Genomic DNA, 72,089 nt, shown 5'->3' with positions numbered 1-72,089 from the left:
ATCTGAACATTAGAATCTAAAATTAATATCATATTTTCAGGAAGAAATGACAAAAATATCCACAGAGCACAGAAGCACAAAGTCTCATTGGTGAAATAAGAACTCAGACTTTCAAGGAAACATAAGTAGTCAAGGATCAATGGACAATCCAAGCTAAAAACAGGGAGGCACTATAAATTGAAGCAATTAATTGTGAAGAAGGCAAACAGCCACATTATGATTAGGTTCAGGTCTTTTATCTTCCCTGGTCTTCTGCCTCCTTTGTTGTACTGTCAATCATATTATGTATTGGAAACTCCCAAATAATTGTAAAATTGTGTAGACTAGAGTCGACATTAAACATATGCTCATCACAATGGCAAGTGTATAGGCTACTTTGTAAGCTTCTTTTAATTTGGGTAATACACCAACATTTAATTTTCAAACTCCCTGTAGTGTACTAAATTCTTAAGCCTGCAGCAGGCAATGCCTTTCACTATTGATTTCTGTGAATGGTCCATAGATGTAGCACAGAAGTAATTAGGTAAGACTTGAAGCTGTTTCTTTTTATGCTATGCCATCTCTTAAATGTCAAATGAGAAATAATACTCAGCAGTTTGCCTACCCTCTCATTTCATTCAGTAAAACCCTTCGCTCCTAACCCTCAACTTTAAAATTACATACAGTACTTAACTACCAATCAACAGATAGTTAGTTATCTGTGCTCTTAGAATACAGGTAAGTCTACATTTGATAATATGGAGAGTAATGGAGGTGAAAGTTATTACAGTCTTCTCTTATTATTTAAATAAATGGAGATGCAGGTGAACTTTCAAGGTGGAATGCAAATCATTCAGTTCTATATTTTCTTGGGGGGGCTTTTTTGACTTACAAGGAGTTTGATTCAGTTCATAAAAGTTTGGAAAACTTACTTCTCCATCATAGGTATACATTTGGATTCCAACAAAGCTGGAAGATTTCCAGGCTGGTTCTAGTCAAGCATACGTGGTTTAATCCAACTAAACTATTATTGTTTGCAGAGAAATTTCATAAAGAAATGTGAGAATTTTTCCATGAAGACCATATACCAGGATTCATAAATCCCAACTTGCATCATTGCTTATTCTGGCCTTTTTGTAAGCAATACAGGAAAAATAACAGTTTATTAGATATCTCAGAGTATTATGAGTCTGGAATAAAACATCAGCTTTCTCAGTTTGTGTAGAGGAAGTTGCTCATTAGTTGATGATAAACAGTGGCACCAAATGGTGCCATTATTCAAGTGTGAAGATTGGCCAGGATATGAGGATATTTCCCAGCTGTATTAAAGAACTTGCACATGATCTTTAATTCTCAAGTGAAGCATCAAAACAGTCAACATCTCACTTATTCCACTCATAGGTAGAGCAGACAACTTCATGAGCTCAACTTCCTAATTATCAGTGTTTGTAGACTGACACTTTGCATCCTTTCGACATTTGGATGTGCACGGAAATAAACTGATGTAAGCTTCTCAGTTTTTTGAGAACTGTAAGACAGTTTATGCTATTATCTGCCTCCCTTATGCCTTCCCAAATTTAATCCCATTGCTACTATCAGAAGGAAAGTAAAACAGGTGACCAGTTAAATTGTATTGACCTCTGTCCTTTGGAAGAAAATCTTAAGCACTCTGAATGAGTTGAATGTCCGAAGCTTGGCTGCAGAGGTAGGAGGATTGGGCATGAGGCCAGCATCCCCATCCTGTAAAAGAGAAGTGTTACAGAAACACAAACAGAAGCTCCAAAGACCTTATCCCTGGGAGAGGAAGGATCTCTGATGGGCTACACCTGGGGACAACTTCAAAGACTGGCCCAGAATGGAGGAATCTCATGAGCTATTGTCAATAGCTTATGTCCTAGTAAAGGTGATGGGTTTATGGAAGTAAAATAAAGTAAGTTGAAGGAAACTGGGAAAAATAACAATATCACTGACCGTAGGAATCTGTACAGCCTCTCTACTTTCTGAAATTTATACATACCTCACGCATCTATTGTTTTCTGCTGAAGAATTACTATTTTAGTGTTTCTGGTATATGGAGCTATGTCAAAAATTGCCCCTACCTTCTTACTTATTTGAGGTTGGTTTAAAGATTATTTAGTACCTCATTATTTTATATAGACGTCCAAATACCCAATTGTGAATAACTGCTGGCCCAGCCTAATCCTTTGATACTATTCTATATATTTTGATGAACTAGGAAAAAAATAACAGAAATGTGTTTTCTTAACTGAGATAAGCAGTCCTGTCAGCTGAGATTGCAAGTATAAAAATAACATATTCGTTCAGAATTTGGCAGAGCATTAGAGTAAGGTGAAGTGGGGGAAAGAGAAGATTTTAAAATAAAATCACTGTTGGATTAAGAAATGTAATCTAGGGAATTCAAATGAAGAGTTCGAAACATTGGTGAAATTAAAAAAAAAACCTCTGAGTTAGGAAGATGAGGGAGCCAGCAGTTCTATTTTGTTAAGAGTTTGAGGAGATACAACCATAGTACCATAAGATACAGGAGCAGAGTTAGGCTATTTGGCTTATTAGGGCTGTTCTGCCTTTCCATCATGGCTAACCCCATTTTCCTGCCTTCTCCCCATAACCTTTGACACCATAACTAATCAAGAACCTATCAACTTCTACTTGTTTAAGTATATTTAATTACATCTTTTTTTCTGAGATTAGGGGCCTAAAACAGTTTTGTTCATCTTTTGTGTGTGAGGGGAGGGATTTGAGGGTCGATGTGACTGATTGTTTTGCTCAGATTTATAGGCCCCCTTTATTCCGACTCATTGCCTTCTGCCAGTCAGCCAATATTCTATCCATGTTAGTACCTTTACTGTAATATTATGGGCTCTTACCTTGTTAAGTAGATTTGCATACAGCACCTTTTCAAAGGCCTTCTGAAAATCCAAGTAAAATCATATTCTGACTCTCCTTTTCCTATCTTACCTGTTATATCCTAGAAAATTTCCAATAGATTTGTCGGGCAAAATTTCCACTTGACAAAACCATGCTCTCTGTGGCCTACTTCATCATGTACATCCACATATCCTGAAACCTCGTCCTTAATAGTGGACTCAAATATCTTCCCTATCACTGAAGTTAGGTTAACTGGCCTGTAAACTCCTTCTTGTTGCCTCCCTCCCTTCTTAAACGATGAGTGACATTTGAAGTTTTGCAGTCCTCCTGAACCATTCCAGAATCTAATGGTTCCTGAAAGATCATTACAATTACCTCCACAATCTCTTCAGCTACCTCTTTCTGAATACTGGGGTATAGTCCATCTTGACCAGGAGACTTATGAACCTTAAGACCTTTCACCTTCTCAAGCACCTTTCCCTTCATAATAGCAACTAGACTTACTTCTACCCTCTGACACTTTTGAATTTCTAGCATTTTGTTAGTGTCTTCCACAGCAAAGACTGACATAAAATACTTACTGAGTTTATCTGCTATTTCTTTGTCTCCCATTACTACCACTCTAGTGTCATTTTCTAGTGGTCCGATATAAACTCTCGCAGCCTCCTAATTATTCTTTTACCTTAAGCACCCTAGTCAAATCTTGTTCATTACACACACCCAATCCAGAATTGCCTTTCCCCTAATGTTCTCAACCACAAGCTGCACTAAGAAGCTATGTCATAGACCTTCTACAAATTTCCTCCTTTAGGATCCAGAATCAAACTAATTTTCCCAGTTTGTCTGCATTTATAAATCCCCTATGACTATTGTAGCATTACCCTTATCACATGCCTTTTCTATTCCCATTATAATTTATATCCCTCATTCTGGCTATTATTCGGAGGTCTGTGTTAGGTCATATTCTGGACTTAGGGGGTAAAGCAAAATATTAACTTCAGCAACCAATGTTTTGACCTGAGCATGGATTGTAGATTAAATTTAAAATGCAGCTTTGGATAATGGGTTCCTACAGCTGTAACCAGCAGATAACTGAAAAAGAAAACAGACAATGGTGATTAACATTCATTTTCGGTGTCTGAAGTGTGTGTTCAAAGCAGGAGGTGTGAAAAGAAGCATTGTAGATACATTCTAAATGTAGAATTGTCCTTTGATCTTAAGCATAGAAATGTTATGTAATATTTGGATTGATCATGCCTCTTCCTGCTGAGAGTGTCTCTTTCTGTTGAATAAAAGACTTCTACCAGTTATGCCACTTTGGTTATTTTGTTCACGCTTTGACAGCCTGGATATGGATTCTATCACTAAAAACATGGTGTGTGGAATGTCACCAAAAACTTGCCAGGTTTTAGAGATGCATGCCGACTGGTTGTATCACAGGTTTGTAGGGAGATTTCTACATACCGGATGGCAAGAAGCTGCAGACGATTGTACACTCAACAAGCTCCATCACGTGCACAATCCTCCCCACATGTGAGGACATCTTCAAGCGGTTCTACCTGAAGAAAGCAGTGTCAATCATTAAGGAGCATCACCTGCGGAGCATACCATTTTCTTAAAATTCCCATCAGAGAGGAGGCACTGAAGTCTGAAGGTCCACACTCGATGATTCAGGAACAGCTTCTTCTCCCTCCATCATCAGAATTCTGAACAGCCACCAATCCATGAACACTGCCTCATTATTCCCTTTTTATTTAGACTATATAATAATTTTGTAATTTGTAGTATTTTTCTTTGCAGTAGACTGATGCTGCAAAGCAATAAATATCATATCATATAAGAAAGTGATAATAAAGCCGATTCTGATTCTGACTTAATACTAGAAAAGACTAGATTGGCGAAAGAGACTTTGATCATAAACCTACCCATTAATAAAAGTTGGGAAAGACAATGAATTGTTTCAGAAGAAAGGAATTTTAGAATTTGTAATCTATATCAAACCTTAAGAGAAATCACACTTGAAGTACTGTACAGACTTCTGGTTGGCCAACAGTGAAAATATATGCTATTGGGAAACAATAAACAGGCTTCATTTATAAGTTTGGGTGTTATCTAATATATTAAGAGATTCCACCAAGCCTTTTAAGAAGAGCCATTTTTTTTAAGTAAAAGTGCAGGCAGAGTGTGTCTCTTAAAAAGGATGAACATAACTTGAGGACATCAGCAGAAGCTAGTCACCAAGAAATCAAATAGATATTTCAAAAAAGAACTGAGAATCTGAGAATGTACATAAAGAATATGAAAACTATAATGAATAGGATCAGAATTAGTCCAATCAACCCATCAAATCTGCTCTGCCATTCAATCATGGACATTTTTTTTACTCTGCACACTTCTATCAATGAAGAGTCTATCTAGTTTGGCTTAAGCGAACCAAACAATTGCCAAGCCCTCTGTGGCAAAAACTTCGGCAGATTCACGGCACTCTGGCTGAAGAAATTCCTCATCTCAGTTTTAAAGAGATAATCCTTTATTCTTCAGTTGTTTCCTCAGATCTTAGACTCTCCCAGTGATGGAAGCATCCTCTTCACACCCATTGTGTCCCTCATCATTCTGACTCTATCTAGTACAAGTCCAGAGACATCGAACACTCTTCAGACAGTAAGTCTTTCATTTCTGGGTTTCATTCTTGTAAACCTCCTCTGAACCCTCTCCTGAGCCAGCACGTTTCTCAGATAAGTGGTCAAACATTGCTCAAAATGTTCCAATTCCGATCTCACCAATGATTTATAAAGTCTCAGCAGGATATCCTTGCTTTTATGTTCACTCATTTCATGTTCTAGTGTTTGAAGTGATATATTAGGGGAAGATTGGTTAAACATCAGTGATTCAAGAACAGCTTTTTCTCCTTTGCTGTCCAATTTCTAAATGGACATTGAACCCATGAACACTACCTCACTTCTTTTTTTATTTCTGTTATTTTTCATTATTTATTATAACTTAACTATTTAATAGGCATATATATACTTAATGTAACAGTTTTCTTCTCTATATTTGTTTACTATCTATTTCATTGTACTGTTGCCATTAAGTTAACACATTTCATGACATACACTGCTGATATTAAATCCGCTTCTGATTCTGATCCTGACATAGAGGACAGAAGGGAACAGAGAGTAGAACAGCAAAGGAAAGATAGGGAACCTTGAGGAGAAGATAAATGCTGCCTTAGAGCCTTAGAATTACAACATATAAAATGGCCCTTTGGCCCTTCTTGTACATGACAAGCCATTTGAACTACCTATTGACCAGCACCCAGACCATAGCCCTCCATACTCGTACTATCTTCCTACCTATCCAAACTTCTCTTAAATGTTGAAATTGAGCTTGCAGGCACGACTTGCACTGGCAGCTCATTCCACACTCTTATAACCCTTTATGCGAAGAAGTTTCACCTCATGTCCCCCTTCAACCTTTCACCATTCATGCTTAACCCATGACTGCTCAGTGTAATTCCAATCAACCTTACTGGGAAAAGCTTCCTTGCATTTACCCTATCTATACTCCTCATAATTTTATATACCTCTATCAATATCCTCTCGATCTTCTATATTCCAAGGAATAAAGTCCTAACCTATTCAATTTTTCCATGTACCTCATCCCCCAGATTGGAAACATCCTTCTAAATTTTCTCTGTACTCTTTCAAATTTAGTTAAACAATTCTTGTAGGTAGATGACTAAAACTGCATACAATGCTCCAAATTAGGCTCGCCCATGTCTTACACAACTACAACATAACATCCCAACTCTTGTACTCAATACTTTGATTTATGAAGGCCAATGTGCCAAAAGCTTTATTTACAACACCATCAACCTGTGATGTCACTTTCAATGAATTATGGTCCTTGATTCCTGAATCCCTTTATTCTACGGCACTCCCAAGAGCCTAACCTTTCACTGTGTCAACCATAAACTGGAAACATGTCGCATATATCTACCAACCTACTCTGATTGGTCCTGCCAAAGTGCAACATATCGTACTCATCTACATTAAATTCAATCTTCCATTTTTCTGCCCATTTCTCCAGCTGCAAGCCATGGTAGTCTTCTGTGCTGTCCACTGCACACCTAATATTGGTGCCATCTACAAATAACAACAGACCCAGCACCGATCCCTGTGGCAGACCACTGGACACAGACCTCCAGTCGGAGAGGCAACCATCTACCAACACTGGCATCTCCTACAAAGCCAATGTCTAATCCAATCTACTATCTCACCTTGAATGCTGAGAGATTGAATCTTCTTGACTAACCTCCCATGCAGACCTTGTCAAATGCCTTGCTAAAGTCCATGTAGACTGCTTTGCCTTCATCAACTTTCCTGGTAACTTCCTCGAAAAAATTGTAGCCATGCTGACTAGCCTTAATCAGTCTATGTCACCGGCCTATCATTTCCTGTTTTAATTTTAGAACGTTTCTTAGATAGAGAAACAACATCAGAATCAGAATCAGGTTTATTATCACCAGCATGTGTCATGAAAGTTGTTAACTTAGCAGCAGCACAATATAATACATGATAACATAGAAAGAAAGTCAATCGATCAATCAATTATAGCAAGTATATTGACTAGATTAAACATTGTGCAAAATCAGTAAATAATACATATTTTTTTTAAATGTGAGGTTGTGTTCTTTGGTTCAGTATCCATTTAGGAATATTTTGACAGAGGGGAAGAAGCTGTTCCTCAATCACAGAGTGTACCTTCAGGCTTCTGTACCTCCTTCCTGATGATAACAATGAGAAGAGGGCATGACCTGGGTGATGGGAGTCCTTAGTAATGGACACCACTATTCTGAGGTACTGCTCCTTGAAGATGCTTTGGATACTATGGAAGCTAATACCCAAAAACGAGCTGACTAATTTTGCAACTCTCTGTAGCGTCATTCGGTCCTGTGCAGCACCATTCCCCCCACCCCCCCACCATTCCAAGACAGTGATACAGTCTGTCAGAATGCTCTTCAAGATACATCTATGGAAGTTTTGGGGCATTTTAGTTGACAAAACAAATTTCCTCAAAAACTCCTGATGTCAGTGCCACCAGTTGGACCCTGTCTTTTTGTGTGTTTCCCCCAGCTGTTAGTCTGTGGTTTTGTATTGCCATATACTCCTATCCCCTCTCCTGCTCTATTCCGGCCCCTGTATTACTGAGTACTCCGTCTATCATCTGCCTCTCTGTTTATTGCTCAGCGTATTTCAGTCCTGTGCTTTCACCTGTTTGTTGCCAGGTTGTGCCAGTGAATTTTCCTGAGTCTTTCCAGCATTCGTATCTGTACTCTGTCCGTCCAAATATCGACTCTGCTTGTATCCCGATTCTGGATGTTTTGATCTCTGCCTGAACTTCGATGCCAACTTTGTTTGCACCTCGGGATTTGTTACTCAATTAATATCACTGTGTGCACAGTACTGGGTCTGCGATTGGATCCCTGCTCCAGCGCCCTGACACCTAATGAAATATAGCCACTGGCTTGCCTTCTTTATAGCTTCATCAATATGTTGGGATCAGGTTAGATCCTCAGAGATCTTGACACTATTGGCTACTCTCCAGTCCTCAGAGATCTTGACACCACTGGCTACTCTCTAATCCTCTGGCAACTCAATTGTTGCTGAAGGTGATTTAAAGATCTCTACTTTGGACTGGTTGGATCAATTACCTGTTTTCATACTATGTTCTATGTCATACTCTTTATTGATGCAGAGGTAGTAGGAAAGTAAGCTAGAATGAAATAAGTCTGCAGGGATAAAGATAGCGTAAGTGAGTAGATAAAGAAAAAGGCTGCAGGAGTATAATATGGGGAAATGTCAGAGTCAGAATGATACAGCATGGAAGCAGATCCCTAGGCCCAACCCATCCTTGCCAATCAAAGTGATTTCCTAAGCTATTTTCATTTTTCCACAACTGACCCATATTCCCCTAAGATAAGTTCTATCAATAGACATATCTAAATGTCTTTTAAGCATTGTAATTGTACCTGATTCTATCATACCCTTTGTGTCCTCAAAGTCTTTCACTTCTAATATGAAACCAATGCTCTCTAGTTTTATTCTCCCCTAACTTAGGTAAAAGACTGTGACCTTCACCTTGATGATTTCAGAAGCTTGTACAAGTTACAAGGTCACCCTTCAACCTTCTTCCAGGTCTATCCAGCCTCCTCTTATAACTCTAGTGCCAGCCCTCCAGTCCCAGCACCATTCTTGTGAAGCATATATGCACCCTTCGATTTCAGGTATCAGGTATCCATTTTGGTAGAAAGAATATATAATCTGAGTAACGTAGAAAGCATAGAAACATAGAAAACCTGCAACACAATACAGGCCCTTCGGCTCACTAAGTTGTGCTGAACACGACCCTACTTAGAAATTACTAGGATTCCTCATAGCCCTCTATTTTTCTAAGCTCCACGTACCTATCCAAAAGTCTCTTAAAATACCCTATCATATCCGCCTCCACCACTGTTGCCGGCAGCCCATTCCACACACTCACCACTCTCTGAGTAAAAAACTTAACCCTGACATCACCTCTGTACCTATTCCCCAGCACCTTAAACCTGTGACCTGTTGTGGCATTTAAATGAAAACTTCCTATAGAATGGTGACAATAGACATGGTATTTTGTATATTTCACACTGTTTTGATCACCATTTTTAAGGGGAAGCTCTCTTGAGACAGTTTACCAGAGGTCTACCAAGTTGAATCCTGTGCTGAATAACTTACCTTATGAAGGAAGATTGAGTGGGTTGGGCAAAGGGGAATATTCATTGGAATGGAGAAGAATAAAAGATGATTTTTTTGAATTATAGAAGATCATGTATGAGCTTGTCAAAGTAAATGCTGAGATGATGTCTTGCCTTGCAGGAGAAATCTAGAAGCGGGGAAATAAGTTTCAGTAGATAAAGCCATCTATTTAACTTGGAGAATGGGAGACATGTCTTCTTCAAAGTGGTTATGAATATTTGTTTGTACTTGGAAGGGGTGTTGTTGAGTATACCACCACAAGACCATAAGACATAGGAGCAGAATTAGGGCATTTAGCCCATTGAGTCTGTTCCACCATTTGGTCAAGACTCAGTTATTTTCCCTCTCAACCTCATTCTCCTGTCCATAACTTTGGACACCTTTACTAATCAAAACCCTATCAACTTCTGCTTAAATATACCTATATACTTGGCATCCACAGGTGTCTGCGGCAATGAATTCCACAGATTCACCAACTCTGATGAAAGAAATTCCTCTTCATCTCTGTTCCAAAGGGACATCTTTGTATTCTGAGGCTGTGCCCTCTAGTCCTAGATGCTCCCACATCCTTTGCATGCCCAATCTACCCTTCCTAAGAGTTCTGTATGTTTCAATAAGTTCATTCATCATCCTCCACAACAGCAGAGTACAGGCCCAGACAGCTTAATTTTGCATCATACTGCAAACCTGGCATCCCTGGAATCAATCTGGTGAACACTGGAGCAAGCCCTCCATCTCAAGCATGCGGTGCCAGGTGAGGAGACCAGACCTCAATATAAACACAAATGATACTGCAATTGCTGGAAATCCAGAGTAACATACACAAACTGCTGGAGGAACTAAGCAGGTCAGGTAGCATCTATGGAAAGGAATAAACTGCCAATGCTTTGGGCAGAGACTCTTCTTAAGGAGGCAAATTCTCACCAGTGTCTGACAGAACAGGGCATGCCATCTGTACCTTTACTGACTCCCACTGTTTTGTGTACAAGGACAATCAGCTATCTCTGCAACAAAGTCACTCCTTTTCAGAAAATACAGCAACAAGCTGATCTCCTAATCTCCTAATGACCAGATAATCTGCTATTAGTGAGGAAAGGTTTAAAAGTAACATACACAACATGCTGGAGGAACTCAGCAGGCCAGGTGGCATTCACCCAGAAGAAGAACCAGCCAAAACCTTGGACTGCAACCATCATCAGGTAGATCAAACCTTGATGAAATGTCTCGGCTGAAAACGTCAAATGTCCACTCCCCTCCACAGACCCTGCCTGATATGCTGAGCTTCTCCAGCATTATGTGTGTACTGCTCTGGATTTCCAACATCAACTGAATCTCCCATGTTTATGCCTTTCATGGTGCATTGTTTAGATTCAGATTATTTTTGTAAACATAATCATTGGTTTATTGTTGTCACGTGCACTGAGATAGATTGAAAAATCTTTTTGTATTATATCCAGACAGATCATTCCATCTACGAGATGGTAAGAAAGAAAAATATAACAGTTGAAAACTGAAATTGATATATTGTTTGGCAATAGGGGGGTTAAGGTCAGGGGAACATCCCGGAAATGACAGCCAAAAATCAAGTCAGCTATAATCCTATTTAAAAGTGAGGCAGTTTACACCTGTTCTTAATTCTTATCAGTTAAATTACTTATTTAAGAAAATTATAATTTTCTTTCCCTTCAAAATCATTACACGATTGAAAGAAAAATCTAGCTCAATACTCATTGACCCAATTGGCTTCTATTTTGTATGTTCTTGCAACTTTATCATGTGATATGAGTAACAGAAAATGGAAGGAAACAGAGAGAATGAAGACATTGTACAAGGTGGATGAATGCAACACAATCAAAGAAGCAATGAACACATCTATGCAGCAGTTTTGAGATCTTGTTAATGAAAGGTCACCTTGGTTGGGATGTGTTGTTCTCCAATCTTGGCAATCCACGTGCAATTGGATTGACAAGACTGGAGAAAAACTTAACCCAATAATCAATCATCTGAGCTACAGGTTTTCTGAGTTACTTCCAAATCTCACCTTAGAAAGAGTTGGCCTCTGGTTTTACTTAGAGTTAACACCTATTCAATGGTACCAAACTGATACAGGTTGCAGTTACAAGCCAGGCTAAATTACAAACAAGAATTATTCCTTCCCTCTGTTTTATCAACAACTATCTGTCTTATTTTCATCTGACTTTCAGCTAAGGCAGCTTCATTATGGAATATGGCTGCCAAAATTGATAGGAAAAGAGATTTAATGTTGTAATTAATATTCTTAGTTCAACTAATGTCACCCGGGTACAGATTAACAGGGTATGGCTGGGAATGGGCTGCATCTTGAATGGCCTCCATATTTACCTATACTATAAGGTGGTATCTCAGCTACAAAGTTAGTTTGGAGAAACTGTGGTTATTCATTTGATCCATGGGAGAGAGCGAAGATATTTAACTGAGGTATGCAGAGATCTACAGGATTTTAATGAGTTAGTAAAGAAAAGCTGTTTTCATTAGCTGTTGTCTGAATGACTTTTGGTATGAAACAAGGGTGGCGAAGGGAGATGATTGAAGAAGTGTTTGAAGAAGAACTTCCCTATGCACCAAGAAGAATTGACTTGGAATTCAATGCCTTTAACAGTAGTTGAAAGATGATTCATGATTTCCAAAGGAAATTTAGAAGTAAACACTTCAGTTAAGTCGAATTGCAGGGCCATGAATATTAAGAAAGAGAATGTGACTGATAGGATTGTTGCCAGATAGACCCAGAAGGTAGAATGGCTGCTTTATCTCCATTGTTCTAACACTCTGCTTCCAAACTAATCATTTTAAACTGTTGTATTATATTGATAATAGTTGTTGCTGAAAAGATGTAAGGAACTCTCTTGAATACTCTAGGGAGAAATGGTTGGTTCAGAATAAACAAATTGTGGCTTAGAAATTCAACATGTAGGCACATATCTGTTGGTCTCATCAACTACCACAATGAGACACCATAAAGAGACGAGGTAGAGTGGCTTGTAGAATGGTGTGAGCACAACTTGCATCTCAAAGTGGACAAAGAGAAGACTGTGAACTTTAAGAAGGTGTCAGCTGACTACTCCTCACTGCACATAAACAGATCCTCTATGAAAAGAGTTAGGAGCACAAATAATGGACGATCTCACCTGTCCCTCAACACCACCCCTTTAGTGAAGAAAGCACAGCAGCAACTCCACTTGCTGAAGAGATTTGGTGAGCCAAGCTTCCCTTCCCCTATTACAACTATTTTTGTTAGACACACCATAGAGAGTGTTCTGAGCAGCTGCATCACCATCTGATTGTAAACCCACTGACCCCAAGATTCTACAAAGGATTGAGAGGACTGTCAAGTGGATCATCATGATCTCTCTTCCACCCATCTGAGATATTTATCAGGGTTGCTGCATATGCAGTAAGTGCCCTTAGCATTGACAAAGATTCCCTCCCACCTGTTCCATAATCTCTTTGACCCCCTATCATCAGGCAGAAAGCACTGTAGCATTAGGATAAGGACTGTTAGGATGGAAAACAACCTTTTCCCCCAGGTAGTGAAACTACTGAATTCTCTATTACCATTTAGATCTCATCACTTAGGAATTGTTAGTAGTGTTATACTGTTACTTTCAATTTGTGTCATGAAGGCATCTTATACTAAATGTCAATCTTCTAGAATATATTTCATTTATTAATTTACTTGCGGTAGTATTACTTTACTTTGTGTGTGAGTTATATGTCCTGTGTTGTGCACCTTGGTCCACACAAACATGTGCTTCTGAGGAAATGTCATTGAAATGAACCCTTAGACTTCTTAATCCAACTGCATACACTACTGGACCTGTTGAGTATTGTCAGCATTGTTCTTGATAAACCAAAATGTGTTGACTATGGCAAGTGAGTGAAGTATTACAGAACAAGCACACCCAATCAATTAGAAGTGTGTTACTTATTGTTACTTAAATAAAAGTATGGATTTTATTTTACCTCAGCTTCAACATGCGAACAGTTGTAGAATCATGGTGTTGTACAGCATAGAAGAAGGTTCTTCAATCCATTACTTCCATTGTGACGTTTTGTCCATCTATACTCATCTCATTTTCCTGCTTTAGGTCAATGACTTTTGAAACTTTGCCTATTTAAGTACTTGCCTCAATATCTCTCAAACAAAGTTATTGTATCTGACTCCACCATCTCTTCTAGTAGAAAGTTCCATATTTTCTGAGTTCAAATCTTTTCTGCAAACTCTTCAAACCCTTTTGAAAACTAGGTTATCTCGCTTTGAACCAAAGTTGTCTTGTTTTCGGAATCCTGTCCACTAGGAAAAACTTTCTAGCTACCCTATGCTTTTATAATTTTACATATCCCAATCAGGTCAGCTCTCAGGCTTCTTTGCTCCAGGGAAAACATAACCGGTCTTTCACATCTCACCCCTTAATTAAAATTTGGCAACCCAGGCAACAACGTAACAAATCTCCTGTGCACTTTTCCAGCACAAGCAAAACCTCCCTATAGCATAATAATGAGAACTGCACATAATACTTCAAATATATCTGAACCAATGTTTTTTTTTAAAGTTGTAATATAATGTCATTATATGACCTATAAAGACAAGCATGCCATGTCTCCTTTATTGGGCTATTTACCTGGATTGCCACTTTTAGGAAACTATGGGCTTGAAGTGTTAGGTCTGTCTGTTCATCAAAATTCTTTTTATGTCCTATATTTGAATTCACAAAATGCATCACTTTGCATTTATCAAGATTAAATTCTATTTAACTTTCCACCTGTTCTACATCCCCTTAAAACTTTATACAACCTCCACATTATCCATATCACTGCCCACATCCATCTGACCCACAATTTTCTAATTGTACCTGACTCCTTCACATACAAGTCATTGACATATATCATAAAAAGTAAAGAACGTTGCAGTGCATCTCTAGTCACAAATTTGCTGTCAAAATTGCCATCATACAGGCTAAATACAATATATATTACTGACCAGCTTAATTTGTTAAATTCAAACATAATGACCAATTCCGGATTTTTTTTTATTAATAGTCAAACACCATCCTAATTTTGAAATGTACCACCTTGCAGTGGAGACTAAATTATGGAGCTCCCTCTGCACAGCAGTATCTTTTTAGAACTACTGCAGTGATTCACCAAGGTAGCCCATCACCAACCTCTCAAGGACAGATTGGAAAAGGTTATAAATGCTGGTAATGATGCAAGCATCCACATTTCAAATAATGTTTCATTGCTACATATGACTGTAAACATAGAAGGCTGGAGTATATGTTGTGCAGCAAATTTTTGAGAATAATATTGTTTACACACCATTGTTTGTATATTTTAACACTAGCTTTATGTGAAATAAACTTAACCATCTCTAACTGCTCATAATTTCTTTTACCTTAATTTATAGAACAAGTTATCTTTAAAGGTTTACAGTATGTTGGCAGCAAAATGTAAAATAGAACAGATGGATCCTGGAACAAGTTAATTTTTGCATTTCCATATTATTGCCAACTGGTTAGAGTCACTTGATTGCTTAGAGCCACTTGATGCCAACCTAACAGATTGGGAGGACAGACTTGTATTCCAATATACTTGATGTGGTGTTCCCAAGGAGGGAAAATGTGGCAGTTTCTCTGACTACCTGATTCATAAAGTTGAGCACTGATAGTCACGTCTCATTTAACTTTAGATATGGTACAATGGAAAACAATACTTCGAACTCTCTTCAGGAAAAGTGGATAAACCTCCAGGAGAGATTCCTTTTGAGTCCTATCTCAACCTCAAAAAGTCTCAAATGTGTCTTACAAGCACTGAACACTTAGAAATACAATCATAGTTTTATTTCAGGAAATGTGGCAGCCGGGTGGTAATGACCAGCTAACGTGGTCATTGGGAGGGAGATAAACAGTGCTGTACTGAGGATGAAGTCCTTTTGCTTCCTTGAAGCAATGCCAGGGTGTTTTTTACATCCACTTTAATGAGCAGACACAGCCCTTTTTTTTAAGAGATACAGCACGGTAACAAGCCCTTTCGGCCCAATGACCTTACACTGCATAATTATCCTCCTCACCCATGTTGAAAGAAACCGGTGAACCTAGAGGAAAATGTACAAGTTCCTTACAGAGAGCAATAGAATTGAACTCAGTTTGCTGGCGCTGTGACATCATTACGCTAACCATTATGGTACCGTGCTGCGCTGCTCTGTTTAACCATTGAACTAAAGACCGGTAAATTCCGTGCTGTGATTGTTACATGGTTATATGGTTAAAGACCGGTATGTCACTCATATAGAACTGAAATGTCAAGGTAGATGTTCTTCCCTCGTCTATTCACTTTATACTCATGGCTGTGAGGCAAAGCACAGCTCCAGTGTCATATTTAAAGTTTGCTGACAACACCAATATCATTGGCCAAATCAAAAGTGGTGAGGGTTTGACATGTAGGAGTGAGATTGAAGATCTGGATGAATCAAAGTTCAAAGTTTAAAGAAAATTTAATATCAAAGTACATATATGTCACCATATACAACTCTGAGATGCATTTTCTTGTGGGCATTCACAGTAAATACAAGAAATATAATAGAATCAATGAAAGACTGTCCCTAATCAATGTTCAAACAACAACAAGCTGTGCAAATGCAAAAGGAAAAAAAGGATACTGTAAGGTTATAAAATGACATAAAAAAAAACAACTGATAATGGATTCTGTAAATTTAAATCAAGCCCAGTGGAAAAGCAGAAATCTTTCATGTTGTTATATCGACTACCAAAATGCATTTGATTCTGTCCCACACTCATTGCTAATGGAAGCCCTTAAAATATACTGGATAAACTACAATGAGATTCCTACAGCATCTGATGAAGCATTAGTATACATTAACCACTCTATGCATTAACATTAACAAACAAAATAAAACAGCCTCTGTTATCTAAATAAACCGAGGCATTTTCCAGGGAGACTCTCTAAGCCTATTATGGCTTTGTCTAGCTTTAAATCTGCTCTCTAATCGGATGAAAATATGTGTATCAAATCAGAGACAACCAAATAAATTATACCTTGAGACACCTTTCCTACACGGACAATTTGAAATTATATGCTCCTTCATCAGTAAAGCTAAGGCAATTAATTCAAATAGTAGAACTACTTTTGGACTGGATTAGTTTAGAATGTTAAACAAAAAGAAAGGTGCAATAGCGCTAATCGAATGTAAAGCAGAGCAGCAGAATACAATACAACCAATGGGAGAATATGAAATATTTAAGTATCTGGAATATCAACAAGTAAAGAAAATAGATTATAGTATGATAAAGGGAAAACTTCCTGCTATGCCCATATTCGAATATTCTTTTGGCATAATATCTTGGTCCAAAACTGATCTGGAAAATTTACAAAGTAAGAATTACAATGACAAATTTTAGAAAACATTATGGATGCTTGAACACACTACCTTGGACAGAAAGAGGAAGATAAATAACAAACATATAAAATTCACACAACTGTCAAATTAAACTGAGGATATACTTTCTTTAACTAAAACATGATTCAGCATTCCACACAAGCACGTGTAATTCTGATAAGAAGTACACACTGCTAAATTTAAATGGAAGCACAAACCAGAAATATTAAGAACCTTCCATGAGCTTTCATGGAGGAAATCCTCATGATCTGAGCAATCCAAGGCTGCGTGTTTGGAAAAAACCCTCTTCTCAGAAACAGAGCTTTTCCTTGTGGCAATACAGCACAATGTGGTTAACACCAAAATCACATAATAAAAGCCCAACAAAATTCAGAATAATAAATGCAGAAAATGCCAAAAGAAGCCAAAAACAAGCCAAGACATTACAGCATCCTGCAGCAGTTTTACTCAATCTGATTACCTACACAGGCAAAATCACCAAAATTTCACTTTAAAATACAAACTCATAAAATACACTATACCTTACTACATATACAAGCCTGATCCAGTTTTGGAGTTAGAGTCCTGAAATTATCTTATAACAAATCAATTATTAAAGATAATAACAGCCTGAATATAATACAATAATAAGAATATAATAAAATAAGCAAACAAGAACAACTTACTTTTTAGATATAGCCATTCCAAACACACACGATTTACAGAAATCAATAAGTGAAATACCCCAGAAATATGTTAAATTAAAAGGGGAAATTGAAGACGAAGATGAAAATGAATGCCTCAATGGTAATATCTACAAATGGCATTATCCTAACATCACTACACAATAGAATTAAATAACTTGGTTGACACAGCAATATTAATGTAATCTTCCAGAAAGCCACAATATCAAACACCACTAGAATAGTCTGAAAGTTTATAGCAATTGAGAAATGAGCATGGTTGGCAATGCCCATACCTTAGGTTTTACTAATTTGAGCTGAGAAAAATAAAAATGATAATGATAAATAAATAAGCAATAAATATCAATAACAAAGGTGAATATTCCTTGAAAGTGAGTTCATAGGTTGTGGGAATAGTTCAGTGATGGTGTGAAAGTAGTTATCCCCTGTGGTGATATGATTGAGGTGTAATAACTGTTCCAGAAACTGGTAGTGTGGGTAATAAATTTTCCTGTCTTGGGTCCAGCAGGAAGCTGCCATTCCATAAAAGGCATGTCAGTTCCTCAATTTTCTTAGAGGTTTGCAAAGATTCGACATGCCATCTAAAACTTTGACAAACTTCTATGTGAGGTGGAAAGTATACTGACTGGTTGCATCACAGCCTGGCATAAAAAAAACCCAATGCCCTTGAATTAAAAAAAAAAGCCCATGAAAAGTAATGAATAAAGCCCAGTCCATTACAGGTAGAAACCCCTCCCATGATTGGGCACATCTACATGCAGCGCTGTCACAGGAAAGCAACTGTCATCATCAGGGATTCCCATCATCTAAGCTATGCTCTCTTCTCGCTACTGCCATCAGGAAGGAGATACAGAAGCCTCAGGATAAACACCACCAAGTTTAAGAACAGCTATTACCCCTGAACCATCAGATTCTTGAACCAGGAAGGATAACTACACTCAGCTTCACTCATTCCAACAGTCAGTTTCAAGGCCTCTTCATCTCATGTGCTTGATACTTAGAGCTTATTTTTTATTATTATTAAGTTGATTGTTCATTTTTTCTTTTTGTATTTGCACAATAGTTGTTTGTCCATCTTGTAGTTGAATTTCTTTGATTCAATTCTGTATTTACTGTGAATGTCTCAAAGAAAATGAATCTTAAGGTAGTATATAGTAACATATATAGACACTGATAATAATTTAACTTTCAACTCAAGTTCCTAAAGAAGTTGAGCTGATAATCTTCTGACCCAAGTTAAGAGTTCCGCCCAGTTTATCACTGGAGATTTGCTTTTCATATCTTCTGCAATTTATCAGTTTTGTTGTTCATTGGAGTGCACTTCGCAGTATCTCAACCACTTTACAATGGCTACATTATAGAGTTATAGAGTCACAGAATCATAGAGCGCTACAGCACAGAAACAAGCCCTTCGTCCCATGTTTTCCATGCCAAACTATTTATCTGGATAGTCCCATCGACCTGCAGCTGGGTCATAGCCTTCCACATCTCTCCCATATATGTACGGCACCCATCCAAAGTTCCCTTAAATGTTGAAATCAAACCTACATTCACCAATAGTACTGACAGCTCAATCCACACTCTCAAAAAACCCTTCTTGTTCTCTTAAACATTTTATCTTTCACCCTTAACACTGGACTTCTAGCTTTAGTCTCACTCAACCTCTGTGGAAAAAGCCTGCTTGCATTTACCCTATCTATAACCCTCATAATTTTGTATGCCTCTTTCAAATCTCCACTCAATCTTCTACGTTCCAGGGAATTAAGTCCAAACCTCTTCAACCTTTCCCAATAATTCGGGTCCTCAAGTTCTGACAACATTCTTGTAAATTTTCTCTGCTCTCTTTCAATCTTGTTGACATCTTTCCTGTAGGTAGGTGACCAAAACTGCACAAAATACTCCAAGTCAGGCCTTACCAACATCTTAAACAACTTCAACATAACATCCCAACTCCTGATTTCAATACTTTGATTTATGAAGGCCAATTTGCCAAAAGCACTTTTTTGCCACCCTATCTATTGTCTCTGTGACATCACTTTCAAGGAGTTATGGATCTGTATTCCCAGGATCTTTCTAATCTACTGCACTCCTCAGTGCCCTATTGCTCAGCAGCTAAGTCCTATCCTGCTTTGTTAAACAAAACAATAATAAATCTTTGGTTGTATAGAATAAGGCATAAGGAACTTCTTAAGCCTTATAAATCAAATAAAATTAATTTCAGGTAAAAAGATTGAATGACAGTTTGCAATAATAATGCTTACCACTAGTTTAACTTAGAACATTTAGGAAGAGATGTTAAAGTACTAAAACTTGACAGAGAGTAACTGCAGTCAGGAATTCCCAACCTCATCTCCAATACTGAGCAAAAGAATGACATAAAAATGGACACCAGTGATTTTGGTGAAAAAAGGACATAACAAATTTTGATCATTGTCAAGGATTCTTTTTGCTGTCTGCTACAGGGAAAGTCATTTCTGTGGTCCTCTTCAAATAAAATGTTGTTTACATGACATCTCTCTGTGACCAATACGACAACACTCCAAAAGAAATACAGGGAGTAGTATTAATCAGTATACAAAAGCCTTTAACTTTGTCAATCAAGAGGTCTATGGAGGAATAAACAATCAGCTGGAAGTAGTCAGTGGGTTGAGCACACCTCTGGGGAGAAAGAAATCATTGATGTTTCAAAAGGAATGTCCTGATCCCAGGTTTCAATCCAAAATGTCAACAGTTTCTTCACTCCTACAAATGCTTCTCAAACCATTGAATTCTCCCAGCAGATTGTTTATTGCTTCAGATTCCAGAACATAGAGTCTTTTATGTCTTGTGCTTTGGGTATCTTTTTCAAATTCTCCAGTTTAGAAACTCTGTGAAATTAATCTTCATATGGCATGCAAACTGTAACTCTAAATTACAGGTCCTTTACAGGTACACATCTACCACAAGGTGAACTGCAAGTAGTCTTCTCATTGCAATGCAGAATAATCCAACAAGCTTCTTCCAGTAGTGGAGTAAATCTGCAGTTCGAGAGGGAAACTATTCAACTGACATAACTTCCAATCTGTGACTTAAATTTTAATTGTCAGGCTACATTTTGCAGAAGGTGCTTGTGTACACATGTTTGAAGGTCAAGCTCTAAGTCACCATTGACTCATTCACTGAAACATATGACAGAATGGATCTTTCATTAAATATTTACATAGCAGCCAACCCATTACACGGAGAACATTGTTCCTGAAAATAAAGGTATGTAATGAGACTCCAGAGAGAATTGATGATTCTCCTCGTCTCAAGAGCCATCTCTCAGAGAAGATAGATATTGCAGCATCACTTTCAGCATGTCAACAAAGACTGAGGAAAAAAAGATGAATCTGGCACAAAATGTGAGGTCTACTGACAACTGTGATTCTTGCTTCTGAGCATTCCACCGAGACACAGACTAGTTCTGGGTAGGCAACTTAGAGCACTGGAGAATTACCATGAATTTTGCCTCCACAAAGTTTTCTAAGTCCATCGGCAGATGTTATCAAAGTAATTTAGGTAAATAACTGCAATGTGCTTTGTAGATAGTACACACTAAAGTCACACTGAACATTCAAGATGATGCCAGAAACAATGCGACCAACAGAAATATCCTACAGAGAGTTCATGAAACTAACTTCTTCTTCTTTTATTACATAAGATTCTACTACTAAGCTATGTGTGATTGGAACTTGTAATATACACTTTGATGCCGTGTTTTTGGACCGATTGAATAATGAGCCACATTGCTGTCTCTGAGTGTGTTCGGTAAGGTTTGATGTGGAATGGAAGCCTGGAGACCTAATTAATTTCATTGCTTTTCTCCGAATGAGGCATCGAGCAAGGTTGAAATAGACAGGGATGGGAGCAAAGAATGGACGGGTGTTCAAAGCCATCTGCCTGCGTTTGACTAGTCTTCCGTCTTCCTCTCGCTCTCGCTCGCTGCTGTCAGAGGACAGTGCAGGAGTCCTGGGATCCACATTTCAAGGATTAATCAGAAAGGCTGCGCACTCATTTTGGGGGACCTAGGGGATCGTTGCATGTGGTCCTGGATTCTGGTTACTCTTTTTTGTGTAGTTTTTTGAGCAGTTTGACTTGGACGATTGATGCAGCCTGGGATGCTTCAGTGCAGAATGCTTTACCCTGCAGCCTGCAGTGGACTCGTGGCATAATGCTGAACTGATCTAAACTGAAAACTACTGGATTCCTGGTTTGACGTTTGATGTTCTACTCCTGGTCCGCTTGCTTTTGCCGTTTATGCACTTTGTTCTTTTTTCACCCATTAAGTGTTTAATGTTTACTTGAATGGGTCCCATGATGTTTCTTTGTTTCGTGGTTGCCTGTGGGAGGATGAACCTCAGAGATGTATTCTGTATGCATACTCTAATAATAAATGTAATTCAAATCTAGAAGCTTTGAAATTGGAGGGAATGAATGCTTCAGGTGATGGAAGAGGTATCATTCAAATACACTACTTTGTCTTTGAATGACATAGCCTTGATAGTGATAGAGTGATCCAGGCAGGTAAAAGCAAAAAAGCCGTGCTCTTGACTTGTGCACTGTAGATTTGAAGGAGTTATAAAGTGAGTTCCTCACTGCAAGACTTCCAGTTTCTAACTATATACTTTATATAAACCCACCAACTTGCACAGTTACTGCATCTCTTCCCACCTTGCCTCTTGTAAGGATATAATTCCAGTCTTCCTGTCTCTCTGTATCCACTGGCTCTGCTCTCTGATCAACGCATCTTAAAAGTCCTCCTTTCTCAGGGAGAATGGCTTCCCTTCTGCTGTAGTTGAGAGAGCTCTATCTTTTATTTTTGTTTCTTGTGCTTCTGCATTCACCCTGCCTCCTCCCAGATAAAACAGATATAGAGATCCCCGTGTTATGTTTTGTAACTTCAAGACATTTGATATATGAAAGGAAAACAAGAGAATCAGGAGATATGTCATGCACTGTGTTTTTACTGATAGCAAGGCTCACATGTATCACTTGGTAGCATCATGACATTTGCAATTCATGGACTCTTACATATAACCATATTGAATTATACAAACTACAAAGATTGCTTATGCAAACAATATGATTACAAGATTACTCAAATACTATTGAAATATTAAATACACAATAGCCTGATTCTTACCTTTACCCCCTGAGTCTCTGCATTTAGCAGATTATTCTTCATCATTTCTGTTAGCTGCAACAAGATCCCACCACTAGATACTTCACGTTGTCCTCACCTCTTTCCATTTCCGCAGGGAGCACTCCTTCTGTGCCCTTACATTAGATGAGACACTTGCCTTTACAACCCCTCTTTACCACCAGCCAGGGATCTAAACAGAACTTCCTGGTTAGACAAGCATCTTCTCCAACCTGGTCTACTGCATTCAGTGCTTCCAATGTGCCCTCCTTTACACTGTTGAGACCAAGCATATACTTGATGAACATTGTACTGGACACCTATGGTCAGTCAGCAAAGATCATCCTGAGCTCTCAGCTGATGATCATTTCAATCCTCCTTCCCATATTCACAATGACCTGTCCATCCTTGTTCTTCTCTCCTGCCATGATGAAGAACACATAAACCCGAACAACACCTCAGAAATGTACAATCCATTGGTATGAATATTGATTTTTCCGATTTTAGTACCATCCCCCCCCCAAACCACTTCTTTGTTCATCCCTTTTCTCCCCGTCCCCACTTCCTCTCATATTCCAATTCACCTATGGTCCAGAAATGGATTTAGTCTCTGTGATGTTCTCTGCCTCTTCTAATGCAATGAGTGATTATGTGTCAGTACATTGGTCTCCAGTGATCAGTTTTCTTGCTGGTGAGCATTTTTCAAGAATTTTTTCCTGCTATAGTCACAGTGCTAATCAGGAAAATGGTTCAATTCTTCACAAATTCACCTTCTGCTGAACAGAAAATTACAGGCTATTTATCCACCAAGAAGCAGGACAGTTATAATTTGTCCTTAAATGATTAAACCACTTGCTCTTTAACAGTGATTTTAATCAATGCTCTAATGAATAGAATGGATTTAAGGATATCTGGCCAACAATTTCAATCCAGGCTACATGAAAATGGTATATAGTAATCAAATTAACACATGGAGGATGGTCAAAATTAGAGCTTGCCATACAGCCAGGGGAATGGTGTTGCTGAGCTCATTCAAGGATAGCCCATCTAAAGTTATTGGTGCTCTGACATGTAATATTGTTTTTTTTATTTCAGATCTACTATAAACAAAATGACATACAATGAGTTGTTGGGTATGGAAGTGAAAATGGAGATGCATTTGGAATGAAGTCATAAGATGCAACTTGTCAACAGGTATTTCCCAGAACTGCTGACAAGAAATCCAAGAGATGCCTGGAGCATGAGAAAGACTTCTGAGCGGTTCATAAATAGTGTTACAGTTTTCCTATTGAGGCAGAAAGAAGCACCCCTGCAAGGTCAGTCAGTGAAAGAAGTAAAGTGTACTTGGAGAAAATTTCATATACGTTGAAATAAATTTGGAAGAAAAGAACATCATTACATGGCTCTACGTTAACTGTTCATCTATTTTTCACACCTCTGTTTTCCACCTGCTCTTCTGAGCAGAGCATGAGCAGACATTCCCTGACTCTCACTTCCCATAGCACCAGTCTTTGCATTCTCTACCAGCTCCAAATGGATACATATTCAGAATCAAATTCAGTTTTATCATCACTGATATATGTCCTAAATTATACTTTGCAACAATGATATATTTTAAAATTACTTTAAGTTACATTAATAAAATATAAAAAACATGCAAAAAGATAGCAAAATGATGATGTAGTGTTCATTGTTCATGAACTGTTCAGAAATATGTTAACAGAGGGGAAGAAGCTGTTCCTAAATCATTGTGCGTGTGTATCCTCAGACACCTGTACCTCTTCCCTAATGGTAGCAATGAGAGGAGGAAATGCATTGGATGGTGATCGGCTTTAATGATGGATGCCACACTCTTCAGGCACCGCCTTTCAAAGCTGTCCTCAAACCTGGGGAAACTAACACCCATGATGGAGCTTGCTGAGTTTACAAACTTCTATAGCTTTTTTTTCCTTATGCGTTGGAGTCTTCACACATGGCAGTGATGAAACCAGTCAGAGTGGTATCCATGGTACATCTACAGAAATGTTCATATTCCTCTCCCCTCTACTTTCAACATTGTAAAGGGATTGCTCCCTGGTCCTACCTTCCCACCTACGAATTCCTACCCCAGGGGACTTTTCCATTGAACCACTGGATTCTGAACATGTGTCCATCTACCTCAGCTTTTCCCACCATCCAAGATTTAAACAATTTTTCCAAGCAGTGATTAATATTGATTCCTTTCAGTCATGTGCACAGCACAGGGTGTTCACAATGAGGTGTAATCTGTACTGCAAAGACCAAATGCAAATGAGGAGTGACCTTGAGTTTCAAGTTGCCTGACACTTCAATTGCCAATTTTTTCCCACTCTGATCTCTCCATCTATGGCCTACTACCTTGTTGAAGATACCAATATAAGCTTGAAGGCCAATGTTACATCTTTCTGAATATGCTGCAGCAAACTGGACTTAAAATCAAATCTTCCAACTTTAAGCAACTCATTCCTTCTTTCTGTCACACCTGAACTTGACATTCAGGCATGCCTTCATTTAGGGTCATGTTCTCTTTTCTATTAGTGTAGTCAAGATTGTAGGACCCACAGATTTGGCATTAACAACTCAGCATATTGTGCTTCTAACATACCTGTGGAACTCTCAGGTTCTGTTGCCTGCGTAAATCTAGGGAAAACAATTCATGGCCCCACCAATCACATAAGATTGAGGTGCAAAACCTCCTGCTTGTGTGGATGCTGTGTGATGTATTACCCTGTTACAAATCAGTATCAAAAAATAACAGACAGTACACCATATGCAATTAAATGATTTAGCTTTATAATTCTTAATTTGACTAAAGGGTGAGTAAAGTAAAACAAAATAAAAAGGGCCATTTTAATGAAATAGTCTAATGTGCACAAGTTGGAGCTCACAGTTTCCCTTCCACTTGTCCTCCATCGATTTCTCCAGGCTTCGTTGACTTCCAAGTCCAAGTCCACTCCTTTCTGGTTTCTACAACCTCATCTTTCTGGTACCTTCTCTCTTCATTTTCTGCCAAACAAAAGGCCCAGATCACCTCGGTCTCAGGCACAGAACAAGAAAAGACATTCTCTTCATTGGACGGCGCACATTCCAAATACCCCATTACCTCTAGCCATAAGCCAAACACTGCTGCTACAGAAAAACCATTACATTAGCAGTACTTCTTCAGAAAAACCATTACAATAGTTAGCAACGAAACATTTCTCAGGGTGTTGTATCTGTAATAACCCGTTTGATTTTGTCCCATAAGAAATATTTCCTTTGTTCTACTCATCCCCATCCTACTTCATCTGCCACTGAACTAGCTTGTGCTTCTTTCTCTCACTGTTCCGATAAGGTCACAGTTATGAAGCATTAATTGTTCCCCTTTAACTGGTGCTTCTTGACCTACAAATTATATCCTGTATTTTCTGATTTAATTTAAGATTTCCAGTATCCATAGATGATTTTTGTTATTATTTTTAATGCATTACCCTTATATTGGTGTATTTAGATCTGAGGTCCCAAGACAGGTATTCTGTCCACCATTAGCTGATCCACAGAGTCTAAAACAGGGGTTCCCAACCTTTTATTATACCATGAACCCCTTACATTACAATGGTTGAATACCCTAGTCAGCTGGCCTTCCGCTGCTTCCGGTATGGATATTATTCTATAGATTTATTGAGTATGCCCACAAGAAAATGAATCTCTGATTTGTATATGGTGATATGTATGTGTACTTCAATAAACTTACTTTGAACTTTGATAAATAAACTTGAATCTTGACTAGTGCTAACAGCTGGAGATAGAGACGAGGTTATTGGGAGATGGTGAGAGTCGAAAAGCTGGTGGTAATCTGCAGTTTCCCAGCAGTAGATTCAGTTCCCTCTGGCGGAAGATTATATGAACTGGCTCACTGTAACTTTGTCTCTTTTATTACTTTATTAACTTATTTTCCTTTCTTTTTGCCAGTTATTCTTTAAACAACTAAGAAGATTATTTATTGTAACCTTTAACACATGTTCATATACTGAATCAGAAAAGAATTTTGCAAGGAATGAAAGGGTCAACATACGAGGAGTGTTTGATGGCTTTGGACCTGCGCTTGCTGTAGTTTAAAAAAAAAGAGGAGTTAACCGAGGGGTTAATGGTAAGGGTCTGGGCTGGGAATCCCTGGACTAAAACATGATCGAAGAGTCCTGAACAGACATACAGAAGTCAGTGAAATATTATTAGTGGCTATTTGGGCCTTAAATTTGAAGATTTTTATTCTCAAAAATTATGCCCAATCCTTCCTTGCTGCTCAGCTGTAACACCTCAATGGAGTGGTGTTGAGGAATTACAAGTGAGGACAAACCAGAAATTATTGTTTGCAAGATTATATGGGTAAACACATACTATATTTTTTTCTGTTTTCTGACTGTTGTAAATAAATAATATCTCCCAAAATAATAAAGATCAGAATATTAAACCAACATAATACCATTCTCATCTTGTGGATGACATTTCTCAACAGAGAGCTTGTGCTCTGCAGGTGCTCTGGAAATAGTTATAATTTTAGAAACAGTTTTCTTGGAACCTTTTCAAATTTTGATAGGCACAACATGATAGTGTTGATGGTTTTGACTGACAATGTTTTCCATTACAATTTGTTCCATCATTTCTTCATTTCCAGTGAAAGATTATCAACTTGAAATATTAATGCACTTCCTCTCTCCACAGATGCTGCCTGACTTAATGAACACTCCCAGCACTTTTTTCTTTTGATTTTGCGCAGCAGCAATATTTTGCTTATGTTTTACAGTGAAATAGTCATTTAGTTAAATTCTATCATTTTGAACCCAACAGAATATAACACCATCACTTACCAAATTATGGATCTATCACACTCCACAATACAATAATTGCTTATATCCGAAAGAAGTATTTTGCTGGCATATTATCATAATTCTCCTGTTAACTGTTGTAGGATTTGTGAGTGACAGTCCATTCTCACTTGTGAAGGAATTTAATTACTTGTCAACTATTTGCACCGTAAACATAATTAAAATATGTGTCTTGTCTTTAAAGCCTAGCACAAGCATTAGGTATTGAATCAACAGTGCATATTATTTGCTTTCCTGAGTGTCACAGCACAAATGTATAATCGATAGGATTGTAATAGGATTTTAAATGCAAGCTAGGCTCATATAGATTTTCTTTAACTTTAATGTCTTTAGTATTCAGAACAACATTTGATATAAATATAGTAATATGTACATTTATAATCCAATTATTCTCTCATATGAATAGAAATCAGATGAAAATAGGATGAAGAAATAATTAAACATTTTTAAAAATGCTGCTGTATTCGGGTCTTGTTTGATCGGTAGAGGGGAGACGTATTCTACCTTTTAGCTCCCAATCCCTTAAACAAGTCTATAGCAAACACAATTTTAATTCTAGCTCACCAGGTGACAGCCCATCAGAATTACGAAGTGTTTTACTCAACAGACAATATTGGTTTTGATGGTGAATAGAATTAGTCAGGGTGTCAAACCAACATTGAACACATCAGTTTCTGCAACAGAAAATTGAATGATCCCTCAGTGGGTTACAGTTAGTCCAACGACAGGACAAAGGACAGGCCGGGGACAGTGTAAGAAAATTCACTCACATCACTGTACTCGGCCCCAGAATCATTCCAAACTTGACCAATTTATTTCCGAAAGAATTATTTGCACTTTTATGCAAACTGTACTATATTAACATGAAGGTTTTTTGTATGTTTAACCCTGCCATGGACGTTCCCAAGCCCTGCTACAAAAAGAGGAGGATCAGGCTAGCAACCCCATCCCATAAAAACACAGAGCAACAGAGAGACCAACAGAAGAATCTGTTGAGCTGCTGCCGGCAGTCTGTGCCCCGGTAGAGGTGATGGGCTTAAGAAAGTAAGTTTCTCTTTGCTTTATCCGACTAACAATGTGATTAAAAGCTGATTTGCTGCCAAATGGCTTTGGAATCCATACTTTTGCCCTGACAGCAATGCCCCTTGAGTAGATCAGTAAAGAGGAAGGAAAATGTTGCTAGTGATTAACAGCAAGAAAAGAGAGAGTGTCTAAGAGAAGTTAAGGTGGCAGACTGACTGGGTTGGGAGCCACTCTTTTAAGGGAGAAGGCCTGTCAAAGAATAGAGGAGATGCTGATGGGTAAATTCAATAAAGGTGGCAGCTAAGAAGGGTTTCGAGGTGACAGTTCTCTTTACCCAGTTTTTTTAAAATTTAATAACAGTTTGCATTATGTTCTATCTTCTCTGCGATGAAATTCCACATTAAGAAAGCAATTGTATGATTTTACAATTTTTTGAAGACTAAATTGCACAAGTGGTTTTGAAACTGGCAAGAGAATCTTAAAGTACATATATGGTACAAGAGAACACTGCCACGCTCTTCAAGTGGCCATCCAGGTTACCAAACACCTTGACTTAGAAAAAACAGAAAATTATAGGCCGGTGAGTCTGACATCAGTTGTGGGGAAGTTATAGGATGGTATTCTAATCTAAGGAACCTGAGATATAAGTATTTGCATAGACATAGACAGATTAAGAATAGTCAATGTGGCTTTACGAGTGGTAAATCATGTCTAAATGATCTTATAGAGGATTTGGAGGAAGTTACCAGGAAAGTGGATGAAGGTAAGGCATTAGATATCGTCTACAAGTACTTTAGAATGGTATTTGACAAAGCATGGGCGGCTGGTCCAGAAAGTTCAGTCACTCTGCATTTAGGATGAGGTAGTAACTTGGATTCAACATTGCCTTTGTAGGAAAAGCCAAAGAATAGAAGTGGATGGCTGCCTCTCTGACTGGAGGCCTGTGACTAATGGCATGCCACATGGATCGGTGCTGGGTTCTTTGTTGTTTCTCATCTATATCAATGATCTGAATGATAATGTGGTTAACTGGATCAGCAAGTTTGCGGATGACACCAAGATGGGTGGTGCAGTGGACAGTGAGGAAGACTATCACGGCTTGCAGAGGGAACTGCTTCAGCTGGAAAAAGGGGTTGACGAATGGCAGATGGAATTTAATGCAGAGAAGTGTGAGGTTTTGCACTTTAGTAGGACGAACCCGGGTAGGTCTTACACAGTGAACAGTAGGGCATGAGGAGTGTGGTGAAACAAAGAGAATACAGAAACATATTTCTTTGAAAGCGGCATCACAGGTAGATAGAACCGCAGAACACCACAGCGCAGAAACAGGCCGCCCGGCTCCTCCTGCTGTGCCGAACCACTTCCGTGCCCAGTCCCACCAACCTGCACCCGGCCCACACCCCTCCACACACCTCCGATTCATGCGAATCAGACTCAGAATCAAAATCCGGTTTATTATCACTGGCATCCGTCGTGAGATTTATTAACTTATAAACAGCAATACCTGGTAATACAGAAAGAAAAAAAAAGTAATTAAATCAATTATGGTAAGTATATATATGTATATTAAATAGCTAGATAGAAAATAACACAAAACAGAAATTTTATATTTTTAGATATAAAGTGAGGTAGTGTTTTGAAGGTTCAATGTTCTTTTAGGAATCATAAGGCAAAGGGGAAGAAGCTGTTCCTGAATCACTGAATTTGGGCCTTCAGGCTTTTGTATCTCCTTCCTGATGGTAACAATGAAAAGAGGGCATGTCCTGGGTGATGAGGAACCTTAATAATGGACGCTGCCTTTCTGAAGCACCACTCCTCGAAAATGGTTTGGATACTACAGCTTTCTGTGGCTTCTTTCTGTCCTGTGCAGTAGTCCCTCTGTACCAGACAGTGATGCAGCCTGTCAGAATGATCTCCGTGGGTACATCTAGAGATGTTTTTGAGTGTTCTTGCTGACAAACCAAATCTCTTCAAACTCCCAATGAAATGTAGTTGCTGTGTATAGATAGAGTCATAATGAAAGCTTTTGGACCACTGGCCTTCATAAATCAATGAATTGAGTATAGAAGATGCGACGTTATGTTGAAGTTGTATAAGAATCAATGAGGCCTAACAGAGTATTGAAGGTCATCTACCTATAACAAAAATGTAAACAAGGTTGAAAGTGTGCAGAGAAAATTTACAAGGATGTGGCGGGTCTGGAGGACCAGAGTTATAGGGAAAGATTGAGTAGGTTTGGAATATATCCTTTAGAATGTGGAAGATTGAGAGGAGATTTGATTGAGGTATACAACACTATGAGGGGTATAGACAGGGTAAATGCAAGGAGGCATTTTCTATTGTGAATGGGTGAGACTACAACTAGAAGTCATGGATTAATGCTGAAAAGTGAGAAGTTTAAGGGGAACATGAGGGGAAACTTCTTCACTCAGAGGACTGTGAGAGTGTGGAATATACTGCCAGCACTAGTGGTGCACGTGATCTCAAGAAAAGTTTGGATAGGTATGGAGGGCTATGGTCCCATTGCAGGTCCATCGGAGTAGGCAGCTTAAATAGTTCTGGCATGGACTAGATGGGCTGAAGGGCCTGTTTCTGTGCTGTACTTCTCTATGACTCTATATAACAAGTCCTCCTTCAGTAAGATTCCAGAACTGTTGTTCCTACCCAGAACAGCATGGGAGTGCTTTCAACACACAGAGCAATGGTTTGAATGGAAATTTCAATGTTGTCTCCTTTGAGAAATTTGAAATGAAGAATGAGTGTTGGTCTTTTTGGCAGTGTGTCAGGAGTAAGTAAAATAATGCAAAGTCAAAGATTGAAACAGTGAAAAAGAAATTGATTTCTGTGCTCTAATAAGCAACCAGAAAACTCAGGGTTTGAGAGTTTGTTGCCACTTTTATTTTCATTCCCAGGCATAAGTTTATTAGGTAAAGCATTGGTCCTCTCAAGGAAGAGTGAACTGATGTCCAGAAACTTGTACCTTGCAGTTCAAAGTTTAGCAATAATTAGCAAATAGGTTGCCAGTCATTGAACTGACAAATAGGAATTGATTCTTCACTGCTGCAGCAGGCTGAGTGGGATCACAAAGCAAATAATTCAGCGTAATTAAAAAATGATTTACTACCCAGCTACAACTTCCTTCACCTCGGGAGAAAATACCAGATATAGCTGCTCAAAACATGGCAGAAACTAACTGTTGTACAGTGCCTTACAAAATAATTCCTTGCTCTGCCCAAGGAACCACTGTGACCCTTTTTTTATCTGAATGTTGGATTGACTCATATCTATGATTCAAATAGCATTTTTAGTACATTTTTGATTGGATGAGGAAAAAGTGCACCTGACAAAATGTTCTCGCAGGTGTTGGTGCCATTTTAAATGCCTGGGTTCTGTGTTACGTGCATGGCAGCCTGAAGTAAATATGCCTTTGAAAACTGATGAAAAGCACACTGTGCCTGAAATATCAAAACTCTAAAATTAGTTTAATTTTAAAACCTTCCTCCATATAGAACTGGATTTAGACTTTAGAAATGAGGGGCATGTTAGTCGATCAGGTTTAAGAAAGGAGGAAAGGAGATTGGAAACAGCATGAAAATTGACCCAGCCCAAAGGGGTTGAATTGCCTGTTTCTATGCTATACCATGATACAGTGAAACCAAATATAACTAATGTGGATAAAAAGTATTTCCTCCAAGCCAGAAGGTATTAAGCGTGGGTTCTAATCCTCAGTCTAGAGGACAAGTAAAGATCCAAGATGGCGGCGCGACGCAGCTTGCAGCGGCCACTCTGGAACTGATTATCTGTTATTTGTGAAGTGGGGTGCCATGCGCAATAATAATCGATTGAAAACAGACGTGGGAGCACGGAGGAACATCGGGAAATTCCAGGAAGACCTTCTTCGTTGCTGCTGTTGCTGTGAGGTCCGGGACTCTGCTGGGAAGAACAGGCCCCCAGTCCTCGGGGTTGCATTGCCAATGGCCGTTGGCGGGGCCGTCTTAATACGCCCGGCAGAGGATGGTTCTCGGAGAAGCTGTGCCGGAGGGGATGGTCGGAGGCTCGGAGGTTCGACAGGCTCGGAGTCCGCTGCAGTCAGGTCGCTTTTGGTGTGTGCTGATTCTGCGAGGCTGGGTTCGACAGAGCTTTCATTGTGTGCTGCATCTGCGAGGCTGAGTCGGGCGGAGCCATGGAAGTCCATAGCGGGGGTATTCCCTTCTGCCGCCGGCGTGGGATGGCGAGTCTGTTGGGACACTGGGGACGTGTAAACTGTGTGGTGATTTCTTTTGAACTTATAGTCCTTTAACATCTTTGGACTATTTATACTGTGCACATGGTCTGTTTTTTTTATCAATTATGCTATTGTTTTTTTTATCAATTATGCCATATGTTGTAATTATTTGGTTTTGTGCAGGTCTTGTAGCTTTAGTTTTTGGTCTTGTTTTGTCTGATGGATTTGGAGCTCCTTTCCAGGGAACGCGCTAAGACGGTAGCGCGATATTAATACCCAGCAGCCTCTCCGGACTCTGGATTGGGGATTGCCAAACGTTATGTGGATTTTCTGGCGTAGTCTGTTTTGTTATATGCTTTTGTGATATCATTCTGGAAGAATGTTGTCGCATTTTTTAACTGCATTGCATTTGTGGTTTCTAAATGACAATAAATTGAATCTGAATCTGAAGTGCTGAAGAAGGAAACTCCTTGTGCTCGGGTACAGTTTGTTCTTACAAAGAGACGTTAAACTTAATGCCAGCCCCTTCACTCAGGAGAGTATTACAATCTTATGCAGCAGCTTGAAAGAGAACAGGGAAGTAAGTACTTTTTAGCCTTTTAGCCTGTCTTTATCCCTTAAGTAAAATCACTGAAAGAGGTGTTTATTTATTTTGAAATACAGTACAATTCCAGCCCTTCCAGCTAAATGAGGCCACACCATCATAACTACCAGTTAACCTTCTAACTAGTACATCTTTGGACTGCAGGGGGGCACCTAGAACACACAGAAGAAACCGACATTGTCACAGGAAGAAGGAATAAACTCCTTATAAACACTTTACAGACTTTGGATGGCACAGAACCCAGGCCACTGGCTCTGTAATTATTTATGCTGATCACTACACCTCTGTGCCACCCATTGTGTTTGCCATTTAAAGTAAACCAGTGCCTTATTGGCAAATCCATGAACTTGCAGTATGCAAAATTATTGACACATTTCCAACATTACAACAAATACCATATACTAATAGTAGTTTGGAAGGAGACTTGAGGGAACTTAGCTTTCAAAAGCTGCTACTTAAAAAACACATCTGTCTTTCCTACAGTATGACTGTGACATTATATAATCCAATCAAAAGATAAAATTTTATTTAATAATGATATCTTATAGGCCTCTAATATTGCTTTGCAACAGTCCGCTGTCTCTGAAGGCTTCAGGACAGCCACAATCATTCTAGTGCTCAAGAGAGTGATTGTAATTGGCCAAGATGATTACCACCCAAAGGCTCTGACCTCAACAATCATGAAGTACTTAGAGCAGCAGGTAATAGATTATGTTTAGTCTCACCTTCCTGCTACACTGGTCCCTTTCCAGTTCACCGACTGCTCAAACCAGTCCACTGATAATGCCATAGCTTCGACAATCCACTCCATCCCGTCCCGGCCAGGAAATGATGCCTCATACATCAATTTCAGCTCAGCACAGCACTATCATCTCTCCGAGACTGGTGGGTAACCTTCCTCGTTGGGACTCAGGCCCCTCTGTAACTGGATCTTGTACGCCTTGATAGAAAGTTTCCAGTCAGTCTAAGCTGGCAGCAACATCTCAAACTCCATCATGCTCAGACCACTGCTGTTCATATTACTAACACACAAATGCACTGCCAACTCACAACAGAACTGCCAGATTCAGTCCAAACCACATCATCAGGTTTGTTGATGATACCACTGTGGTGGGGCTCATCAGCAACAATAATGAGTCAGCACATACAGAGGCTTGTCAAATGGTGTGGGAATAACGACCTAAGTCTTAATGTGAACAAGAAAAAAAAGATGATTGTGGACTTCAAGAAAGCACAGGTAGACCACGCTCCACTGCACATCAATGGCTCTGCCAAGGAGAAAGCAAAGAATACAAAGTTCCTTGGTGTGCATGTAACCATAAGACCAGAAGTTATAGGAGCAGAATTAAGTCATTTGGCCCATCGAGTTTCATCATGGTTTATCTGTTTTTCCTCTCATCCTCAATCTCCTGCCTTCCCCCCACATGCTCTGACCAATCAAGAATCTATCTACCTCTGCCCTAAATATATATAAAGACTTGGCCTCCATGGCGGCCTGAGGTGACAAATTCCATAGATTCACCACTCTCTAGCTAAGGAAGTTCCTCCTCCTCTCCATTCTAAAAGGACGTCGTTCTACTTTGAGGCTGTGTCCTCTAGTCTTAGACATGCCCACCATAGGAGTGTCCACTCCACCCTATCAAGGGCTTTCACCATTTGATACATTTCAATTAAGTCTCCCCTCTCATTTTTCTAAATTCCTGTGAGTACCAGCCCAGTGCATGCAAACACTCTTCATATGGTAAGTCGTCTAATCCTGGATCCATTTTCTTGATCCTCCTTTAAACTCTCTCCAGTTTCTGCAAATCCTTTCTAAGTAGCCAAAGCTACTCATAATACTCCAAGCCTATACGGGTATCTGTCCCCCTCTTTTCCTTCGCTACATCGATGACTGCATTGGCGCTACCTCCTGCGCGCATGCTGAGGTCGTTGACTTCATTAACTTTGCCTCCAACTTTCACTCTGCCCTCAAATTTACCTGGTCCATTTCCGACCCCTCCCTCCCTTTTCTTGATCTTTCTGTCTCCATCTCTGGAGACGGCTTATCTACTGATATCTACTATAAGCCTACAGACTCTCACAGCTACCTGGACTATTCCTCTTCCCACCCTGTCTCTTGCAAAAATGCTATCCCCTTCTCACAATTCCTCCATCTCCGCCGCATTCACTCTCAGGATGAGGATTTTCATTCCAGGACGAAGGAGATGTCTTCCTTTTTAAAACAAAGGGGCTTCCCTTCTTCCACCATCAACTCTGCTCTCAAATGCATCTCTCCCATTTCCCACACATCTGCCCTCACCCCATCCGCCCACCACCCCAAGGGATAGGGTTCCCCTTGTCCTCACCTACCAACCCATCAGCCTCTGGGTCCAATGTATAATTCTCCGTAAATTCCGACACCTCCAACAGGATCCCACTACCAAGCACATCTTTCCTTCACCACCTCTTTCTGCTTTCCACAGGGATCGCTCCCCACGTGACTCCCTTGTCCATTCATTTCCCCCCATGCCTTCCCACCGATCTCCCTCCTGGCATTTATCCTTGCAAGCCGAACAAGTGCTACACCTGCCCTTACACTTCCTCCCTCACCAACATTCAGGGCCCCAGACAGTCATTCCAGGTGAGGCGACACTTCACCTGTGAGTCAGCTGGTGTGGTATACTGTGTCCGGTGCTCCTGGTGTGGCCTTCTATATATTGGTGAGACCCGACGCAGACTAGGAGACCATTTCGTTGAACACCTATGCTCTGTCCGCCAGAGAAAGCAGGATCTCCCAGTGGCCACACATTTTAATTTCACGTCCCATTCCCATTCTGATACGTCTATCCATGGCCTCCTCTACAGTCAAGATGAAGCCACACTCAGGTTGGAGGAACAACACCTTATATTCCGTCTGGTTAGCCTCCAACCTGATGGCCTGAACATTGACTTCTCTAACTTCTGTTAATGCCCCTCCTCCCCTTCTTACCCCATCCCTGATATACTTAGCTTTTTTCTGTCCTTTTTTTTCTCTCTTTCTGCCCATCACCCTGCCTGCTCTCCATTTCCCTTTGGTGCTCCCCTTCCCCTTTCTTTCTCCCTAGGCCTTCCGTCCCATGATCCTTTCCCCTCTCTAGCTCTGCATCCGTTTTGCCAATCACCTTTCTGGCTCTCAGCTTCACCCCACCTTCGGTCTTCTCCCATCATTTTGCATTTTCCCCTCCCCCTCCTACTTTCAAATCTCTTACCATCTTTCTTTTCAGTTAGTCCTGACGAAGGGTCTCAGCCAGAAACGTCAACAGTGCTTCTTCCTATAGATGCTGTCTGGCTTGCTGCGTTCCACCACCATTTTGTGTGTGTACCTTAAAACTGTGCCCTCTCATGTTAGCCATTTTAGCCCTGGGAAAAAGCCTCTGACTATCCACACGATCAATGCCTCTCATCATCTTATACACTTCTATCAGGTCACCTCTCATCCTCTGTTGCTCCAAGGAGAAAAGGCCAAGTTCACTCAACCTATTCTCATAAGGCATGCTTCCCAATTCAGGCAACATCCTTGTAAATTTCTGCACTCTTTCTGTAATTTCCACATCCTTCCTGTAGTGATATGACCAGAATTGAGCACAGTACTCCAAGTGGGGTCTGACCAGGGTCCTATATAGCTGTAACATTACTTCTCGGCTCTTGAACTCAATCCCATGGTTGATGAAGACCAATACATCATATGCCTTCGTAACCACACAGTCAACCTGCACAGCAGCTTTGAGTGTCTTATGGACTGGATTCCAAGATCCCTCTGCACCTCCACATTGCCAAGAGTCTTACCATTAATACTATATTCTGCCATCATATTTGACCTACCAAAATGAACCACCTCACACGCGATTCTTCGATGAATATCCTGCTTGTTATTTCTTCAAAGAATTCCAACAGATTTCTCAGGCAAGATTTTCCCCTGAGGAAACCTTGCTGACTATAGCCTATTTTATCACCTGCCCCCAAGGACCCTGAAACCACATTCTATACAATCGACTCCAACATCTTCCCAACAACTGAGGTCAGACTAACTGGCTTATAATTTCCTTTCTTTGATCTCTCTCCTTTCTCGAAGAATGGAGTGACATTTGTAATTCTCCAGTCATACAGAACCATTCCAGAATTTAGTGATACTTGTAAGAACATTACTAATACCCCAATGATCTCTTCAGCCACCCCTTTCAGAATGATCTCACCTGGACCCACAGCACCGTGTCATTGGTCAAGAAAGCACAGCAGCATCTATACTTTTTGAGGAGAATGAGGCTTGTCAAGCTTCACATCCACAATCTAACAACTTTCTACAGGAGCACCATTGAGAGTGTGCTGTCTGGCTGCATCATTGTGTGGCTGCAAGTCATGGGAATTCCGGACCCTACAGAGTATCGTTAAAACTGCCGAGAGGATAACAAAGTCTCCTTTCCCATTTTTTGTGATGTTTCCCAGGAATGTTGTATACAAAGGGCTCTGATGCATTGTTGATGATCCCTGCAATCCCTTTGACCGACTATCATCAGGAAGGTGATACACAAGCATCAGGACTAATATTCTCAAACTGGTTTACAGCTTCTTCCCTCAGGGTGTGAGACTTGTGAATACCGTGCCACCGCCGAGGTCTTGCCACTGGGACAGCAAGCTGTTTAGTGTTTACCATTTACTGTTTATTGTACCTGTACTGCGCACAACATGAACTTTGAATTGCATTTGTTTGTGGTTACATTTGTGGTTATATTTATATGCTGTGTGTGAAATGTATATGTTTTGTGAAGGAAGGCTGTCTCATTTGGTTATATCTGTGTACAGTCAGCTGACAATAAACTTGAATATTCAGAATGTGGAAAACAGATGATAGAGTATAGAGAATTAGAGAATTCCACCTAACAAAGTACAATGTGGTTCTGATAAATCAAGGAGGAACAAGATCAATAATTACTCTTAAAAGTCTTAACACCCATGTGTTGATTTAGAAATATGGAATAGAATTTACAGATGTAAAATTATGGATAGTAACTAGTGACTATTATAACTAAAAATCTCACTTTAATTTCCATTGATCACAACCAGGCACCAACAACCAATGTGATTGCATTAAAAACATCATGATATTTATTATGTAGGAATACTTAGAGCAGATGTTCCCAACGTTTTTTATGCCATGGATCAATACCATTAAGCAAGGAGGCAGGCAGACCACAGACTGGGACCCCCTGATTTAGAGCCTTCCTGATATGTCAGCATTTTGCAATTCGAACTACAATCAGGAATTAGGCTGTAACCAAGTCACTACTTGCAGATATACGAAGGGTGATTGATAAGTTTGTGGCCTAAGGAAGAAAGGGTCAATTTTAGAAAACCTAGCACATTTATTTTTCAATATAGTTCCCTCCTACATGTACACACTTAGTGCAGCAGTCGTGGAGCATACGGATCCCTTCTTTATAGAAGTGGTCCTCACTGGGGTGATTGATAAGTTTGTGGCCTAAGGTAGACGGAAATGAGTTATTAACTTCAAACTGTCTGCATTATCACTCAAAGAGTTGAACTGCACGTGCATGTAACGGGAGCATCTTGGACCTCTAGGTGATCCACAGCAGGGGTGATTGATAAGTTTCTGGCCTAAGGTAGAAGGAGATGAGTTATACAGCTCATATGCATGTGCAGTTCAACACTTTGAGTGATTACGCAGCAAGTTTGAAGTTAATAACATCTCTTTCTACCTTAGGCCACAAACTTTTCAATCTCCCCTGCTGTGGACCACTTCTGGAGGTGCAAGACACTAACTTCTACAAAGAAGGGATCTGTATGCTCCGCAACCGCTGGACTAAGTGTGTAAATGTAGGAAAAATAAATGTTCTAGGGTTTCTAAAATAGATTCCTTCTACCTTAGGCCACAAACTTATCAATCACTCCTCGTGGTATTGCAGTCATCAAGGAGAATGAACATGGAGATGTTTAACCTTGGGCTGACACTCTATAAGAATAAAGAATTTCAGAGTCCTTCCTTACCTCTGCATCAGATATCAATATTCACTAGATTTACAGCATTAGGTGAACATGTGTTTTATCCAATTAAAAATGACAAATTGTTTTCATAGATCATTAACTTAAATTAAGACCCTACAGAGAAACCTTGTTCACAAAGGTTACAAGATCCATTAACTAAAGTCACCTTATTTAATAGGGAGCAACCAACATTCCTTGGGCAATTCACCAAGGATTATGGGTCAGTATTTGTGCCAGCATTTCAACCAACAGTAATCACAGTATGCTGCAGATAAATACCTAAGAAAACTAATGTTGTTTCGACATATGCAACTGAATAGTTTATTTCAGAGTTATGTCAATTCAAGTGCACTCAATAATGTACTGAAAGGCTTGAGGTTGTAACAGAAATGATGTGACATGTGCAGAAAATGAAGTTGAAAATAGAAAAAGATGGTGATCCTCAGTAGTATTGATGAAAGTCAATGCACTTAAATATGTAACAGAATTTTAACAAGTACAGCTAACCTAGGGCAGACTTTTATATCGTAGCCAGATTCCAAAGAATGACAGGTCTTTCCCATGTAATATCCTGTGGCAGTAACTTTCAAACTGCAGAAGGAACAAGGTACTGATGTCTCTAAGGAGCAATGTGATGTTGGTGGTGGAGTGGTGATGGTGCACACTAACACCAGAATCCTTGGTTGAGCATATTATAGGTTCCCCAAACATTGCTAAGCATGAATAAATCCCTATTCAGAATTTTCCCGTACATCTGTCTACTGGGGTCTGCATGAACTGAAAAGAATGTTGCGAAATTAGACAAGGCTCAAAGAGTGGCAAAAGTCCATCAAAGGTTAATTGAAACAGACTAAATTCCACAAATAAATTCATTGTATATATACATACATATAGTAAAAATATCAAGAAGTAAATGAGGACAACTGTTGCAAATTATTAACTATTAATATGACCAGTAATACCTTTGTGTTCTACCCTTAACACAAGTTAATCCTTAACTGTAACAATGTCATATGGTACATTAATTTATGCTTCCCTTCGACTCCACTGAGCAACCTAAATTTATATTTAAATATCACTCATTTTCTGACTTTATACAGTCAACTCTATCTGCAGATCCCTTACAAGCAGCCAGAGTTTATCCTGAACCTTCCCTATTTTATAATCCAAAAACACACCCCTGACAATTAATTATTGCAACTGTCCCTTCTGATTATTTTCACTCTGCTTCTCTCTACAGAACTATAAGCTGTCTGATGATACAAATGTTTGATGGTTGACCACTAGCACAACAAAGATGCTTTGATGAGGAAAAAAATATTTAAATTTAGCAGCAATCTGAAAGATTGGTGAGTGTGTTTCACTCTCAGAATCAGAATCAGGTTTAAAATCACTGGTATATGTCATGAAATTTGTTTTGCAGCAACAGCACATTGCAATACATAATAATAAAACTATAAGTTACAAAAAGTATATATATTAGATTAGCGCAAAGAGAGAGAGAAAAATAAATGAACTCGTGTTCATGAGTTCATAGTCCTTTCCGAAATCTGATGGCAGAGAAGAAAAGGCTGTTCTAGAAATGTTGAGTGTGTGCCTTCAAGCCCCTGTACCTCTTCCTTGATGGCAGCAATGAGAAAAGGGTGTGTCCTGGGTGACAGGGGTCCTGAATGACGGATGCCACCTTTTTGAAGCATCACTTTTTGAAGGTTCTTGGACGCCGGGAGGCTAATGCTCGTGATGGAACTGGCTGAGCTCACTACTTCCTGCAGTTTTTTTCTGATTCTGTGCAGTGACCTCACCATACCGAATGATGATACAAACAGTTAGAATGCTCTCCATGATACATTTGTAGAAATTTGTGAGTGTATTTGAAGACATACCAATTCTTCTCGAACTCCTAATGAAATACAGACACTGTCAGGCCTCCTTTGTAAATGCATCACTATGGTGGGTCCAGGATAGATCCTCAGTGATGTTCACACCTAGAACTTTGAAACTTATCACTTGATGAGGACTGGTATGTGTTCTCTCGATGTCCCTTCCTGAAGTACACCATCAATTCCTTGGTCTTACTTATGTTGAGTACTAGGTTGTTGCTGCAACATCACTTAATCAGCTGATCTATCTCATTCCTGTCACCATCTGAAATTCTGCCAACAATAGTTGTGCTGTCAGTAAATTTATAGATGGTCTTTGAGATGTGCCCAGACACAAAATCGTGGGTGTAGAAAGAGTAGAGCAGTGCATCCTGGAGATGCACTAGTGTTGATTGTCAGTGAGGAAGAGGTGTTATTTCCAACCTGCACTGACTGTGGTCTCTTGGTGAGAAACTCAAGGATCCAGTTGCAGAGGGAGGTACAGAGGACCAAGTTCTGGAACTTGTCAATTAGAACTGAGGGTATGATTGTGTTGAACGCTGAGCTGTAGTCAATAAACAGCAGCCTGACTAGTTAATACTATTGCCCAGGTGATCAAAGGCTGAGTGGAGAGCCAATGAGATTGCATCTGCTGTAGGCCTATTGTGGTAGTAGGCAAACTGCAGTGGGTTGAGGTCCTTGCTTAGACAGGACCTGATTCTAGCCATGACCAGCATCTCAAAGCACTTCATCACAGTAATTCTGAGTGCCACTGGGCAATAGTAATTGAGACAGCTCACCGTCCTCTTCTTGGGCAATGGTATGATTGTCATCCTTGTGATACAGGTGGGAACCTCTGAGTGCAGCAATAAGAGTTTGAAAATGTCCCTGAACACTTCTGCCAGTTGGTTGGCACAAGGTTTTAGAGCCCAACCAGGTACACCATCAAGGCTTGACACCTTGCAATGGTTGACTCTCTTGAAAGATTCTCCAACGTTGTCCTCCAAAACAGAGATCATGGGGTCACCAGATGCTGCAGGGGTTCACACAGGTGTAATTTTATTCTCCTTTTCAAGGTGTGTATAAAAGGTGTTAAGCCTTTATATAAAGTAGGCATTCCTCCACACAGGTCTTGATGAAGTCAGGGACAATTGTAGCATATTCATTCAAAGTCAAAGGTAAATCCCTAAATATTGTCCAGTCCGCTGACTCAAAGCAGTTCTGTAGGCAGGCACTACTCCACCTCCCTTGACATACATTCTTGGTCCTCTCCACTGTTGCTGGGGTCTTTAGCTCTTGTGATAATAATAATGCTCAAGGCAAAAGCAGAGACAGTGATGTCATCTTTATTATTTATGTGTGAACATAAAATATTGAAGTGGAATTGGCACATTGCAATGATTTAGGGAGAAGTTTCTGCTTGTACAAACAACTTCAAGATTTTCTTTCAGCTTGCAGTCTGTTTACAGAATTCAGCACCGATGCTTTGGATTCCTCGGAGCATCCTGGCATGAAATATTAGCTCAGTTTTGGCTCAATATTATTTAAGTAGTTCTTGCTGAAAGTATATGACTATACACTTCCCATTTTTAATCAAACAATTGAAAGGTTATTTTCCTGCCGGAGATTGAGAAAGAGGTTTGAATGAAAACAAAGATTGACTGAAATATCCCCACAGTTGCCCATCATTTACTAACTGCCTGCTTGGAACATCATTCATATTTCATCAAACAGGAAATGACAGCAATATGCAGCAAGTCAAGCAGCATCTGTAGAGAGAAAAACAGAGTTAATATTCCGGATGAAGTATTTTAAATCAGAATTGAGAAAACAGAAAAGTTAAAATAGTTATGAAATTCAGCACTAATATCATGGCCAAAAAAAAAACACTCTGCTTTCCCTTCATGTGATATGGAAAGTCTAGAAGTCATTGATTGTCTGGAACTCTTCAACTCCATGCAACATGCCCATTCACAAGCTGAGTTGCTATCCCTGAAATTTATGTTAATCATCATCAGAACACACAGGAGTCCAAATCAGATAGATAAGGTAAATGCAAGCAGACTTTTTCAGCTGAGGTTGGGTGGGACTACAACCAGAGGTCATGGGTTAAGGGTGAAAGCTGAGAAGTTTAAGGGGATCATGAGGGGCAACTACTTTGTGGAATGAGCTGTTATCACAAATGGTGCATGTGAGCATGATTTCAATGTTTAAGGGAAGCTTAGATAGGTACATGGAGAGTAGGGATATGGAGGGCTATGATCCCAGTGTGGATCAATGAGAGTAGATGGTTTAAATGGTTTTGGCATGAACTTGATGGGCCAAAGGGCTTATTTAAATGCTGTACTTCTCTATAACTCTTATGACAGAAAGGTCAAAGTGGAATGAAGAATTAAAACGGCTAGCAACTGGAAGCAAAGGATCACACTTAGAATAGTGTACTAAGAGCCCATGGTATGTTGAACTGTCAGGTGAATTATTTGTTTTTTGCTGTACTGCAGATTATAGTCTTTATTGAGGGCTTTAGGCTACTGCATGCTTGGTGGCTAGAGGGTGCTGTTGCTTTCTGGTAAAAGTTTGTTGGGGTTGGAATGAGTGGTTGGTTTGCTTCTCCTTGTGTGTGGGGAGGGGGAGTAGGGGGCTTTCGGTTTCAAACTTTTTACTTGTCACTCATTCTTTGGGGCACTCTTCTGTTTTCAAGGATGTCTGCAAAGAACAAGAAATTCTGGTTGTATTTTGCATACATTTCTCTGATATTAACTGGAACAATTGAACTATTGAAATAGACGCCTTATCTAATTTGGTTTTTCAGATGCAGGGGGATCACATCATACGTAATGCACTACACTGAACTGGAAGGTGTAAATGTGAATCACTGCAATGCACACACAAAATGGTGGAAGGACTCAGCAGATCAGACAGCGTTTATGGAAGTAAACAAACAGTTGACGTTTCAGGCCGAGACCCTGCTTCAGGACTGCAAAGAAAGGCGGAAGATGTCAGAAGAAGAAGGTGAGGAGATGGGAGGGAGGGTGGCTAGAAGGTAATAGATGAAGCCAAGTGGGTAAGAAAGGTAAAGGGCTGGAGAGGAATCGCTAGAAGTTGGTAAGTCCTTGGGAAGTTAAAAGAGCCAGACTGGCAACTCCTGAAGTTGAACAAGAAGGTACTAAGTGAATGGGTGTTGGTTGAGATGGCAAAATGAAACAGTATCCCAAAGAAAATAATCACTTTGGAATGCTGAAATGGAAGAGATGGGGTTATTATCTGTGAAGACTTTAAAGAGCAGGTATAGAGGGGACATTTTTGTTTTCTTATGAGAAAAACTAGAAATGGAGTCACTTTTTAAAAATAAGGACTTATCCATTCAATGCAAGATAAGGTGTATTATATTTCTGCTGGAGAGTCTTGCATCTTTAGAATAACAGGAACAGAATCCTTGAATAGTTTTTAAAAGTAGAGGCAGGTAGATTTTCAATAAGCAAGGAAATGAAATTGAGATGTAGCTAATTATTGTAACATGTACACTGAAAAGGCTTGTTTGGCATCCTGTTCAGACAAACCAGCCATTGCACAGAGAATTGAGGTAGTTCAAGTTAAAACAATAACAATTGCAGAATAAAGTGTGATAGCTAAAGAGAAAGTGCAGTGCAGGTAGATAACAAGGTGCAAAGGTATATCAAGATAGTTAACCTTGTAAGGTCAAGACTGTATATTTTTGAACAGGAGAACCATTCAGTAGACTTATAACAGTGGCACTTTCATGCTTTTGTATCTTCTGCTTGATGAAAGATGTTAGAAGAGAGAATGTCCAGGTTGGGTGAGTTCTCAGGTTATGCTGGCTACTTTGCTGAGGCAACAACAAGCAGGGACAGGGTCCATGCAGGGAGGTTTGGCTTCTGAGGTGTGTTGAGTAATGTCCACAAGTCTCAGCAGTTTCTTGCAGTCACAGGCAGAGCAGAATGTAGATCTGCACAAACCATTCTCAAATTCAACTTTATAAAACCCACTGATGCTGATTCGATAAAGAACCCAGAGTTAGAATTATAACAAAGGAGCTAGGCTAGAAAGCCATTAACTGGACTGCTGTACTTAATTCCCACTCTCACTTAACCACATTATCGCATACAAAACCTCTAGGCAGTTAACTTGTTCTCCTTCATGGGTCCAGCTTAACCTTCATACATTCTCTACTTTTATTTCAAGTTTCTTGCATCTGCAAGATTTTGAACTGCATCAGGAAAGGAAGGCACGCAGAGCCACGGGCAAAAGAATGTGATGACAGACCATCTTTCCGCAGAATGAAGGCAACACTTCTGATCTTTGAAGTTCAAAAGAAAAAGGTAGCTGAAACATTATCTCAATATGCCTAGACATAACCACATTATGAATTTCCTCTAATGTAAGATGCACCTTCCTCAAAGGAAGGTAGAACTCTTCTGAGAGATTGCTTACAAAATCCCGTGGCTGCTGTCACCAGTGGCCATTAAAAGCAGTGTTCCTGCAGGATCACAGGAGCCGACAGGTAGTTTTTTAAGTTTCCAGGCATTTGTCAGCATGAGCTTCTGGATAAGTGACAGCACATGCATTTCAAAGCATTATGGCCTCATAAACCAACAAAGAAGACAAAAACTGCTTTGGATTTGCAATGCAGAATTGTTAGCAGAAGAAATGCAAGCAGATCATCAGGAGTAGAATGGAGGAACATTGTAATTCTGCATACTTACTCTGCATTTAGAAATGGTACAATTATGAACCAAGGATCAACTTATTTGCCATATAATCTTAAGTGTAGTTAGGAATTTGCTGTGGCGTGTTGGCACAATATACAACAAAAAAAACAACATTCCGTGATTACAAAGAATAAAGAATTACGTAAAAAATAAAGTTAGAGTTTAAAGTGTGGATATGGAATAAAATGTGCCTAAGTACATAAATAGCAGCATTTACAATGTAAACAGCATTATAAAATGTGTTTAAAATGCCTGTAGAGCAGTGCAATGATTAAGTTAGGTACAGGGGGTGAGGTGGCGTTGTGGCGGCTCATTTCCTAGCGTATGCGAACCGACTCACAATTAGATAGCCTACGGGGGTTTGCGAGCACAGAGCTTTGGAGCCTCTTCGCCATGGGGGGCCGGTTGACAGAGGCTTAAAAGTGAGGCTGAAGTTTTCGAATAAAGTTTTTCCTTCGACTGCAGTTACCGACTCCGTGTCGTAATTTTAGCGCTGTTTGTAGCACACCGCTACAATTGGTGACCCCGACGGTCCAAACGATTTTTGGACCAGAAATGACCGACGCCGCCTCTGTTCATGCGGTTTCGTTGAAACTGCCGGGTTTCTGGACACAGCGCCCGGACCTATGGTTCCAGCAAGCCGAAGCCCAATTCCACGTTCGCCGGATCACCTCAGAAGACACCCGCTACTACTACGTGGTGGTCAAAGCCCTGCTCCTCAGGACTTTCGGACTCTCACGGCGCGAGCGGGCTGCCCGTTTACTGCACCTGGATGGCTTGGGCGACAGACCTCCATCGGCTTTAATGAACGAGATGTTGTCTCTGGCCGAGGGACACACAGGCCTCATGTTTGAGCAGGCATTCCTGGAGCAGCTGCCCGAGGACATACGCCTGCTGCTGTCCGACGCGGATTTCAGTGACCCCCGGAAGGTGGCAGCCCGGGCGGACTTGCTGTGGAACGCCAAAAAGGTGAGCGGGGCGTCCATCGCACAGATCACCCAGCCACGCTCCCGGCAGCAAACCAGTCCAGGCCCGGCCGCAGAGCCCACTAACCCCCGGCCCAATGACCACTGGTGCTTCTACCACCAGCGGTGGGGCGCAGAAGCCCGCCGTTGCCGCCCGCCCTGCAAGTTCCCGGGAAACGCCAGGGCCAGCCGCCGCTGATGGCTACGGCGGCTGGCCATCGGGATAGCCTCCTGTATGTGTGGGATAGCAGGTCGGGACGCCGCTTTTTGGTCGATACTGGGGCTGAGGTCAGCGTTTTACCTCCGACAAGTTACGACACTCGCAGCAGGGCACCGGGTCCCCCCCTGAGGGCCGTGAATGGCAGCACAGTAAGGACCTATGGCACCCGTCAGGTGCAGCTACAGTTCGGCCCCAGCCAGTTCACGTGGGACTTCACACTGGCCGCCGTAGCCCAACCGCTTCTGGGTGCGGATTTTTTGCGAGCTCACAGCCTGCTGGTTGACCTGCCCAGGAAGAGACTGGTACACGCCGAGACCTTTCAGACGTTCTCCCTGGGCACGGCCCAGTTGCCAGCCCCTCACCTCGGCTCCATCACGCTGTCCGACAACGACTTCACCAGGGTCCTGGCGGAGTTCCCATCGGTTCTGGCACCGCAGTTCACAGCAGCCATGCCCAGGCACGGCGTACAGCACCACATCCCGACACAGGGACCACCCCTCCATGCCCGTGCTCGGCGGCTTCCCCCGGACAAGCTCCGACTGGCGAAGGAGGAGTTCCAGAGAATGGAGGAATTGGGGATCATCCGGCGGTCCGACAGCCCCTGGGCTTCCCCCCTGCACATGGTGCCCAAAGCGACGGGGGGCTGGAGACCGTGCGGCGACTACCGCAGGCTGAACGAGGCTACCACACCGGACCGCTACCCTGTGCCGCACATTCAGGACTTTGCGGCAAACCTGCACGGCGCCCGGATCTTCTCCAAGGTCGACCTTGTCCGAGGGTACCATCAAATCCCGATGCATCCTGACGATGTCCCCAAGACGGCTCTCATCACCCCGTTTGGCCTCTTCGAGTTCCTCCGCATGCCGTTCGGCCTGAAGAATGCCGCACAGACGTTCCAGCGGTTAATGGACGCGGTGGGACGGGACCTGGACTTCGCGTTCATCTATTTGGATGACATCCTCATAGCCAGCGGCAGTCGTCAGGAGCATCTGTCCCACCTCCGTCAACTCTGCGCCCGACTGAGTGAGTACGGTCTTACAATCAACCCTGCCAAATGCCAGTTCGGACTTGATACCATTGACTTCCTGGGCCACAGGATTACTAAAGACGGGGCAACCCCTCTGCCCGCTAAGGTAGATGCGGTCCGCCACTTCCCCCGACCCACCACGGTCAAAGGCCTTCAGGAATTCGTAGGTATGGTCAATTTCTACCGCCGCTTCCTCCCTTCAGCTGCCCGGATCATGCGCCCCCTGTTCGCCCTGATGTCGGGTCCGAGCAAGGACATTACCTGGGACGAGGAGTCCGCCGCCGCTTTCGTTCAAACGAAGGAAGCTTTGGCTGACGCCGCAATGCTAGTACATCCCAGAATGGACACCCCTACCGCCCTCACAGTGGACGCATCAAACACGGCAGTCGGTGGGGTGCTGGAGCAGCTCATCGCAGGTCGCTGGCAACCCCTGGCGTTTTTCAGCAAACACCTGCGGCCACCCGAGCTCAAGTACAGTGCTTTTGACCGGGAACTGTTGGCGCTCTACCTGGCAATCCGGCATTTCAGGTACTTCCTAGAAGGTCGGCCCTTCATCGCGTTCACGGACCACAAACCGCTTACCTTTGCGTTTACGAAAGCATCCGACCCCTGGTCATCCCGCCAGCAACGCCACCTGTCCTACATCTCTGAATACACAACGGATGTCCGGCACGTCTCGGGTAAGGACAATGTCGTGGCGGATGCGCTCTCTCGCCCTACCGTTCATGCCCTTTCCCAAGGGGTAGACTTTGAGGCACTGGCAGAGGCACAGCAGGTAGATGAGGAGATTCCGAGTTACAGGACTGCAGTCTCTGGTTTGCAGCTCCAGGACTTCCCCGTGGGCCCAGGTGAGAGGACCCTACTCTGTGACGTCGCCACCAACCAGCCCCGTCCGGTCGTCCCCGCAGCCTGGCGGCGACGTGTTTTCGACTCCATTCATAACTTGGCGCATCCCTCCATCCGGACAACTGTCCGGATGGTTTCCAGCAGGTTCGTTTGGCACGGACTCCGCAAACAGGTCAGTGAATGGGCCAGGACGTGCATGCACTGCCAGACGGCCAAGGTTCAGCGGCACACCAAAGCCCCACCGCAGCAGTTCCATCCCGCCCACCGGCGTTTCGACCACATTCATGTGGATATCGTGGGCCCCCTGCCAGTGTCGCGCGGAGCGCGTTACCTCCTGACTATCGTGGACCGGTTCACAAGATGGCCAGAGGCGGTCCCGCTCACCGACACCACCTCCGAATCTTGCGCCCGAGCCCTGATCGCCACCTGGATATCCCGCTTTGGTGTACCAGCCCACATTACCTCCGACAGAGGCGCCCAGTTCACCTCCAGCCCGTGGTCAGCTATGGCCAGCCTTTTGGGGACTCAGCTGCACCACACCACTGCCTACCACCCACAGTCGAACGGGCTAGTGGAGCGTTTCCACCGTCACCTGAAGTCGGCCCTCATGGCCCGCCTGCGAGGAGCCAACTGGGCGGACGAGCTTCCCTGGGTCCTTCTCGGCATCCGCACAGCGCCCAAGGACGACCTGCACGCCTCGTCGGCCGAGTTGGTATACGGCGCGCCCCTGGCCGTCCCCGGGGAGTTCCTACCAGCCCCGAGGGGGCAAGAGGAAGAACCCGCTGCAGTCCTGGGCAGACTTCGCGAGAAGCTCGGTAACCTGGCCCCCATACCCAATTCACAGCATGGGCGGCACCCGACCTGCGTACCCAAAGACCTACGGAACTGTAAGTTTGTGTTTGTACGAAGGGGCGGGCATCGGCCACCGCTGCAGCGGCCATACGAGGGGCCGTTTACGGTGCTCCGGAACAACGGGTCCACGTTCGTGCTGGACGTTGGGGGGAAGGAGGAGGTTTTCACGGTGGACCGCCTCAAGCCGGCCCATGTGGACCTGGCGCAACCGGCCGAGTTTCCGGCGCCTCGGCGCAGAGGCCGACCTCCCAAGCAGGTTCTGGCCCAGGCTGTGGACATTGGGGGGTGTATCGCCGGTTCTGGGGGGGGGTTATGTGGCGGCTCATTTCCTAGCGTATGCGAACCGACTCACAATTAGATAGCCTACGGGGGTTTGCGAGCACAGAGCTTTGGAGCCTCTTCGCCATGGGGGGCCGGTTGACAGAGGCTTAAAAGTGAGGCTGAAGTTTTCGAATAAAGTTTTTCCTTCGACTGCAGTTACCGACTCCGTGTCGTAATTTTAGCGCTGTTTGTAGCACACCGCTACAGCGTCTTATTAGAATGGTTGATCAGAATAACACAATGAGTTAAAATTTACCATACCACATTAGTTTTCTATTCTGAGCCCTCACTTACAGTGCACAGAATGAAAACAATGCATATCAATTTTGCCGTCAGTATTTTTTCTATTTCTTTTCAATCACCTAATAGTTTGCAAACATGAAAGACGTGAGAACATTTGCTGTGAAGGGGAAATGCAGGCAGAAAATTCTGTTAACAGTTGGTGTGTGGGGAGAACATAGACTTATTGTTTCAGATTGGTGATAGTCCTCTTGAACATTATTTGCACCTGATGTATGTTACTAAAAGCTGGTGATTTATAGGGAGCATAATGACTGCAGCTTCTCCTATATTGTTTTTTTTTCTCCCCAGAAGAAACTTTTTGGATGATTAAGATGCTTTTTGGCACATTGTTTGAAAGCATGACATCAGTTTCTACATGTATTCTGATAATACAAATATCTCACTACTATCTCATTCTGATTCTTCTATTATGTCTAAGTTATCAGATTCCTTGTCTGTCATTCTGCATTGGATGGCTGGGAATTTCCTTCAAATACTTCTCGGTAAGAATTAAGAAATTGGTTTCTGTCACCATCATAAATTCTGTTTCCCGATCCCTGAATCTGTTCCCTCTCCCTGGCAACCATCTGATGTTTCACAGTGGTGTCATTTTTGAACCTGAGAGGTTTTGGCGACATAATTATTTTATTACAGAGAACATCTATTCCTAGCACTTCAAATCATCTAAGCCCTACTCGGGCTCAGCCTGTCTACGGTCAAAACTGCTTTCTTAACTAGAACTGACCATTCCAATTTAATCTTGTATGGTTTCACTTATTCTAGCCGTCATTAACAAGACATTAAAACTCTGTTATCCTCTGCTAATTCATACCAGTGTTCACTCAGCAGTTGCCTGCATTTGACTGACCTGGACTGGCTCCTAGCTGAACAGCTTTGTTCAATAGTGTTCCTTAGAATATTGTCAGACTAATGTGGTCAATATACAGAACTGTTGAAAGGTCTTATGCACATATTTATAGCTAGGCTGCCTAAGACTTCTGCACAGTGCTGTATTTGTCAATGCAGAGTGGAGAGTAAGTCAGCAAATCTGGTAGGAGCAAAGGATGCTGGGAATGGCAAAGATGTAGTGCCATAGGAGGAGTGTGGGACAGGTGGCAAAGAAGGAGTGCCAAGGGTGGGGGTGGAGTGGCATGAGTGCAGACTCACCCATGGTCACTTGATTCCAAACACGTGGTTTATTGGTGATGCACTATCAATTACTCCAAAATACTGGAAGCAGAGTAAATCCTGAAAGGCTTTTATTAACAGTAAAATGGAACCACATCCATGCTGGATGCCTCTCTTGGACTGTGGGAGGAGCAGTGACACAATTATACAGGGGTCTGTGGGAGGAGCCCCAGGAGCAGTCAGCAGAGGGGCATGTCCAGGCACGTCCAGACAGATAACCCAGTTACAACCTATATACATGGTTTACCACATTCACCCCTCCTTTTTAAAAAAGAGAGTCCCACGGGGTGAAGTGACTGACAATATTTAAAACAAGTATATTTACAGGTCAAGTCTATCAGGCGGTTGAGTCCGTCACTGTGATCTACAGTGATTGCACCAGCGACAGTGGTTGTGCTGGTTCTGTCGTGGTTACTTGAAATGGCCAGGAGATGCAGACAATTCTTCGAGAAGTTTAAACCTTCATTTGCAAACAAAGGCTGAAGCAATCATTGAACTTGTCACCGAAAGCCCACCGAGCTCCGGAGTACAGCATTCTTTATAGTAATTTCTCATCTCAGTTACATTTCGGTTTCATCAGCATACCCAATCAATTTTTAGTTGCATATCATCTATATATTAACTAATCAAACGCTCTTGCCTAGCTCTCGGTGTGCCACCAGTATTTCTTTCCAGTTCGCATTGGGGCCCCATTCCTGGCCAAGGTTATTTTTTCAGACAACCTCCCTCACATTACATTTCCTGCTTGTACCATCCTGTCCGCCACCATTATCTCTTTTAAACAAAGGCTGAGTATAATACATGGAGTACATTTCAGCTAATTAGTGCTGCTAGCTAAACAGGTGTTCTTTACCTGCCACAGTATGTAGCTAAGAGAATACAAGGTGTCTAGTAAAATAATACATAGTAATATTCAGTACATAGGAGTGATTACATAGTGTAGTAAATAGTTAGTACATAGTGGTTATATTTCAGGTATATATAGTGAATATGTCAGGTATATTTCTCAATAGCTCCAGCCTGACTTGAGATGCCAGCACATTAGGTGTCAGTAATCCCTCGTGTGTGTGTTGCGCCCGGAATGGGAGTGTCGTGAGGTGTCTGTGTAGGGCTTGGAGTGCTCAGTGTCTCATGGATATATATATCGGTGGGTATGGGGTTAATAGTCACCGTGGAGTGTTCGGGGTAGTGGTCTGCTGCTACTGCAGGCGCCAGGTCGTGGATGGAGACCGTGTCCTCCCGCCCATCAGGTAAAACCACGTAGGCATACTGGGGGTTCGCATGAAGTAGATGAACCCTCTCAACAATCGGGGAGTATTTATTGCTCCTCGCATGTTTCTGGAGCTGCACTGGCCCCAGGGACTTCAGCCAAGTTGGTAGGGTGGTCCTGGTGGTCGACTTCCTGGGAAAGGAGTCGCTCACGAGGGGTGGCATTGGTGAACATGCATAACAGAGAGCGGATGGAGTGGAGTGACTCGGGGAGGACCTCCTGCCAGTGAGATACCGGCAATCCCTTTGACCTGAGGGCTAAGAGTGTGGCTTTCCACACCATGGCATTCTCCTTCTCTGCCTGTCCATTCCCCCGGGGATTATAGCTCGTGGTCCTACTAGTTGCAATACCCCTAGCCAGCAGGTATTGACGCAGCTCATCACTCATAAACGAGGACCCTCTGTCACTGTGGATATAGCATGGGTATCCGAACAGAGTGAAGAGCTTTTGCAGGGCTTTTATGACGGACATGGCAGTGGTGTCAGAGCAGGGGATGGTGAAGGGGAACCGCGAGTACTCGTCGATGACGTTAAGAAAGTACACATTGCGGTCGGTGGAGGGAAGGCTGCACTTAAAGTTGACACTCAGTTGCTCAAAGGGGCGGGTGGCCTTGATTAGTTGTGCCTTTTCGGGTCGGTAGAAGTGCGGTTTGCACTCTGCGCAGACTTGACAGTCCCTGGTCATCGTCCTGATCTCCTCAAGGGAGTAAGGCAGGTTCCAGGCTTTCACAAAGTGGTAAAGCCGGGTGAACCTAGGGTGGCAAAGTTTTGTGTGTAGGGCGTGTAGTTGGTCGATCTGCGCGCTGGCACACGTTCACCGGGATAGGGCATCGGAGGGCTCATTGAGCTTCCAGGCCCGTACATAATGTCATTGTTGTAGGTGGAAAGTTCAATTCTCTACCTCAAAATTTTATCATTTTTGATTTTGTCCCACTGTTGGTTGCTAAACATGAATGTGACTGAGTGCTGATCAGTCAGCAGTGTGAACCTTTTGCCGGCGAGATAGTGCCTCCAGGGCCTAATAGCTTTCACTATGGCCTGGGCTTCTTTATCCACCACGGAGTGCCGAATTTCAGGGCCTTGAAGGGTACGAGGGAAGAATGCTACAGGTCTTCCTGCCTGATTGAGGGTAGCAGCCAGTGCAAAGTCGGAGGCGTCACTCTCTACTTGGAAGGGAATGGCCTCGTCCACTGCATGCATCGTTGCTTTAGCAATGTCCCCTTTAATGCAGCTGAAGGCCGTGCAGGCCTCGGCTGTGACAGGAAATGGGGTGGACTTGACCAGGGGACGGGCCTTGTCTGCATAGTGAGGGACCCATTGGGTGTAATATAAAAAGAAGCCCAGGCACCTTTTGAGGGCTATGAGGGTGTTGAGAAGAGGGAGTTCCAACAGGGGCGCATACAGTCAGGGTCAAGGCCAATGACTCTGTTCTCCACGACATACCCAAGGATGACAAGTCAGGTGGTTTTGAACACACACTTGTCCTTGTTATAGGTAAGACTGAAAGCTTTGGCCGCTTGGAAAAATTTTCGGAGGTTGTTGTCATGATGCTGCCGGTCATGACCGCAGATGGTGATGTTATCCAGATGTGGGAATGTGGCCTTCAGTTGGCACTGGTCCACCAGTGTTTCCCTCTGCAAGACAGAGACACCATTTGTGACACCGAAGGGGATGCGCAGGAAGTGATAAAGCCTGTCTCGAAGGTGGTGTAGGGGCGGTCCTCCTGGCAGATGGGGAGCTGATGGTAAGCGGATTTCATGTCTATGGTCGAGTACACCTTGTACTGAGCTATCTGATTGACCATATCCGCGATGCGGGGTAGGGGGTATGCGTCAAGCTGCGTGAACCTATTGATGGTCTGGCTATAGTCCACAACCATCTTATTTTTCTCCCCGTTCTGAACAACAACCACCTGGGCCCTCCGAGGACTTGTGCTTGTCTCAATGATCCCCTCCCCAAGCAGCCGCTGCACCTCTGACTTAATGAAGGCCCTGTCCTCCGCGCTGTACCTCCTGCTTTTAGTTGCCACAGGTTTACAGTCGGGGGTCAGGTTGGCGAACAGTGGTGGGGGAGGGACCTTGAGGATGGAGAGGCCACGAGTGGTGTCCATAGCGTGGCTGTTGGCATGGTTTGGGTGGGATGTGCGGGTCGGTGTGTGTGGGTGGTCAGTAGCGGGGGAATGTGATGTATTCCTACAGAACTGAGGATTTCTGACAGTGACAGTGGGAGGGGCCCGTCATACTCCATTGTCACACTTTTCAGGTGGCTTTGGAAATCGAGCCCCAATAGCACACAGTTGAGGCATGACCAGTAATGTAAAGTCCCGATAGTCTGTGCTCTGCACCACGAGCGTCACTACACAACCCCCCGCCGGATGTCTGTTATATGCGACCCGGAAGCCATGGCGACTTTCTGGCTTACAGGCCGTGTCACAAGTCTGCAACGCTGCACCATGTCCAGGTGGATAATATTCTCCATGCTGCCCATGTCAAACAGTCAGCTTGTCCTGTGCCCCTCCACCAGAATGTCCACCATTGACCTTGTGAGCTGGTGAGGAGTGCTTTGGTCGAGGGTCACAGAGGCCAGAGTTGAATCACTGTCTTGGTCCTGCACGGTGGGGTGCCTGGTTAGTATCCATGGGTCGTAGGCGGTGCAAGGTGGCGCCGACCACGATGGCCGACCCCATGTCTCGCACATGGTGGCAGCGTGCAGGGAAGATGACGATGGCCAAGATGGTGACCCCCATGCTTCGCATGTGGTGCTGCTCGATCCTGCTCACGGTTTGGACTTACAGGCCTTGGCAAAGTGGCCCTCCTTTCTGCAGCTGGAGCAGGTAGCTTCTCAGGCTGGGCAACATTTCTGTGGGTGCTTCTCGAGCCACAGAAGTTAACACTTCGCAAACTCACGACTGGCAGCAGCTCGGTCGATTCGCTGGCAGGTTGCGGGGTCTGCAGCGTCCATGAGGCCGTCGGGAGATCGCGTGCCTGGAGAGCGTCAGAGTTGAGCAGAGAGTCCTCCAGCGTGTCGGCCAGCTCAATCGCCGAACATAATGTAAGATCGGCGTGTTTCAGCAACCGCTGGTGCACATACACTGACCTGGTCCCCATGACGAAGGCATCTCTTACTAGGAGCTCCGCGTGCTGTTTGGCCGTCAGCCCCTGGCAATCACAGGCCTGCACGAGTGTCTGTAGGGCCTGGACAAACTCAGCGCGTGACTCTCCGGGCCGCTGCTGCTGCATCACTAAGCAATGTCGTGCACAGACGGTATTTACTAGCCACAGGTATTGTCTTCTGCGGGCGCTCATCGTGCCATCGTAGCTCGGCTGGTCTCTAATCATTGAGTAGACCCGTGGACTGACCCTGGAGAGGAGAACACTGAGCTTTGCGGCGGACTCAGTCACTTCAATCTCCTCCAGTTATGATTCGAAGCAGGCTAGCCAGAGTTCGAAAGCGTTTCCGGCCTCAGGTGTTCGCAGGTCGAGGTCTAACTTGTCAGGTCTCAGAACGTGTTCCATGCCTTAAAATTACTGTTACTAAAATTGATGCTCTATCAATTACTCCAAAAGACTGGAAGTAGAGTAAATACTGAAAGGCTGTTATTAACAGTAAAATGGATCCATGTCCATGCTGTATGTCTGTGGGAGGAGCAGTGACACAATCGCCTTTATTCAGGGGTCTGTGGGAGGAGCCACAGGAGCAGTCAGCAGAGGGACGTGTCCAGGCATATCCAAACAGATAACCCAGTTACAACCTGTATACATGGTTTACTACAATTGGTCATTGAAGAATGTCTCTCTGGTGCTTCCTGCTTACCCCCCCCCCCCCCCCCACCGCTTCTCCTTTCCCATTCTCAGTCCACAATAGAGATCCATATCAGAATCAGGTTCATCAGCACTCACATATGTCGTGAAATTTGTTTCTTTTGCAGCAGCAGTAGTACAGTGCATTACATAAATTTACTGCAGTACTCTGCAAAAGTCTCAGATACCCTAGCTATATATATGTGCCTGAGACTTTTTTTATTATAACATTCCTGGAGCATCCTTTTTCAAAATTCCATTGATATATGGCTTCTAATTGCAATATAATTAAGGATAAAATAATATCTCATGAAGGTAAAAATGCAACAAGCAGGATGGGACTGGATCTGCTGACCCTCACCTCTATACCCAGCAGTACTCACAAAAGGGCCACAGAATAACAACCTCGAGGGTAACATGATCAGAAGCCGCAATACTATGGAGATTTCTGTCACTGTAAAATGATTGGCAAGTCTCCCAGCATATAGTATGGAAAAGCAAATGACAACTATTTGCATATGCAGTACTTGAAGCTAAGCACCGAAGGCCTTCATTACTTACCCAGGGCCTAATCTTCGAAGTTAATGCTCTGCGTCATTCTTTGATGAGAGGAGGTTGTGTAATCAGACTGACCTCTGTGTTATTGCAACCACAGGCTCCATGTACTAGGTGAATTGTCTTTGGAACAGAGAGGCTTTTCTCAATCCTTAATTATCCTGGCCTTGTCTATGATGTGGCCTTTGCAGTAGGCCTGGCTTTTGCTCTGACTGTCTACCATGAGTCAAATATTAAATTTCTTCAGACACGTCGAACTCATGCACAGATATTCACTTTCTGCCAATCACCTAAAGAAACAACATCACTTAAGTTAAAATCTTCCTTCAATTCCTAATTATTAGAAGATCAGACTCACAATTTATGCAACCTTATTGCAGTGAAGATTGAATTATTCAGTGACTACTTCAGAATTTAACTTTAAAGAGAAATCAGAGAAAATTGCTCAGATTTCTAATCAAATGAAAAATGAAGCTTTGAAATTACTTGTTTGTACAGAATACTGTGGGTGCAATCCATCATGATTCAGGCAATAGCTCTCCACATAATTGAACAGTAATATTGGATGCTCAGCTTTTACACTTTGGCTACAAATGATTGATTCTATGCTAAATAAAAAAAACAAACCAATCATAACCCAGCTATCTCTAACAAGGAAAGAGGAAAAACGTACACAAAGTGCATGGATAAATGATGTTACTTCATTCATAAACCTGATCTTCTTTTCTCTACTGACAAGTTGTTCCAGCCATTCTGATGATGGAGTTAGAATGAATCACTAGGACCAGAATGATTAACTTTAAATTAGTTTCATGAGATTATAATGGTTTCTGCTTAAAATGCACTGTTGTGGTATACTGTAGGTGCATTAAATGACAATAAGTACAAAATCAGTGGAATTACAGCAACAGGGAGTAAAGAAACAAGGCTAAAGAGGAACCTTTCCTTCCAAAGCTTTGTTTAAAAAAAACGCAGTAAATCATAGAGATCAGGCTCAATTACTTGGTGAGAAATCCATTTAATCTCAGATACTACCATTTGCTAGAAACAAAAATGTGGTCACCTGTCATAGTTCTGATTCAGTTCCAGATTTTTGTTCAGGGGTGGGGCTGCATTAATTTTTTTGGGAGGAGGAACTGAAGTTTGAAATTCTGAATAAGGCATTCATTATAGGCCATATTGCTTTGGAGTTGAGCAAGTTAGAGACAAGGTTTGTATGTTTAAACAATAACTCTGACTAACTTGGTTTAAGATGGTGCTGGTGATGCCCAGCGACTACTTACGGGTGACAAAAGACAAAACAAAGGACGCTTACTAATAACACAATTAATCATGATCAGAGCTAATAATGCTAACAACAGTGAGGCAAGAAAAGGTGGTCAAAGTAAGTGGAGGAAAGCAGTGGCAGAGACGGAGGAGCAGGTGAGACATGGTCATGGCAAGTGGAGAAGAGCAGTGGTGGAAGTGCAGGGAAGGCCTGTGTGGTGAACTATGTGCCTGTCAGGACACGCCCCTGCTGACTGCTCCTGTGGCTCCTCCCACAGGCCCCTGTATAAAGGAGACCTGCGGCCTGAAGATCGGCCTCAGTCTCCAGGACCTTGTATGATAGACACTCACTCCTGGTTCCTTCTTCCAGTCAATAAAAGCCGATATCTCGCCTACGTCTCAGTGTGAGTTATTGATGGTGCATCAGCCTGGTTGTGGCTAGCAGAGTCAAGGTCAAATTAGAGTCAACCCAGAGCCGGTGTGTCCCCGAGAGTGAGAAAAGACCTGATTGATTTAAGCGACGGACTGAATTGGAATTTTTGGGTATGGGCTTAATTGTGACAGCACAGTCCGGGCCTCAGAGTGGTCCGAGAGCAAGGAACAACCCAATGTTTGGACAACTTAAGTGCCAGACCAGATTGAAAAGGCCAGGGTGTCAAGACCGAAGGCGAGGCAAGGGCTGGTTCTGCTCACTCATCCACGATGTTTACTCAGCTCTGCGCTGAACTGCAGTGATGCCTGGCTTCGTGTCTGTGGTCTCACCACGTTTACTTGGCTTTGCAATGAACTGTGGCTGTTTCTTCTATGATGCACGGCTTTCAGAAAATTTCAGTTCTGAAGCTATTTGCTGACTTTTATTGTTTGCATGATTTCTTTTCTCTCTGCGCATTGGGTGTTTGATGGTCTTTTTTTTAATGAATTCTTTTGGGGTTTCTTTGCTTTGTGGCTGCCTGTAAGGAGATAAATGTGAAGGTTATATAATACATTCATACATTGATAATAAATGTACTTTGAATTTTGAATGTGAAGATGCACAATTCTTTTATCGACTGACTTGCTCTATTTCTAAAGAGGAGTAACCAGATGACTATCGAATGCTATTCAGTGTTGTTAACAGTGTACTTAGGCATTCATCCAGGTAATGCTAGAATTGGTGACTGTGCCTTTAAGTGGAGATGGTGACGTCATTATGCGCACAGGGGATAGTGGGGAGACCATTTTGTTTTCTGCTGCCGAAGCTGTTGGAGCATTGGAATCAAGTTCCCCCAGAGGTGTTAGGCATGGTGAGGAAAGGTGAGCATTAATTTACAATATCCATGTGAATTTGTTTATGCTTGTTTAGGCAAATCGGGAATATCGGTAACTTGACATGTTTTACATGTGGACGCTTTAGGTTTTCGCGAGTAAAGAACTCGACGCTGGATAGCGTAGCTTGTGCAAAGTTCCTCACCAGCCAAGCAGGTCAGTCTTCCTGTAATTTAACTACCAGGCAATACCTTGTAAAAGTTGTGCCAAAGTGTACCTTTTGTCTAACTATATTGTATCATGACTGATTGTGCATGCAATCGCGTAACGTGAATGTTCAGTCTCCATTCGAGGGTTCAGCATGTGTGTACTAAAAGTAGAAGACATTTTAGATGAGATGTATTCGCTTACATTTTTCACAGCTATGTATAAGATACAGGGTTTGGGGGATTCTAATGTTGTTTGTATTGTGTTCCTTCAGAATTGCCACTACTGTATTAGTTCCATATTAATACTGTATTAGTCTTGTGCGATTTTCTTTGTATTTTTACACTGCATATGCAATTCGTCAATACACAAGTGTGTGGACCGAAGGGTAAATGGAAATTGTAAAATCGGGACCTGATTGTAAAGTTGTTCGTTTTGTTTTAAGACCCTCTTCTGGCACTTAAACATCTAAAACAGATAAAGGAATTAAAACCCAAAAAAGTAGTTGTTGTCCTGAGTGTGTACTTTTCCCCGGGCTACAGCAAAGGTTTCAGTTCTCTTTGTAGTCATCTTGCAACCACGAACTTACCCTGACTGCCAGTCTGTCAAATAATTATCAAAATACTAAACTGGTACAAGATGGCACTGACGACTCATGACAAAGTTTGTGAGCAACTCACCAAACTATTAACTATTCTACTAAATATATTCCTAAACTATGATGACTGCAAACGACAACCTGTAATTTTCCTTTGGGCCCTCTGAACGATCCAGCATTTTTGCGGTCATCTGAGGAATTCTGAAAACTGCACTCTTGAGGAAGCATGTATGGCCATGACTAGGGCAGTCGTCGGCCTGATTAAATCACTCAGGCCCTGTACCAAGGGCGAGAGATGAACCAATATTTAGTCATCTTAAGTGCCAAGACAGATTAAAAGATAGTTGTGACTAGTGTGCTCCTGAAGTGACTTCACTCACCTCAAAGCTGAATGGACTCTGCAGCTGTGACCTGCAGCCATTGTGGTGGCCCTTCACTCACCTCATCACTGACCTGGCTCGGTGACTGTGGACAAACTTTTAGGGACTCGGCAGTTCATGATCCGAGTGTTACATGTTTGTTCTTTTTTATTTGCACATGGGATGTTGTTGATCTTTGTTTTGTGGGGATTTTTGTGGATCTTATTCTGTTGCTTTCTTTTGAGGCTGCCTACAAGAAGATGAATCTCAAGATTGTATATGGTATCAAGGCTTTGATAATATTTATTTTGAGCTTCAAAATTTGAAACTGGGTATCAAGTTGTAAGTTTTACTATTGTCACGTCTAATAATGCAAGATAATAGGTACCTTGCAGCATAGAATATTCCAGAACACTCCTCAAAGATATTTTATTTAAAAATTGCAATGCTTGCCATGTAATCCTCCATGTTATCTTTAACCATAAAGAGTTTAGAAACTGGAATGGAGCTGCATGCAGTTCTATGTTTAGATCTAGCTCAACAAATAGTACTGATGGCTTGAGTCCAAACATCATAACTCAACCACAGGGCTGCAAAAGTCTACACTGATACTTCAGCTGAACTCCTACGGACTATCTCTTGGATTTCTTAGAGATGTTAAATTGATGTTCTTTGTTATCCTTCAAGTAGATACAAAAAAAAACTAAAACATTACTTCAAGAGGAGATGTGTACTTTTTATCCCTCAGTCAGCTTTGCTGTGACAATTTATGTATTTTTATCAGATGGAACTTGTTAGCAAATTGGCTGCTACCTTACCATTGTCACAATAAACAAAGTAGTGTTAATTGTTAACTGTTAATTGTTTTGAAACATTCTGAAATGGTAAAAGGTGGTGAATAAATAAAACTTTTATTGAACTTGGAAGAAATTTACAGATAGTCCCACATTCGAAATAGCTGAGCAATTTTGCACTTTACAGTAAACGTTGTCAAAAGAATATCTATTAAAGGAAAGATTTCAATCAATCAATGAGATTTTGTTCCTCTTTGCTAATAGGCTTTGATTTTATCCTATTGTCTAATATCCAATTTTAGAGCAGGGGATGCACATTGACAAAAATATGCTTTCCATATTAACAAAATGAGTATTGTCAGCTTCAATGGTTTTGATTCTTCAGTATAAATTTCAGTCATTAAAAACTGCAGATGATTTATAGAGTCATTTCAACAGGAAGGACAAAGGAAGTCATTTTATTTTACTGTTCAGTTGTGTGACTGATGAATGTCTTTGAGAACATACTAACTTTGTGAGATGCTCTTCAATGTTATCCAAAATGCAATCACATTGATAGCATACCCAATAATTCTCCAAGCTGTCCAACAAATCTTACCATAGAAGAAAATGGAGATAATTAAACTTATCGGACTCAGTGCATGAATGAGTTATAGGCATAAACCCAAAAAAATTATGGACTAAGTAATCCAGAATTGAATTTATGGGTTTTTTTCCAGAAAGAGGTACAATGGATTTTTGTAGGATAAGTTCATCGAGAAGATGTTGGTACATATGCTCTTTGCAAAATGCTTTTACAGTGCCAGCAACCCAGGATCAATTACAATGGTACTAGAAGGTTTGTGAACCCTGTAGAATTTTCTCTACCTCTGCATAAATATGACCTTAAATGTGATCAGATCTTCATGTAAGTCCTAAAGCTAGATAAATAACACAAAACATTATACTTGTTTATTTATTTATTGAGAAAAATGATCTAATATTACATGTACTTGTTGGAAAAAAGTATGAGAACCTTTGCTTTCAGTAACTGATGTGACCCCCTTGTATAGCAATAACTTCAACAAATATTTCCGCTGTTGATCTGTCCTGCACATTGGCTTGGTGGAATTTTAGGCCATTCCTCCTTCACAAAACTGCTTCAGATCTGTGATGCTGGGGGGCTTCCTTGCATGAACTGTTTGCTTCATAACATAGGTCCTTCCATAACATTTCCATTGGATTAAGGTCAAGAGTTTGACTTTGTCATTCCAAAACACAAATTTTCTTCTTTTTAAACCATCCTGTTGTTGGTTTACTCTTGTCTTTCAGATCATTATTTTGTTGCATTATTCAACTTTTATTAAGCTTCAGGTGACAGACCACTACTCTGACATTCTCTTGTAAAATACCTTGATACATTTTTAAATTCATTGTTCCCTCGACAATTGCAATCTACCCAAGCCCTGAGGCAGAAAAGCAGTCCTAAACCATGATGCACCTTCCACCAGGCTTCACTGATGGTATGAGGTTTTGGTGTTGGTGTGCAGTGCCCTTTTTCCTCCAAACATAGAAAAATATATTACTGCCAAAATGTTAGATTTTTGTCTCATATATCCACAGAACAGTCCCAGAAGTGTTGTAGAACATCCAGGTGGTCTTTGGCAAACTTGTGATGTGCAGTATTTTTTTTATGGAGAGCAGTGGTTTCCTCTATGGTGTCCTTCCATGAACACTATTTTTGTTCAGTATTTTCCTTATAATGGACACATGAAGAGAGATTTTATCAGGTTCTAGAGAATTTTTTGCAGGTCTTTTGCTGTTATTCTTGTGTGCTTTTTCACCTCCTTTGTCTCCAATCTCAGCTCATTGATTGGAACACTTGACTCCATGTAGATTTTGTTGAAGACAACGCCCCAGAGGTTCACTTTTTCAAACAAATGCATGTAATATTGGATCGTTTTTTTTTCAATAAATAAGTGAGCAAGTATAATGTTTTTTTGTGTTATTTATTTAATTGGGGTTTCTTTATCTTGTTTTAGGACACATGAAGATCTGATCATGTTTTAGGTCATATTTATACAAACATAGAGAAAATTCTGCAGGGTTCATAAACTTTCTAGCACAACTGTGTACCCTATTTGTAAATTCTCCCCATGACTGCATGGGCTACCACCAGATAATCTGGATTCCTCCCACATACCAAAGATGAAGGTAGGTTAATTAGTCAAATAGGTGTAACTGGTTAGTGTGCACTAATTGGTCCAGAGGGCCCATTACCAACATGTATCTCTAAATAAATACATGACTGGTTCATATTGACCCTTTGCAGTTCTTTGCTTTTTTTTTCATGTTCTCACTCACTCTTTCTTGTTGCCGATCGGCAGGCTGGTGAGGTTGGGGGGCTTAGGTGATCTGTTAGTTTTTGTGCAAGCGAAGAGTTAGGGGTTTGGGATTTGCAATGTTCAGTTTCTTTTTCTTTTCATACTGGGGGAGTTGATGCCATTCTTTCAGCTACTTCTATAGTTTTCTGTATTTTATGGCTACCTGGAGAAGATAAATCTTTGAGTTGTATTCTGCATACATACTTTGATAATAAAATGAATCTTTGAAATAAATAATTAAGAAACTTTGTTGGATTAAAGAGGAATAAATCATTTTTGCTGCTTGGCAACAGAGAGCTTTGATTGAAATTTATCAACAAAAAATTCTCAGTGAGTAAATGTTGAGAATTTGTTTTTAGCTAGCGTATTGTGATGATCTTGAAATCACACACTGAAAAGGGAAGCAGGTTCAACTTTGATTTTCCAAAGTTATTTACCTCAAAAGGGCTTGCTGATGCAAGAAGGGAATGTGAATGATTGAATAGTTTTCCTAAGAGCTGGTGCTGACAATTGGGTCTCATTGGTCTCATTCTGCACTGTGAGAAATGATTCCATATCCCACTCGTTAATGCCTTCACTTGGTTTATTGCAATGTTCTGCCACCTTAAATCACAGCTCAGTCTCACCTATGAGCAATAATGCAAGAAAATTAATTAATCAAAGACCCATAGCAAAGGACAAAAATCTCACACTGAACAAGTTTCTAATTCTGTGAAATAGGGCTTGTTTCTCTTATTAATCAACCTGCCAACAGCACTAAAATCTCCACACCCTGATTTCCAAATTGCAGTTGTGATTAAGAATGTCATGATATCAATTTCCTAGAGGATGACTATCACAGCACTAGAAAGCAGAGTTTACCAGTATACCATGGGGCTGTTAAAATCTCATTTAAGCAAAACCACCTGTGCTTATGAGAGAACAGGAGCAACAAAGTATGCTTGATGACACTCATTATTCTTATCTTTAGTTAATGCAACAACAGCATGGGGCTAATAAATCAACTTTGTAATCATCTGGCTTAACTACACCTGGAGTCTGACTTTAGTATTTTATGAAGTTCTGGTTTACTGCTGATTCCAAGACAGCTGAAAAAAAAAACAAATCAATAAATCTACAACAGACAATTATTTGCAATGATCATAATTCTGATAAATCTCATTGGTATCAAAACCAGAGGTCATCAAAATAATTATATGGCAACATCATAATCTCTGTAATTGTAGTTAACTGGAGCAGAACCATTCTTCTGAGCCATTTAACGAGCGCCACAAGTTTGCTGTGAGCTGTATAACATTTTTACAGTTTGGATCTTATACATTGGCCTGAATTTTAAAATGTTATCATGAGGTATGCAATGTACCCCAAAGAGGCTAAATTCAGTGTATAAGGAGTTACTTTATTATCTTGCTCAATGTTAGGATGGCACCATTAGTTATGGAAAACAGCAAATATTGATTTCAATCACAACCAGTCTTCAGACCTGAATGTGGATTGTAGATTTAGTTTAAGATGTAGCTCAGAACAGTGGTGTTCTTGGAGCTGCGGAATGGGGTTGATGGCAAACCAAGAAACACCCCATTGACCTGAGATGTCTGCCTGTGCATGAATCTAGCTCAGAGACAGTAGTGGTTAACATTCATTTTGGGTGTCTGGAATGTTAGTGTGAAGATCTAGGTTCAAATATATATAATTCAAAGGAAGCTTTGTGCATACATTTTAATTATAGAATTGTCCTGTTACCTTTGATATTTTGCATACAATATGCCAAAGATTTCTACATCACTAGCTTCAGTGTCTCTTTGCTGACCTCGATCATAACCACAACAGCCAACAAGCACTTTGATAGTGCAGTTGTTACTCCAAAGTGTAAAAAAAAATGATGTGGATTTTCAGATACCCATATTCTCCAATCAGCAAGTGGAAGACCACCCACACATCCTCGAACTATCCAGCATGGCTGATGGGGCCATGGAGACAAATGCAAAACGCAACGTCATGCAATCATTAACCAAGTCTTAAATGTGGAAATCATTAACTAACCTTGTGAGGAACAAACTTACCAATTAAAGAGGAAGTCAATAGCAAAGGAAAATGCAGGAGTAAGGAGGCTCAACAACAGCTTCTATCCTTCAATTTCCAGGCTCTTTGTTGCTAAAGGAATGGACTCTTGAATTTATAATCTGTCTCATTGTTACCTTTGTATTTTATTTGTCTACCGCCACTGCACTTTCTCTGTAAAACTACTCTCAGTGGCCATTTTATTAGGTACACCTGCTCTTCAATGCAAATTTCTAATCAGTATGAAAAGCAAAATGAAAAATCCAGTGAATAGCATATCTGTGGGTGAAATCACGTTGTTAATGAGAGAGAACAGAGGAAAATGTCCAGACTGGTTCAAGTTGTCAGCAACTCAATTAATCATGCTTACAACACTGGTGTGCAGAAATGCGTCAATGAAGGCATCATATGTCGAACCTCGCAGTGCAGGTACCTAATAAAGTGGCCACCGAGTGAATATTCTGCATTCCGTGTATCCTTTAATCTGCCCTAATGTACTTACGAATGGATCGCACCCAAACATAACACTTTTTCTTTCTGCATGTGATAATAGTAAACCAATACTAATTTTTGGATAAGAGAAAACATTCAAACAGAAGTAGAAAGACAAAACAACAGTGAAACATAAGCAGAGAAAAAAGAATCAATCCCAGACACCATCTGAAAGGGGAAACAATTATGCATTCTAAAAGGGGACATCAATAATGAAGCTATTGAGAAAATATCAGCTAAAGGAAGACAGGAATCATTGAATTGGATAGTCTGCTTCCCATCTATAGTCACTGGCCACAGTACCCACCTGCCTGATTACTTCTTTGTCAGAAAAAGGGGCCACCCTTGCTGACTGTCAACACCTGGAAGTGTATTGATAAGACTGCAGTACTGAGTCACCCTCAAATGGCAGAATGTATCGCGTCTACTCCTTGAACACCACTGAAAGACTTGGATAAAGGGCAGTGTCTGGAGCTGATTCTCACCTAGTTGTCAAAGGTTTGAGACATTTAAATAAGTTTCTGAAATTCAAGGACATTTAAAATATAACAAAAAGGCCATTCATTTTACGAAATTAAAATTAGTTTAAATAAAAATAAATTTAGCTAACACTAATCACTATAAAATAACTAAAAGTACTGAACTAAAGAAAATATTTTTAAAATACTCTGTCCTTCCCCTTTGCCTTTTAATTCCATGTGAAGTCCAGCAATCTGAACTATTGTTTCCTGTCTCAATACTTGTGTTTAAATCGGTTTGTAAATTTGCGACTTCTATGTTTAATACCACAAGTATGGCCTAAATATTTAGCTTAATTTATTGACGTACAGCATGGAGTTGGCCTTTCTGGCCCTTCGAGCTGTGCTAAACAGCAAGCCATGATATAACCCTAGTCTAATCGCAGGACAATTTACAATGACCAATGGCCTACCAACTGATACCCCTTTGGATTGTGGGTGGAAATCGCAGCACCCAGAGGAAACCCACGCAGCCATGGGGAGAATGTACAACATCCTTACAGACAGCGGTGGGAATTGAACCTGAGTCACTGGCACAGTAAAGCAATGTGCTAAACACTACGCTACCATGCTCCCCCAATATATCCTGCCAACATATACAACATGCCAGAGGTTTTGAATTTGCTAACATTTACCATTTAATTCTGGATCAACAATAACTGCTTAGGTTACTGTGAGTATTCTGACCTTGCCGAGTATTAATTATTCTGACCAACACAGATGTTTCTTTGTCACAGAAGAATGCAGCTTTTCAAATTCTGCTAACTTGTTCTTCTTTGCCAGATTTTACAGAGAAAGGAATTCTACGAATGCAGAAATAAATAAAAGAACTTTACAACTGGCATGACAATGCAATAAATTTCTATACAATCAGCTTTGAATTGATCAAACTAAATTGATCCTCCATGTTACCAATAGTTTTTTTTTATTGAAGACTCAATTCATTTCTCCTGCTTTCAGGTAACTAACTAATTGCTGCAATTTAGCTCTAAAAGAAATAAATTTTGTTTTTGCCCCAATAACAAGGAGTTCTCTTTGTACCAGGTTTCCAATGGGACTTAAGATGCACCTTTGCAGCACTCAGGCAGAACCGAGGCAAAGATCAGTACTGTGTTTAATCCCTCTCACTTACAGCAGTGGAGCTCCCTGTGCAACTGAAAACCACACAGTGTAATTGAAGTAAGTGTGTCCTGCCAGATAGTGGATTTGACCCTCAGGTGTCACTGATACAACAGAATCTACCCCATCGAAACAAAGCCAATTCAGAAAGAGCTTTTTATTTTGAATGTAAGAAGTCGACTGGGAATTGGTAGGGGTCTGGAACCTTGCCAAACTTTAACAGCTGAGTAGTCTAAATAACTGTTTCCAAGGTGACAGGAAAAATTCAGTACTCCATTTTCAAGCAAAAATGTCAGATTGTATGTCCATTGTTGGTGTGAGCTAAAATTTTTTTTCCACTTTTCTCATACATAGGAAAAAGATATGATTAAATCTTTTATTTCTTTTCAGTATAGCTTACCCTCACAATAAAATTGGAAGTATATTTGTTCTCCATTTTAACCTGATTTCATGCTTGTTTTGTCTAATGAGGTGCTGAGTGCATCTGAGTGATAGGATGGGTCTATCTTTATGGACCATACCAATTCTGAATTAAAACAAGATAAACCAGTAAGTAAAACAAAGTTTTCCTCAATATTAGAAAAACAAAAGTGCTTGCCGTTGACTTCCAGAAGTGGGGCAAGATACCTGGTGCTATTTGTATCAAGAGCACAGAGGCTGAGAATGAAAAACATAGAAAACCTACAACATAATACAGGCTCTTCAGCCCACAAAGCTGTGCTGAACATGTCCTTATCTTAGAAATTACCCAGGGTTACACTTAGCCCTTTATTTTTCTGAGCTCCATGTACCTGTCCAGGAGTCTCTTAAAAGACCCTAACGTATCTGCCTCTATCACTGTCGCCGGCAGCCCATTCCATGCACTCACCACTTTCTGCATAAAAAAATTTACCCCTGACATCTTCTCTCTACCTACTTCCAAGCAACCTAAAACTGTGCTCTCTTGTGCTAGCCATTCCAGCCCTGAGAAAAAGCCTTTGACTATTCACATGATCAATGTCTCTCATCATCTTATACATCTCTATCAGGTCACCTCTCATCCTCCGTCGCTCCAAGAAAAAAAGGCCAAGTTCACCCAACCTATCCTCATGAGGCATACTCCCCAGTCCAGACACATTCTTGTAAATCTCCTCCGCAACCTTTCTATGGCTTCCACATCCTTCCTGTAGTGAAGCAACCAGAACTGAGCACTGAGTACTCCAAGTGGGGTCTGACCACAGTCCTATATAGCTGCAGCATTACCTCTTGGCTCCTAAATTCAATCCCACGATTGATGAAGGCCAATACACCGTATGCTTTCTTAACCACAGAGTCAACCTGTGTAGCAGATTTGAGTGTCCTATAGACTCAGACCCCAAGATCCCTCTGATCCTCTAAACTGCCAAGAGTACTGTGCTCAGTTCTGAAATTGGGGAGATGTTAGGGGTAAGTATTTTACGCAGAGAGTGGTGAGTGTGTGGAATGGGCTGCCGGCAGTGGTGGTGGAGGTGGAAACAATAGGGTCTTTTAAGAGACTCCTGGATGGCTACATGGAGCTTAGAAAAATAGAGGGGTATGGGTAAAGCCTGGGTTGTTCTAAGGTAGGGATATGTTCAGCACAGCTTTGTGGGCTGAAGGGCCTGTATTCTGCTGCAGGTTTTCTATGTTTCTATGTTTCTAAAGCATAATATGTGGACATACAGTGCCTATAAAAAGTATTCAGCCCCATCCCCCCTTAGAAGTTTTCATCTTTTGTTGTTTTACAACATTGAATCACAGTGGACTTAATTCGGCATTTTTGACACTGATCAACAAAACATACTCTTCCGTGTCAAAGTAAAAACAAATGTCTATAAATTGGTCTAAATTTATTACAACTATTAAACACAAAGTAATCGATTGCATAATTACTCACCATAATCGTCAATATTTAGTAGATGCGCCTTTGGCAGCAAGTACAGCCTTGAGTCTGTGTGGATAGGTCTCTATCAGCTTCGCACATCTGGACACTGCAATTCTCCCCCATCCTTCTTTACAAAACTGGTGAAGCTCTGTCAGATTGCATGAGAATTATGAATGAACAGTCCTTTTCAAGTCCAGCCACAAATTTTCAACTTGACTGAAGTCTGGACTCTGACTTGGCTTCTCCAGGACATTAACTTAGTTGTTTTTTAAGCCAACCCTGTGTAGCTTTTGCTTTGTGCTTAGGGTCATTGTCCTGCAGGAAAACAAATCTTCTCCTAAGTTGCAGTTCCATTGCAGACTGTATCAGGTTTTCCTCCAGGATTTCCCTGTATTTTGCTGCATTCATTTTACCATCTACCTTCACAATCCTTCCAGGGCCTGCTGCAGTGAAGCATCCCCACAGCACAATGCAGCCTCCACCGTCATTCATAGTAGGCATGTTGTGTTTAGATGATGTGCAATGTTTGGCTTACACCAAACATAGTGTTTAGTCTGATGGCCAAGCTATTCTGTTTTGGTTTCATTAGACCATAGAACCCTCTTCTAATTAACTTCAGAGACTCCCACGTGCCCTCTGGCGAACTCTTGCCAAGATTTCATATGAGCTTTTTCAAAAGTGGCTTTCTCTTTGCTGTGACTGGTGAAGCACCCAGGCAACAAATATTGTATGTGTACTCTCTCCTATTTCATCCACTGAAGCTTGTAACTCTTCCACAGTTGCCATAGGTCTTGGTGGCCTCCCTCACTAGACCCTCCTGGTATAGTCACTCAGTTTTTGAGGATGACCTGCTCTAGGCAGATTTACAGCTGTGCCATATTCTTTCCATTTCTTGATGATTAATTTAACTGTACTCCAAGGGATATTCAGTGACTTGGAAATGTTCTTGCATCCATCTCCTTACTTGTCCTTTTCAGTAACCTTTTCTCAGCGATGATTAGAGTGTTCTTTTTCTTCATGGCATATTTTTTGCCAAGATACTGACTCACCAGCAGTTGGACCTTCCAGATACAGGTGTACATTTACTACAATCAATCGAAACACCTTGACTGCATGCAGGTTTATATATACCCAGGACACCTTAACTAATTGTGTGACTTCTAAAACCAATTGACTGCACCAGTGATAATTTGGTGTGTCACATTGAAGTGGGGGGGGGGGGGGGTGCGGGAGGAGATATGGAATAAATTATTTTGTGTTTTATTTTTTGTAATTACTTTCTATTACTTTGTAAAGACTTGTTTTTATTTGGACACAAGTCTTTTTCTGTTGATCAATGTCAAAAAAGCCAAATTAAATTCACTGTGATTCAATGCTGTAAAACAATAAAACATGAAAACTTCCAAAGGGGTGTGAATACTTTTCATAGGCACTGTATCACAGTTTGGTATGGCAACTACTCAGTCCAAGGTATCAAGATATTGCAGAAAGTTGTGAACATAGCCAAGTCATAGAGTCACATCCTCAGTGCTCTACCATTCACTCTGTAAGACCTACTC

Source organism: Hypanus sabinus, chromosome 20 (assembly GCF_030144855.1).
Source record: "Hypanus sabinus isolate sHypSab1 chromosome 20, sHypSab1.hap1, whole genome shotgun sequence".
Lineage (NCBI taxonomy): Eukaryota > Metazoa > Chordata > Chondrichthyes > Myliobatiformes > Dasyatidae > Hypanus > Hypanus sabinus.
Note: the sequence above shows the minus strand (reverse complement) of the source record.